A 72089-nucleotide genomic window follows, 5' to 3' on the forward strand; every position below is an offset into this window, starting at 1 on the left:
TCCAGCCGCGCTCCAAGCTCACCCAGCAAGCGACCAGTTCAAGGTAACCCCGAGCTGAGAGTTCAGTCCTCGGCCCTGTCTCTGTAGCCGGCTTCTTTGTTCTAACACCTGTGAGCTCTGTGACACTCCGACACCTCCAATCCTTCTGTGACCCTGCGGGACCTGAGGCCATGCTGACCCCGATGGTCTTCATCCCGGTTTAGTCTCTGGAGCAATGTTCCTCAGTGGAACAGACTTTTAAGAGTCCAGATTTTGTGCTCTGTTGCTCTGCCACTTGCGTGAGCCAGCCCATGGTCTATCTTCCCATCGTTTTAGATTCACTTCTCCGCCAGTCCTACCTTTCAGAAAGTGGTTGATTTTCGGTTTCTAGGATTGCTGTTCTTCTTCTCTTCGATCTCCCTTTGGATTTGTAGGTGTTTGCAATGTTTAGATAAGCTATCGAGCTGATCTCCTGCTACCTGATGTAGTCTCAGCCTGCTACTTCTCCGCTATCTTGACTCCTCCCCTCTTTTACTTACTTTCCGAGTTAAACACATCTCATAGTTCTTTAGGAATATTATAAATTTGTTCTATCAAAAACCTAGGTGGTAAAAATATTCATCACGTGCATTGAAATAAATGTTGCTCTTAGTCTATGTAACAGATTGTTCCCAAGTTTTTTCCCCCCCTACATGAATGTTTAATTCCATATGTTTCCATCTTCTTATGTCAAGGCTTCAGCACTTTTGTGTCCATTCAGAGTTCTAGTTAAACATTTTAACATTGGTTATTATGAAATTAGCAATTAATTGTCATATTTAATGGAAATCAATAAGACAATACTGCTTGTAATTTTGAGAACACATTGAGAACACATTGGTACAATGTCTGGTATATCTCTAGAATAATTAATGGTTTTAAATTAATTCAAAGTACATTGACCGTAATAAATTTATATTTTTTATAAAAAATCAGGAGACTCATTTTGCATTTGTATTGTGTTATTTGCAAGTTTATGTATGTTAGTTAAATGTCATCCAAAATAGAATAAAAATGGGCTAATTGCAACTTTACATTGTCACCTTCAGTCCTCTTATTTTTATACTTCACCCAATGTCTTCTGTAGTTTTCTACTTTCTTCATGCTTCCATAGTCATGGCTAATGCGTGTCACATAGCTGTTGGGAATGGAGAGTCCTGAAAACTGCCCACATCATTGAATTAAGAATATCCTTGCAAAGACATTTAAACGTCAGAGAATTTTTCTCAGGCAGGGTAAAGTTAAGGTCGACCACAGTGTTTTTGCAGCTTTAACTGCACTTGGCATTCCAATGTCACCTAACTTTATTTTTTTTAACTTTTTTTTCACTTAAAAATTATTTTCTTTTCAGTGTACCAGAATTCACTATTTATGGACCACACCCAGTGTTCCATGCAACATGTGCCCTCCATAATACCCACCACCAGGCTCACCCAACCTCCCACCCCCTGCTTCTTCAAAACACTCAGATTGTTTTTCAGAGACCATAGTCTCTCATGGTTCGTCTCCCTCTCCAATTTCCCGCAACTCCCTTCTCCTTTCCATCTCCCCATGACCTCTATATTATTTCTTGTGCTCCACAAATAAGTGAAACCATATAATAATTGACTTTCTCTGCTTGACTTATTTCATTCAACATAATCTCTTCCAGTCCCGTCCATTTTAATACAAAATTTGGGTATTTATCCTTTCTGATGGAGGCATAATACCCTATAGTGTATATGGATCACATCCTCCTTATCTATTCGTCCATTGAAGGCATCTTGGTTCTTTCAACAGTTTGGTGACTGTGGTCATTGCTGCTATGAACATTGGGGTACAGATGGCTCTTCTTTTCACTACATCTGTATCTTTGGAGTAAATACCGAGTAGTGCAATTGCAGGGTCCTAGGGACGCATTATTTTTAATTTCTTAAGGTATCTCCACACTGTTCCCAAAGCAACTAAAACAACTTGCATTCCTACCAAGAGTGTAAAAGGATTCCCCTGTCTCCACATCATCTCCAACACTTGTTGTTTCCTGTTGTGTTAATTTTGGCCATTTTAACTTCTGTAAGGTGGTATCTCAATGTGGTTTTGATTTGAATTTACCTGATGGCTAGTGATGATGAGTATTTTTTCATGTGTCTATTAGCCACTTCTATATCTTCATTGGAGAAGTGTCTGTTCATGTCTTCTGCCCATTTTTGACAAGATTATCTCTTTTGTGTATGTTGAGATCCTGGATATCAGCCTTTTGTCTGTATTGATATTTGCTAATATCTTCTCCCAGTCCTTGGGTTCATCTTTGTTTTGTTGACTGTTTCCTTTGCTGTGCAGAAGCTTTTGATGAAGTCCCAAAAGTTCATCTGCACTTCTGTTTCCTTTGCCCTTGGAGACACATGTTGAAAGATGTTTATGTAGCTGATGTCGAAAAGGTTACGGCCTATTTTCTCTTCTAAGATTCTGAATGATTCCTGCCTCACATTGAAGTCTTTTATCCATTTGAGTTTATCTTTGTGTATGGTGCAGGAGAATGGTCGATTTTCATTCCACTACATATAGCTTTCCAATTTTCCAATTTTTCCAGCACCATTTATTGAAGAGACTGTCTTTTTTCCACGTATATATTTTTTCCTGTTTTGTTGAAGATTATTTGGCCATAGAGTTGAGGGTCCCTATCTGGGCTTTCTCCTCTGTTCCACTGGTCTTTGTGTCTGTTGTTATTCCAGTACCATGCTGTCTTGATGATTAAAGCATTGTAGTGAAGCTTGAAATCAGGCAACGTGATGCCCCCAGTTTTGTTCTTTTTCAACATTTCCTTAGCAATTCAGAGTCTCTTATAATTCTATATAAAATTTTGGATTGTTTGCTCCAGCTCCTTGAAAAATGCTGGTGGAATTTTGATCAGAATGGCTTTGAAAATATAGGCTGCTCTTGGCAGTATAGACATTTTATTTTATTTTATTTTGTGTAGACATTTTACAATGTTAATTTTTCCAATCCATGAGCATGGAATTGTCTTCCATCTTTTTGTATCTTCCTCAATCTCTTTCATGAGTGTTCCGTAGTCCTTGAGTACAGATTCTTTACCTCTTTGGTTATGGTTTTTCCCAGGTATCTTATGGTTCTTGATGCTATAGTAAATGGAATTGATTCTCTAATTTGCCTTTCTGTATTTTCATTGTTAGTGTATAAGAAAGCCACTGATTTCTGTACATTGACTTTGTATCCTGCCACATTATTGAATTGCTGTATGAGTTCTAGTAGTTTGGGGGTGGAGTCTTTTGGGTTTTCCATATGAAGTATCATATCATCTGCGAAGAGAGAGAGTTTGACTTCTTCATTGCCAATTTGGATATCTTTTATTTTTCTTTGTTGTCTGATTGCTGTTCTAAGACTTCTAAAACTATGTTGAATGAGAGTGTCACATAACTTTAAATACAGCAAGGCATACAAGCTATTTCCTATGTATATTTAATTCAGTGTTTTGCTCAAATCCTTCTTTATAAATACATTTATATTTTGGGGTGCTAGTTTTGGGGTGCTAGCTTTGTTTCTATTGGTAAATTATTTACATAATGGTTTCTTTATCTTTAAAATGAGTAGGTTGCATAAGATCACTATGATGCTCCAACCTCCTGCAGAGCTCTGGCTGCTAAAATGTGACTACCCTTATGCTTTCCCATTGCTCAAGAAGCTGTGCTGGCTTCCAAGTACCTGCGGCTATAAGATCAGATTCCTCTGTTAATATTTCTAGGCTCCCCACCTTCTAGGGTTTCTCTCCCTCATATTAACTCTCGCTTCCCTGATACACAAACACAATGAAACTCACAGAGGTTGTCTAGGATTTAAGCCCACTCCATGGAAACTGTGCCCATTTCATTAGCTACTACCCTGCAGATTTGAAGAAAACTCCAAGGCCGCCTAAGCCATCCCAATAGTGTAAGCTGCCCTGGACAAACAGGGGCATTGTGATACAAGCTGAGCTACTTCCTCTACTCCTGTGTCCCCAGAGAGAGAAGATTGAACCGGACAGGACTCTACTCCCTAATCTGAACCCTAGTTTTGGTTTCCAGGCGTCTCTCCTCAGAAACCTGTTTGCTAATACCAGTATATTGGTCTTTCCTGAGGCACCGAACAGAACCCCTCTCCTCTCCATATGGGAAGCTTGCTCTTTGGAGCTGTGTCAAACCCTCCGTGTAGGAGAATCCTGCAGTGCCCCTGAGCCACCTCCACATTCCAAGGTCTCCATGGACACAAACCCACATTATGACCCATCCTCAGGAGAGTTCATTTCAACAGAGACCCCTGGGTAGCTCGCCCCAGAGCCAGCAGATCAAACCTGACATGTCGCTAGGAGCCAATGGCAATGCGAGGTGGGGTTTCTAGGCATCCATCCTTAGAATCCTGCACTGCAGTCTTTCTTCATGGGGCATCCTTGATCCAATCAACAGGACTCAACTGTCCTGCAGAAGGAAATTTTGTGCTTTTGAGCAGCTCACAACCCCCAGGGTGGAAAAACTCCATATCCTCCTCATGAGGCCCCCCCCCTCATGTGGGTCCATCGTGGTCACAAACTCCAACCTGACACAACGTCTGATATTTGCTCTGACTTCAGATGCAGGAGATCTCGGTTTAGCCTCTGCAGATTGGGCCTGCCTTACCCTCGGCCCCAAACCTAAACTTAGCTTGTGTTTTCAGATTTCCGTCCTCACACTCCTTGTCCATAAGCCCTCCAGATTGGGAATTCTGGAGCCACAATGCAGCACTCTGCTTGCCCACTAGAAGAAAAACATTGCCCTATGGGGCTGTCCAGAAACCCCAAATGAAGATCAACTGCACGGCCCTCAACTGCACTCCAATTGCATAGGCTTCCCTGGGCACTAATGCTCTGTCTGACACAGCCTGAGCCCAGACCTCCCGACAGACACTCAGACAGTTGGCAGCATATCCAGCAAATTGTACCCTCAATGGCCCTAGTTTGACATCTCTTCCCACCTAGGTTTTTAGACACCTGTCCCTAGACCTTATGTCAAAACCCTGCACATGGGACAATTTGATGCATAAAATAGAACTGCTCCTCCCCCATGGCAAGAAACCTTGCTGTTGGGATGCGTGTCAAAGTTCAAACCCTCAGTGTAGGAAATACCTGCATGGCCCATGAGACCTCTCCCATGATTCAGCGCCTCCTGGGCACAAATAGGCATTGTGACCCTCAACCTGAGCCCCGTTTTCATATAAATCCTCTCGGTAGCTGGACCAAAAGCGCACATATTGTGCTTGCCATGCCACTATGCCCAATTCTAACCAAAGTTGGGGTTTTCAGGTCGCCTGTTCCTGAGGCTCTGCTCTGGAATCCCTCTTATGGAGAGACCACTGAGACAGAAAACAGGACTCCTGCCTTCCCACACAATGACCCCAAACTATTGGGAGCCAGCTATATCCCCAGAGAAGGAGAATCATCTTTGGCCTATGAGGCTACCTATGCATTCCATGGCCATCCTTTTCACAAAATCAAGAGGCAAAAGCCTGAGCTACCGCCTCACACTCACCCTGATTTCATATCCTGAGGAACTCCCCTCACGATTTGTAGATCGGGCATGCCATACCCTCGACCCGAAACCTACCCAGAGTTTTTGTTTTCAGACTTCTGTCCCTACAGCTCTGGACCACACACCCTGAAGAGTGGGGCCTCTGGTGCCACACCTCAAGGCTGTGCCTACCCTCTGGAAGGAAAATGGTCCCTTGTGGATTCTGCCCAGCCCGCAGTAGTTTGGTGTCATTCTTGGAGAAGGGAGGAGTCCTGTTTTCTGTTTCAGGGGTCCCCCAAATACAGAGATTCGAGAACAGAGCTCTGAGTACCATCCTGGGAAACCCCACGCTGGCATAGAATTTTGGCCTAGGGGCATTGCCAGCCTGATAAGCGTGCTCTGGGTCCAGCCACGGAGGGTCTTATTTGAGAATGGAGCTCAGGCTGAGGGTCACAATGCATGTTGGTGCCCATGGCCGCCCTCTAGAGTGGCCAAGCCTCATAAGCCGAGGAGATTTCACCAACTTGGAGGGTTTGACACACAGCCCAACCGCAAGGTTTTCTGCCACAGGGAGTTCTGTTTTGTGCTTCAGGTTCAGGTATTTGACATAAGGTCTGGAACAGATGCCTGAAAACCAAGGTTGGGTAGAAATGATGACCTGGGGTGTGGGCAGTTCTGATCTGCTGGAATTGTGGCACGCTGTCTGAGATGCTGACGGGATGTCTGGTCTCAGGCTGTGTCATACAGAGCATTAGTGCAGAGGGCGGCCTATGAAATTGCAGTGCTGTCGAGGGCCATGTGGGTGGATCCTCATGTGGGTTTTCTGGGCATCCCCATAGGGCAGTTTACCTTATTATGATGGGCAGACAGAGTGCTGCACTGTGGCTCCAGAATTCCGAATCTGGAGGTTTTGTGGGCCAGGAATGTGAGGACAGTAGTCTGAAAACACAAGCAAGAGTTAGGTTCAGGGCCTAGGGCATGGCAGGCTCAATCTGCAAAGACTGAATTAAGATCTCCTGCATCTGATGTAAGGGCGAGTGTGAGACGTTCACTCAGGCTGGAGTGTGTGTCCATGATGGCTGCCTAATGGACAGGTGGCCTCAAGAGGCCATGGAGGTTTTCCCACACTGGGTTTCGTGAGCTGCTCCGAACAGCACGGTTTTCTTCTGCAGGGCAGGCATGTCCTCTTTGATGATCAATTGTCCCCCATAGGGAAATATTTGAGAGTAGACTCTCCATATGGAAACCCCACCTGGAAACCCCACCTGGTCTTCCCACTGGCACCTAGGAAAAAGGCAGTTTCGATCTGCTGTCTCTGGGTAAGTCTAGCCAGGGAAATGTGTTCAAATGGAGTCTCATGCTGATGGGTCTCAATGCGGGATGTGTCCAGGATGATCTTGGAATGTGGCAGTGGCTCAGGGTCCATGCAGAATTCTCCTTCCCTGAGGGTTTGAAACAGCTCCAAAGAGCAAAGTTCCCTTCTGGCAACAGGAGGTGTTCTGTTCTGGGCCTCAGAAACCCCAATCAGTTGGTATCTGAGACCAGGCCTCTGCTGACCAAAGCCTGAAAACCCAAGCTACAGTTCAGTTTAGGGCAGAGGGGCATGTCAGCATCAGCCTTCTAACTCTGGGGCCATCTATCTGGGTATCTGACTAGAGGTCATTGCCTGGGATGTGTCACACTGTGCACTTTTGTCCAGGGTTTCCTAAGAAACTGGGGTAGTCTCTGGGGCCTTGCAGGTTTTTCCTAATCTCAAGGGTTTTGGCGACTGTAAAGGGCACAGTTTCCTTTGGGTGTGCAGGCACAGTCCTGAGTTGTGGCTCCGGAGCCCCGCCTGGATGGTGTGTGGGCCAGGGCTCTGGGACAGAAGTCTGAAAACAAAAAATCGGGTTAGGATTAGGGCTGATGGTGGGGTAGGGTCGATCTGCAGACCCTGAGGGGAGCTGCTTGGGATCTGAAATGAGGATGAGTGTGAGGTGGTTGCTGAGCCTTTTAACTCTGGATTTTGTATCTAGGTTGGCCACGGAATGTAGGGGTGGCCTCCTGGGCCCATGAAATGTTCTCCCTCTAGGGGTTTCTGCCTGGCCCCAAATAGTTTGGTGTCATTCTGCAGGAAGGGCGGAGTCATGTTTTCTGTCTCAGGGATCCTCCCAAAACAGGGATCCCAGAACAGGCTCTAAGTACAATCTCCTGGAAAACCCCAACTTAGCTTAGGATTTCATCATAGGGGCATGTCCATCTCTATATGCGGGCTCTGGGTCCAGCCCCCAAGGGGTCTTATTTGAGAATGGGGCTCAGGCTGAGGGTCACAATATGTGTTGGTACCGAAAGTGGCCCTCCAGAGTGGGCATGGCCTATGAGGCCATGCAGGTTTCACCAACTCTTAGGGTTGTACAAACATCCCAATAGCAAGGTTTCCTGCTGGTGGAAGGAGGACTTCATTTGTGGACTATGTTCCTGCAGGGATTTGAGACCAGGTCTCTCGGGACATGCCTAGAAACCCAGGTTGGGTAGAGATGATGGCCTAGGGTCATGGCAGGTCCCATCTGGTGGATAGGCGGCCAGCTACCTGTGTGGCTGAAAGGAATGTCGCTGCTCAGACTGTGGCGGCCTGAACATTAGTGCACAGTGATGCACTATGCGGTGCCCTCCAGGGCCGTGCAGTTTGACCCTCATTTGGGGTTTCTGTGCACATCCCTAGGCCACTTTTGCCTTCTGAAAGGCAGGGAGAATGCTGTGTTGCGGATCCAGAATTCCCAATATGGGGGGCTTGTGCACCAGAACTCTGGGGATGGAAGACTGAAAACACAAGCTCAGGTTAGGGTTAGGGCTTCAGGCACAGCAGGCCTGATCTGCAGAGGCTGAGGCGAGATCCCAGGCATCTGAACGAAGGGCAAGTGTCAGACGTCCACTCAGGCTGGAGTATGTGTCCATGAGGGCCGCCTGATGTAGGGGTGGCCTCCTGAGGACATGGAGGTTTTCCCAATCTGGGGGTTGGGCACAGCTCCAAACAGCAAGGTTTTCTTCTTTGGGACACAGGGAGAGCTATTTGATGGCTCAAGGGAACCCCGTATGGAAGGATTCGAGAGCAGAGTCTACGTATGGATGCCTGAAAACCCCACCTAGGTGAAATATTGGAGCTGGGGGACAAGGCACATCCTCTCTGCTATGTCTGGGGTGAGCTACCCAGGGGGCTGAGGTGAAGAGGAGTCTCATGTTGAGGGTCATAATGCTGGTTTTTGAACAGGGATACCTTAGGTTATGGCAGAGGTTTCATGGTCCATGTAGGATTCTACTACATTGAGGGTCTGGGCGCACATCCAAATAGCAAGGTTTCCTTCTGGTGACAGGAGGTGTTGTGTTCTGTGGCTCAGGGATCCCCCAAATTTTGGTATTCATTATACAGACTTTGGGGGACATATGCGTGAAAACCTAAACTGGGGTACAGATGAGGACTGAGACTTCTCACTCTGGGGCCATCTACATGGATGTCTGATGGTAGGTAGTTGATCAAGGTGTTTCAGACTGCGTATTATTATATAGGGCATCCTACGCCATTGGGGTGGCCTCAGGGGCCTTGCAGGTTTCTTTAATTCTTGAGGTTTCTTGAAGCTCTAAAGGGCCCAGCTTCCTTCTGGGGGGTAGGCACAGTCCTGTGGTGTAGCTATGGAATACCCAGTCTGGAGGGTTTGTGGGGGAGGACTCTGGAGACAGAAGTCTTAAAACACCAACTTGGGTTAGGATTAGGGCTGAGGGTATGGAAGGCCCAATGTGTGGATCCTGAGGAGAGCTCTTTGGGATTGGAAATGAGGGCGACTGTGAGGCAGAAGCTCAGGCTTTTGTCTGTGGTGTTTGTGTCTAAAATGACTGTGGAATTTATGGGTAGCCTCATGGGCAAAGGGAGATCCTCCCTCTTTGGGGTTTTGCACCGCTCCAAATTGCGTGTTGTCATTGATGGGAAAGGAGGAATCCTGTTTTATGATCCAGTGGACCCATGAGGAGGGATTGGAGAGCAGTGCTCCTTGTATTGGTGCCTGTGAACCCAACCTTCCAATACAATTTTGGCCTAAGTTAATGGCAGGCCTAAGATGGTGACTCTAGAATGACCGGGAAATGTAGGGGTGCCCTCATAGACCATGGGAGATTGTGCTTCTTTGGGGGTATAGCACTGCTCCAAATTGCATGTTGTCTTGTTGGGGAAAGGAGGAATTCTGTTTGATCAATCAAGTCTCCCCTAAGGAGGGATTTGAGAGCAGAGTTCTGTGGGTGGGTGCCTGGAAACCCACCCTTAGGATAGCATTAGGGCCTGGGTCATACCAGGACTCATATGCTGGATGTAGGTCAAGGTACTGAGGGCGCTTAGTTGAAAACATGGCTCAGGTCACAGTGCGGGTTTGTGCCCAGGGTGTCCCTCAACAGTGGGCGTGGCCACATGGGCCATGCTGGTTTCTCCTACTCTGAGGGTTTTACACACATCCCAATAGCAAGGATTCCTGCTGGGAGAAGGAGGACTCCATTTTGTAGACCACATTCCCCAAGTGCAGGGATTTGAGAACAGTCTTTGGGGGACATGCCCTGAAACACAGGTTGGATAGAGATGATGGCCTAGGGTAATGGCAGGTACAATCTGGTGGATAGGCGGCCAGTTACTTGGTGGCTAACAGGAGGTCAGGGCTCAGGCTGTGTCAGAGAGAGCAATAGTGTACAGGGCAGCCTATGATATTGGGCCATGCAGTTTGATCCTCATGTGGGGTTTCTGGGAAGACTCATAGGCACTTCTTCTCTCTGGTGGTCAGGCAAATGCTGCCTAATGGCTCCAGAAATCCCCATCTGGAGGGCTTATGGGCCAGGAGTGTGAAGACGGAAGTCTGAAAACAATCTAGGGTTAGGTTCAGGGCTGAGGGATTGGCAGTTCCAATGAGCAGGGGCTGATTCAAGATCTCCAGCACCTAAGTAAGGGCAAGTGTCAGATGTTCGCTTATGCTGGAGTTTGTGTCCATTATGCAGAGCTAATGGAGGCACGTACTCGTTGTCAGGGTCCGTGATCAAAGGAATGAGACTGACACAAAGCAAAAATCAAGCTAAGCTTTATTTCGCGCCAAGCATCGAAAATCAAACTGACCATTCGGGGCCATCTCTTACAAAAAGGCGATGACGACGAGGACTCCGCTCCCTATGATAAAGAAGTGACGAAGACGAGGACAACAACACTGCTCCAGTGAGGCCACTCCCCTGTGAGGCTGCTCCCCAGAAGAGGCCACTCCCGACGATGAAGAGGCAATGAGGATGATGAGGACGACAACCCTGATGATACAGACTGCTCTCCATGACGCTGCTCCCGACGACTAGAGCCCTGATGACACCACTCTGGGCAAGGCCGCTCACAGCGGTGCCACTGCTCGGGGTGGCAAGGCGGCTTGAAGCGGTGCCGTGCCCACAACTATTACTCCGACGACTACTACCCCAATGGCTACACCAACGTCTATCCCCACGCTACTACTGCTCCTCCTCCTACTCCCCCCCAAGCCTCACAGATTAACCTTTATAGAGGTGGTGGAGCCCAGCCCACACAGAGGTGGCCAATGAGATTTCAACACACCACAGTAAATATATGGCCGCCCCACTGATTGGATGTCTCCATCCAGCCTGGTCTGCCTCTATACCCAGGGTTTGCAAGTATGTTCCTCTAGCTAACCAGGCCCTCATAGAGGCCCTCACATTCCCCCTTTTTCCTTGGAAATTAGTCAAATCCTTGAGTTTTCAGCCAGTTCTATCTTCTCCTGTTGTAATGGTTTATATTGAGCATATAAGACTAATATTTTTATCACTCTAATTTTCTTTGGTACAAATGACATTAGGGTATTTATAATACAGGGGCCAAAATCTCTGGGAGCTGTCCTTGTCCTTGCCTCATTTGATGTCATCCACGTGAATCCAGGCCCTAATGCTTTCTACTTTTACTGCCATGGTGTTGGTTAGGATAAGAGTAAATGGTCCCTTCCAGCAAGACTCCAAGTTTCCCACTTGATAGAGACATATCCAAACCAAGTCCCCGGGTTGGTAAGGATGTGGTTCCACCTCCATCTCCATCCCAGTGTGGTCAGTCCAGATCCCTGTGTGGGCTTTTTTAAGACAGATTGTAATGCCTGCAGTGACTGGAGTACAGATTGATCAGTCATTTCTGCTAGGGCAACATCTTGTAGCCAAGGACAGAGTTGGGGTGGGCATCTCCCAAACATTATTTCAAATGGGGTCACTTTGTTTAAATAGGGTGTACATCCTGCCCTGAGGTGAAAGGAAGGAGATCCACCCATCCACTGCCAGTCTCAAGAATTAGTTTTGCCAAGGTCTCTTTAAGAATCCGATTAATTCTCTCTACTTGCCCAGAACTCTGGGGCTGGTAGGCACAATGTAGTTTCCAACTAGTGCCCACGGCCTTGGCCAATGCCTGTGAGACTGAATCACAAATGCAGGGCCATTGTCTGACCCAATCACAAGAGGCAACCCAAACCTAGGAATTATTTCTTCTAGTAGCTTTTTGGCTACCACTCTTGGCATATCATGTTTGGTGGCAAAAGCCTCTACCCAGCCTGAAAAGTTATCTACAAAAACTAACATATACTTGTACCCATATTTTTTCATTTCTGTAAAATCTATTTCCCAATAAATTCCTGGTTCCCTACCTCTTTCTCTTTTCCCTTTTCCCATTTTAGTTCTTCCCACATTAACTGCCTGGCATTGAGCACATCTGTCAACTACATCCTGAATCATACGCCCTAATTTAGAAACCTGGAATTTGCATGCCTATAAGCACCTTGAGTTTGAGTGTCCCCAAATGAGTACCCTAATCTATCTGGTCTACTAACTTCTTACCTAGTCTTCGAGGAAGAATTACCTTCCCTGCTTTAGTCTTAGCCCAGTCCTCTTCCATAGTCCAATTTAGCCCATTTTGTAAATACTTTAAATCTTCCTCTGAATAGTTTTGTTTTTCTGGTAGGGCTGGAGCTGGAAGTGTAACCAGTTCTTGTATTGTTTCTTGGACTACTTGCTTTGTGGCTTGATCTGCTAATTGGTTTTCTTTGAAATCAGATCAGTCCCCTTTTGGTGTCCTGGGCATGCATAACGGCTACCTCTTTTGGGTCCCAAATAGCCTGGAGGAGAGCCAATATTTCTCCTCTGTTTTTAATCCCTTTTCCTTGTGCTGTTAATAGGCCCCCTTCTTTATAAATAGCCCCATGTATATGGAGAGTAGCAAAGGCATACCTGCTGTCTGTATAGATGTTGGCGGTTTTACCTTTGGCCATCTGCAGTGCCTTATTGAGTGCAATCAGCTCCGCTTTTTGCACCGAGGTTCTCTGTGGCAGGGTTTCTGTCCAGAGATCTTGCTCAGGGGAAACCACCGCAGACCCCACATACCTCTTTCCACCAACCATGTAGCTACTCCCGTCTGTGAACAGAGTCATCTCTCCATCTGAGAGGGGAATGTCTCTGAGTTCTAGCCTTACTCCTGTGAGTTGGGTTAGGACCTCCCCGCAACATGTGGAAGGTCAGCTAACTCCTCTGGCAGCAACGTAGCTAGATTTAGCACTGCTGGGGGCTGGAAGGTCACTCTTGGTTCATTGAGGATGAGGGTCTGATAACCCATCACTAAGGCGTCCATTATCCATCGGTCTGGTGAAGTAGGGGGAAGGCCCTCGATAGCGTCGGTGGTGGTCAAGATGAGATTATGACTCAAATTCAACTTACTTGTATCCTTGACCAAGAGGGCCATGGCAGCAATTATGCAGACACAAGAGGGGAGCGCAGCCAGTACTGGATCTAGTTTCTTTCTAAGATAGGATACTGGCCTTTGCCAAGGCCCCAGATTCTGTGTCAAACCTCTTTTGGCCACCCTGCTTTTTAATCCACATACAAGTGAAAGGGATTCTGGGATGGCCAAGATGGGGCTCTCAGTAAGGCTGATTGTAATTCCTGAAATGCTCCTTCTGCCTCAGCTGTCCATACTATCACAGTGAGCCCCCCTTTTTCCAGTTCGTAGAGAGGTTGGGCGATCTCCGCAAACCGCAGGATCCACTGCCTACAGTAGCCCATCATCCAAGAAACCCTCACTTGTCGGGACTGGGTGGGGCAGGGGTATCAGGTGATCACCTCTTTCCTGGCCTCAGACAGTGAACACAATCCCTCGTGGAGAACAAAGCCTAGATAAGTAGCATGGCCCTGACAAAGCTATGCTTTCTTTGCTGACATGCAATACCCTTTTTCCTGCAGTCTGTAAGAGAGCTCTTGTCCTCTGCAAGCATGACTCATAGTCCTCAGGGCTATTAGCAAGTCATCAACATACTGTAACAGAGTGATTCCTGGGTTGGAGGTTCTGTACTCATGAAAATCCTCATGTAGGGCCTCATCGAAGATAGTGGGTGAATTCTTGAACCCTTGGGGAAGTTTTGCCCAGGTGAGCTGGCCTTGGAACCCTTCTTGTGAGTCGGACCACTAAAAGGCAAAAAGGTGCTGAGATTCCCTTGCTAAAGATATGCAGAAAAATGCATCTTTGAGATCTAAGATGGTATACACAGTTCTTTTGGGGCCCAGGAGGGAGAATAGGGTATAGGGGTTAGGCACCGTAAAATGGATATGTTCAACTTGTTTATTAACTTCCTGCAAGTCCTGAATGGGTCAGTACTCCCCAGTCTCAGCCCTTTGATTGGCAGCAATGGTGTGTTCCATGGAGATTTGCAAGGAAGTAGGAACTTGTCTCCTCTGAGGCCATTAATTCCTTTGCTTCCCATGGAAGGGGGAACTGCCAAAAGTGACGTAGGGAGGAACAAAAATCAATATTTAACTACTCCCGAGGCCAATTCTAAAGTCCTCTCTGTTGTCCATTTATGTCTCTCTGTGCCATTTGCTCCTTATACCCAGACTTCCTCTCCAGATAGTTTTCCCATAGGTTTAAGTAATGATGAAAATTGGGCTCCCGTGTCCACCAAAAAATCAACTGATTTCCCCTCAACTTTAATTTTTACTCTGGTGGCCAGCACTGCTGTCTTCCTTTTGGAGAACTCCCTGGCCCAATGTCATTTTTCCTTACTGATCTTAATCTAAGGCTTCCCGCCTGCCTTCTCTGTACTTAGGCTTTTCCTTCCATTTATCATCGCCTACCTGCCTCATGTAATGCCAAAACCTTAACCAGCTTTTTGCTGTTTTTCATCCTCCTGTGCATCCCTGTTGTTAAACACCTTTTCTGCTATTTCCACTAACTCAGATTCTTCCCTTCAAATCCTTCAATTTTCTTCCTTATACCTGGGGCTGACTGGCAAAAACAAGATTCACTGCCTCCTGATTTCTGTGTGCCTCAAGGTCGATTGTGGTAAACATTTTATAGGCTTCAATAAGCCTTTCTAGGAAAGCTCTTGGAGACTCATTCTTACCTTGAGTCACTGTACTAATTCTGATTTAGTCCGAGGGCAGCTTTTACTTCTGGAAATTCTTACCCATTTCAGTTCCAGGATTTCAACATATCAAATACCTGTATTTGTTCTGAACGTCTCCAATATGAATTTATTTTAAGGCGGAATTCATTGTACAAGAGAATTAAAACAATTACAAATGACAAAAACTCAGAATAGATATGGTTAAATATCCAATGATGACCCTTAGCAAAATATTAAAACTTTAGGAAATGTATAGAACTTCTGGAGTTGTTACAGCATTTACCCAAATGTAACCCAAGGTTTATCATTGATTTAGCAGTACTTCCTGAGTAACTTAACATATTAAGGAAAAGCCTTATGAGTCAGAGATCTCATTTACAGTTCTGGGCGGGCAAAGAGAAAACAATTTACATTTTCTTAGAAACATCTCAATCTCTAGTGAAGACTAAATATTAACCAATTTTGAACTGTTGCAATAGCAATTAAGCACAAAACATGTTTACCAACAGATTACAAAAGGACAAACCTAGTTCCAGCAACCAGCGCCTTAGCACTTCATCCCATTTATCATCCAAGCAAGACTTCAAAGCTTCAGGTTACAAAGAATCCGAAAGCTACTTTTAAAATTACCCATTAAAACCCTGAGACAGAAAATTAACCATCAATTCAGTCATCTCTTTGCTAACAGATTTCATGTTCCACCTGGGCCTGTTCCACTTCAGACGCCATGCTTTTCCTCCAGCAATGGGGAGGGGCTAGGCGGTCCACGTAGGTCCAGAGAAGACAAAGAATTCCCTGAAACAAAAGGAGTTTCATCAGCTGCTTGGGAATATTCCTTAAAGTCTCTGTCCTGAGTTAGACTAACCCCAGTTGGCTCCAGTTACAGCCCTTAACACACAAAATGAGTGAGGGAGAAACCCCACATCTATTATGAGTAATGGAGCATTGAAAGTAAGAGTCCCCTTACTCTCTGCTTACCTCATTCCTTCAAGCACAACAAACAACACAACAGACAACAAAAAGAGAACACAAAGACAACCGTGGACCCAGCAGTCTTTACCCAGAACCTGCTGCTGGTGGGAATTTTCTTGGTCCCTGGTGACCACCCAGGGGGTACTCGAACCCCCGGAGACTGCCTAGGGGGACTTGAATCCCTGGAGACCACCCAGGTGGACTAGAAGCAGGCCCCTGACTGCCCAGGGGGACTAGAACACCCTGGCAGGCCCTGACCTGCAGAACACCCTGACCACCCAGGGGGATTTAAAACCCTTGGTGATCCCCTGACTGCCAAGAGGGACTCGAACCCTCGGTGATCCCCTTAAGCCCAGGGGGACTCAAACCCCCTGACCATCTAGGGGGACTCGAACCCCCCCAACCACCGAGGGGGACTCGAACCCTCCGTTGATCTACCAACAGAAGGATGATACATCCCCACATCCTCTCCAGCCCTGGGGAGCATGGCTGCATCCAGCTTCTCCCCAGTGGGCCATACCCTGGAGCTCCAACCAGACAGACAGACAAGATCCCAACACCTCCAGAGGCTTTTCCCACAAATTCCAATGATGGCTTAGTTCTAATCGTTTGATCCCAGACGAGCCCCAGTGATAGGGTCCGTGATCAAAGGAATGAGACTGACTAAAGCAAAAATCAAGCAAAGCTTTATTTTGTGCAAAGCACCAAAAATCAAGCCGACCAGTCAGGGCCATCTCTTACGAAGAGATGATGACGACGAGGACACTCCCGATGACAAAGAGGTGACAATGATGAGTACGACAACACCGCTCCAGTGAGGCCAATCTCTGGAAGAGGCCGCTCCATGGACAAGGCCATTCCCCGGACGAAGCCACTCTGGATGAGGCCTCTCTGGACGAGACCTCTCCCCCTAATGAGAGAAGAGGCGACGACAACAAGGACGCTGCTCCTGAAGACAAAGAGGCAACAACGGCGAGGACAACAACTCCAGCAAGGCCACTCCCTGGCGAGGCCACTCCCCGGATGAGGCTGCTACCCGGACGAGGTTGCACCCCAGACGAGGCTGCTCCCGGAATGACACCGTTCCAGGGAGTCCACTCCCCAGACGAGGCTGCATCCCAGATGAGGCTGCTCCCGGAACGATGCTGTTCCAGGGAGGTCACTCCCCAGACAAGGCTGCTCCCGAGATGAGTCTGTTCCCCAGATGCTGCTGCTCTGGCAAGGCCGCTCCCCAGACGAGGTCACTCCTGAGAATGAAGAGGTGATGACGACAAGGATGACAACCCCAATGGCACAGACTCTGCTCTTCATGACGCTGCTCCCAATGACTACGTCCCTGACCACACCATTCCCAGTGAGGTTGCTTGTGGCCATGCCACTGCTTTGGGCGGCATGGCCGCTCACAGTGGCGCTGCTCCAGCCTACTATTACTCCTATGGCTACTACCCCCGTTGGCTACCCCAATGGCTACTACTACTCCTGCTACTCCTGTCCCCCAGCCTCACAGACTAACCTTTATAGAGGTGGTTGAGCCCGGCCCACACAAAGGAGGCCAATGAGATTTTAATTCACTACAGTAAATATATGTGCATCCCACTGATTGGATGTCTCCATCTGGCCTGGCCCACCCATATATTTGGTTTGCAAGTAATTTCCTCTGGCTAACCTGGACCTCATACAGGCCCTCACATTATACCCAGTCATGCAGTGTGGCTCCAGAGGCCCCATCCTGGAAGGCATATGGACCAGGGATTTGGGGCAGAAGTATGCAAACACAAGTTCCACTTAGGTTTAGGGCCTAGGTGATGGCAGGCCCTATATGCAGACCCTGAGGGCTGCTCCTCAGGATTTGAAATTCAGGTGGCTGGAGGTGGTAGTGCAGGCTCTTATGTCTGGATGGTGTTTCTATAATGGCCACAGAATGTAGGGGTGGCCTCATGGGACCTCATGGGTGATTTTAATCTGGTGATTCTGCCTGGCTCCCAAGAGTTTGGTGTCCTTCTAGGGGAAGAGAAGAGTGCTGTGTTCCGTCTCAGGGGTACAGCCAAAACAGGGACTCCAGAGAGTCCCGGCGCCTGCATAACCCCACTGAGGGTTAGGATTTGGGTCGAGGGGCATGGCAGTCCCGCTCTGTGGGCTCCTGGCCCAGTTATTGAGGGGCTTGTTTGAAAGGGGGCTCAGGCTGAGGGTCACATGCCTGTTTGTGCCTAAGGCTGACCTCATAAGTGGGCGTGGTCTCATGGGCCATGCAGCTGGCTCCCACTCTGAGGGTTGGACACCCATAGGATTAGCAAGGTTTCCTGCCATGGGGAAAGAGGGGTACTCTTTTGTGCTTCAGATTCCCCCATAGTCGGGGATTGGAGCTAAGGTCTGGGGACAGTTGCCTGAATACCCAGGATGGGTAGAGATGATGATTTCAGGCCATGGAAGGTCCCACCTACAGGATATGGGGCCCGCTATCTCTGTGGCTGACAGGAGGTCGGGACTCAGGCTGTGTCAGACAGAGCATTCGTGCACAGGGTGGCCTAGGACAATGGGGTGCAATCGAGGACTGTGCAGGTTGATCCTCACGTGGGGATTCTGTAAAGACCCATAGGGATCTCCTTCTTTCAGGTGGGCAGGCAAAAGGCTGTGTTGTGGATCCACAATTCCCAATCTGTAGGGCTTGCGGGCCATGATTGTGAGGATGGAATTCTGAAAACATAAGCTACGGTTTCATTCAGTATGGTGCGCATTGAAGTTCCAAAGTGCAGCTGCTGATTCGAGATATCCAGCACCTGTGTAAGGGCGAGTGTCAGATGTCCGCTCACGTTGGATTTTGTGTCCATGATGGTCAACTAATGGAGAGGTAGCCTCATGAGGCCATGGAAGATTTCCCACGCTGGGGCTTGTGAGCTGCTCCAAACAGCAAGGTGTCCTTCCGTGGGCCATGTGGAGTACGGGTAGATGGCTCCAGGGTCCCCCATATGGAAAGATTCTATAACAGGGCTCTCCACATGAATGACTGGAAAGCCTACCTCACGTCCCCTTTTCAGCCTAGGAACATGGCAGGTTCAATCTGCTGGCTCTGTGGCGAAGTTCCCAGGGGCTTAATTCACAGGGGTCTCATGCTGATGTGTCAAAATCCTGGTTTCTGTCCACAGAGACCTTAAATTTTGGCAGTGTCTCGGGAGCCATGCAGGATTCTCCTCCCCTGAGGGTTGGACACAGCTCCCAAGAGCAAGCTTTTCTTCTGGGGTTAGGAAAGGTTCGGTTGCGTGACTCAGGGACCACATGTTGGACCATATGTTGGTATTACAGAAAAGGCCTCTGGGGACAGATGCCTGACCACCTAAGCTAGGGATCCGATGAGATCCTATGGGCATGTCAGGTTCAATCTTCTGACTTAGGTCCATTGACCTGCGTGTCTGCCTGGCGGTAGATGACTAGGGTGTGTCTGATTACACATTTTGGTTCAGAACGGCCTACTGAATTTAGGCAGGCACATTCCTGTGGTGTGGCTCCAGAGGCCCCAGCCTGGAGGGTGGGTGGGCCAGGGCTGTGGGGACAGAAGTCTGAAAACACAAGCTCGCCTTAGATTTGGGACCGAAGGTATGGAAGGCCCTATCTACAGACTGTGAGGGTAGCTCCTCGGGATATGAAATAAGGGCGAGTGTCAGGCGGTAGCTCAGGTTTATCTCTCTGGATTTTGTGTCAATAATGGACGAGGAATGCAGGGGTGGTTTCATGGACCATGGACGAGTCTTCCTCTCTAGGGATTTGGCCTGGCTCTCAAGAGTTTGGGGTCATTCTGTGGGAAAGTATGAGTCTGTTTTCTGCCTCTGGTGTCCCTCAATAAGAGGGAATTATGAGTAGAACCCTGGGTAGGGGCGACTGGAAATACAGATCTCTAGTAAGGATTGGGGACCTAGGGGCATGGCAAGCCCACATGTGGGCACTTTGTCCAGCCACTGTGAGGCCTTATTTTAAAACGGGGTTCACACTGAGGGTAACAATGCATGTTTGTGCCCAAGGAGGCTCTCAAGCATGGGCGTGGCCTCATGGGCCATGCAGGTTTCTCCTACCCTGAAGGTTTGATACCAACCCAAAAGCAAGGTTTCTTGCATGGGCAAGGAGGTGCTCTGATTGTGCAGCAGATTCCTCTGGGTGCATGTATTTGAGAGAATATCTAGGTTCCACTGCCTGAAAACCCAGGTTGGGAAGAGATGACAGTATAAGGCCATGCTGGGTCCGATGAGCTGGATATGTGGCCAGCTGTCTTGGTGTCTGATGGGAGGTCTGGTCTCATGCTGTGTCAGACAGAGCATTAGTGTACAAGGCAGCCTATGAAATTGGTGTGTGTTCGAGGGCCATGCAGCTTGATCCTAATTTGCGATTTCTGGGCAGCCCCATAGGGCATTTTTTTCCTTCAGGTGGTCAGGCAGAGTGCTGCGTTGTGACTCCAGAATTCCTAGTCTGGAGGGCTTGTTGGACAGGAGTGTGAGGACGGAAGTCTGAAAACACAAGTTAGGATTAGGTTTGGGGCCTAGGGCAAGGCAGGCCCACTCTGAAGTTCCTGAATTGAGATCTCTTGCATCTGAAGTCAAGGCGAGTATCATACTTTCGCTCAGGCTGGAGTTTGTGTGCATGATGGCCCGTTCATGAATCATGGGCCTCATGAGGCCATGGTAGTTTTCCTCTCTATGGTTGTGAGCTGCTGCAAACTGCAAGGTTTTCTTCTGCAGGACAGGCAAGTACTCTTGGATGGCTCAAGGTTGCCCCATACTAAAAGTTTGGATAGCGTTTTTCTAAGGATGAATGCCTGGAAACCCCATCCCCCATTCCCATTGGCTCCTGGGGATAAGGCAAGTTCTATATGCTGGCTTGGGGGGGGGTGCTACCCAGTGGGCTGGGCTGAAATGGACTCTCATGAAGATGGGCCATAATGTGGGTTTGTGTCCATGAAGACCTTGGAATGTGATGGTGGCTGTGGGGCCCTGCAGGATTCTGCTACCCAGAGGGTTTGAGCAGCTTCAAAGAGCAAGCTTCCCTTGTGGAGATGAGAGGTGTTCTGGTTTTTGCCTCAGGAAACCCCCATATTCTGGTATTCAAAACTTGGCCTCTTTGGAGTGATGCCTAGAATCCAAAGCTACGGTTCAGATTAGGGCCTAGGGGCCTCTCCAGTTCAATCTCTGTCTCTGGGTACATCTGTCTGCATGACTGAATGGAGATAGTTGCTCAGGTTATCTCAGAATGCACCATTTTTTTCCAGGGTGACCTACAATATTGAGAAGGCCTTGGAGGCCTTGTAGGTTCATCCTCCTCTGTAGGGATGTGGCTAATGTAATGGACATAGATTCCTTCGAGAGTGCAGGCACAGTCCTGTGGTGTGGCTCCTGAGACTCCAGTCTGGAGGGTGTGTGGGCCAGGACTGTGGGGACTGAAGTCTGAAAACACAAATTTGGCTTAGATTTGGGTCCGAGGGTATGGCAGGCCCTATCTACAGACCATAAGGGGAGCTCTTCGGGATATTAAATAAGAGCAAGTGAGAGGTGGTAGCTCATGGTATTGTTTCTGGATTGTTTGTCAAGGATGGCCGTGGAATGTAGACGTGGCCTAATGGTCCTGGGTGGTGCTCCCTCTCTGGGGATATGGCCCGGCTCCCAAGAGTTTGGGGTCATTCTGTGGGCAGGGAGGAGTCCTGTTTTTTTCTCTCAGGTGTCTTAGGATTGGGCCCAAGGGTCAAGGCAAACCCGATATGCGGACTCTTGGTCCAGCCACCGAGAGTCCTTATTTGAAAATGGGGCCCACGCTGAGGGTCACAATGTGTGTTTGTGCCCAAGGCAGCCCTCAAGCATGGGCGTGGCCCATGGGACATGCAGGTTTATCCTATTCTCAATGTTTGACACCATCCCCAAAACAAGGTTTCTTTTATGAGGAAGGAGGAGTTCTGATTTGTGCGTCGGGTTCCCCCTGGTGCATGGATTTGAGATAAGGTCTAGGTTCAGATGCCTGAAAAACCAGGCTGGGTTTTCATGTCCTAAGGTCATGATGGGTCCAATATGCTGGATATGCATCCAGCTGTGTTGGTGTCTGACGGGAGATCTGGCCTCAGGCTGTGTTAGAATGAGCGTTAGTGCACAGGGAAGCCTCTGAAATTGGGGTGCGATCAAGGGTTGTGCAGGTCGATCCTCATTTGTGGTGTCTGGGCAGCTCCATAGGGCAATGTTTTTCTTCTGGTGGACAGGCAGAGTGCTGCATTGTGGCTCTGGAAATCTCAATCTGGAGGGCTTGTGGGAGAGGAGTGTGAGGACGGTAGTCTGAGAACACATGCTAGGGTTAGGTTTCATGCTGAGGGCATGGCAGGCCCATTCTGCAGTGGCTGAATCAAGATCTCATGCATCTGAAGTAAGGGCGCGTATCAGAGATTGACTCAGGCTGGAGTTTGTGTCTATGATAGCCCCTTAAGGGAGTCCATGGAGATTTTCCCACGCTGTGGGTTGTGAATTGCTCCAAACTGCAAGGTTTCCTTCTGTGGGAGAGTTGAGTCCTGTTGGATGGCTCAAGAATGCCCCTTATGGAAAGTTTGGATAACAGTTCTCTAAGGATGGATGCCTGGAAAACCCAGCTCTCATTCCATTGGCTCCTAGCAACAAGGCAGGTTTGATCTGCTGGCTCTGGGGCGAGCTACCTGGGGGTGCTGAGTTGAAATGGACTCTCATGAGGATGGTTCATAATGTGGCTTTGTGTCCATGGAGACTGTGGAATGTGGTGGTGGCTTAGGGTCCCTGCAGGATTCTTCTACTTGGTGGGTTTGGCACAGCTTCAAATAAAAAGCTTCTCATGTGGAGATGAGAGAGGTTCTATTGGGTGCCTCAGGAAACCCCACATGCTGGTTTCAAAGCTAATCCTCTGATAAGAGATGCCTGGAAACCAAAGCTAGGTTTCAGATTAGGGCCTAGGTTCATCTCTGTCTCTGGGGACATCTGTCTGCATGTCTGAGTGGAGGTAGTTGCTCAGCTTGTTTCAGAATGGGCTTTTTGTCCAGGGCAGACTACACTATTAGGATTCCCTTGGGGGGCCTTGGAGGTTTCTCCTCAACTGTACGGTTGTGAACAATTGTATGGGCATAGATTCCTTCGAGAGTGCAGGCACAGTCCTGCAGTGTGGCTCCAGGGTCCCCAGCCTGGAGGGTGTGTGGGCCAGGGCTGTGGGGACAGATGTCTGAAAACACAAACATGGCTTACGTCTGGAGCAAGGGTATGGCAGGCCCGATCTACACACCGTGAGGGGAGCTCCTCGCGATATGAAATAAGGAAGAGTGTGAGGCAGGAACTCAAGCATTTGTCTCTGGATTTTTTTGTCAAGGATGGCCATGGAATGTAGGATTGGCCTCATGGGCCATGGCAATTCTCCATCTATGGGGATTTGGCCTGGATCCCAAGAGTATGGAGTCATTCTGTAGGAGGAAATGAACCCATTTTATGCCTCTGGTGTCCCTCCAAAAGAGGGATTCCAGAGCAGAGCCCTGTGTACAACAATTGGAAAAGCCAAACTTTGGTTTGGCTTGGGGCCCAGGGACGTGGCAAGCCCAATATGTGGGTTCTTGATCCTGTCACTGAGAGGCCTTATTTGAAAACGAGGGGTGCCTGCATAGTTCGTTGGGTTGAAACCTCTGCCTTTAGATCGGTTCATGATCCCAGGGTCCTGGGTCGAGTCCCACATGGGGCTTTCTGTTCAGGAAGGAGCCTCCCCCCCCCCCCGCCTCTTTCTCTGCCTGCCTCTTTGTCTACTTGTGATCTCTATCTGTCAAATAAATAAATAAAATCTACAAAAAAGTTAAATAAAAGAAAAGTAAACGGGGCCCACAGTGAGGGTCACAATGAGTGTTTGTGTCCTAGTTGGCCCCCAAGCATGGTTGTGACCTCATGGCGCATGCAGGTTTATCACACTCTGAAGGTTTGACATCATCCCAACAGCAAGGTTTCTTGCCATGGGGATGGAGAAGTTCTGATTTGTACATCAAGATCCCTCCAGTGCAGTGATTTGAGATAAGGTCTAGGGACAGATGCCTGAAAGCCCAGGTTGGGAACAGATGGCAGCCTAGGGCCATGGCGGGTCCGATCTGCTAGATAGGTGTCCACCTGTCTGGTTGTCTGGCAGGAGGTCTGTGCTCAGGCTGTTTCAGAAAGAGCATTAATTCACAGAGCGGCCCATGAAATAGCGTTACAGTCAAGGGCTGTGCAGGTTGATCCTCATTTGCAGTTTCTGGGCAGCCCCGTAGGGCATTTTTTTTCTTCTTTTGGGTAGGCAGAGTGCTGTGTGGTGGCTCTAGAATTCCCAATCTGGAGGGCTTGTGGGCCAAGAGTGTGAGGACGGAAGTCTGAAAACAAAATCTAGGGTTCAGTTTCAGGCCGAGGGTATGGTAGGCCAAGTCTGCTGAGTCTTAATCGAGATCTCCTTCATCTGAAGTCAGGGCGAGTATCAGACGTTTGCTCAGGCTGGAGTTTTGTCCATGTTGGCTCCTTAATTAATGGGGGTCCTCATGATGCCATGGAGGATTTCCCATGCTGGGCATTGTGAGCTGCTCCAAACTGCAAGGTTTCCTTCTGCTGGACCAGCAAGTCCTGTTGGATGGCTGAAGGATGCCCCATGTAGAAAGATTTGAGAGCAGGGCTCTCAGGATGGATGCCTGGAAACCCCACCTCGCATGCCCCTTGCCTCCTAGGACAAGGCAGGATCTATCTTTTGGCTCTGGGGAAACCTGGGTGCTGAGTTGAAATGGACTCTCATTATGATGGGTCCTAATGTGGGTTTGTGTCCGTGGAGACCTTGGAATGAGGCGATGGCTTAGGATCCCTTCATGATTCTCCTACATGGAAGGTTTTACACAGCTCAAATAGCAGGTTTCCTATCTGGAAACTTGAGTTGCTCCGTTTTATGCCTCAGGAAACCCCCATATGCTGGTATTCGAAATCAAACCTCTGAGGAGAGATGCCTGGAAACCTAAGCGAGGGGTCAGATTAGGGCCTAGGAGCATGTCCGGTTCAATCTTTTGTCTCTGGGGATATCTGTTTGCATGCATGACTGTAGGTAGTTGCTTCGGTAGTGGCAGAATTCGTCTTTTAGTCCAGGGCGGACTACACTTTTGGGATGGCCTCAGGGTCTTGCAGGATTCTCCTAAGCTGTAGGGTTTTGACAAATGGAATTGGCACAGTTTCCTTCAAGAGGGCAGGCCTAGTGCTGTGGTGTGGCTCAGTGTTCCCTATCTGGAGGGCTTGTGGGGCAGGACTTTGAGCATGGAAGTCTGAGAACCCAAGCTAGGGCTAGGGTTAGGGCCTAGGGCATGCAGCCCCAAGCTGCATACACTGAGACAAGCTCCCCGGGATCTGAGCTTAAAGCAAGTGTCAGGATGTGGCATAGATTAGAGTTTGTGTCCATGAGTTCCGCTGAGCTCACAGGTGACCTCATAGTGGCATGGAATTTCCTCCCACTCTGGGGATTTCACAGTTCCAAATAATTTGGTTTATTCCTGGCTGTGGTGGTGTCTTGTTTTATGGCTCAGGGGTCCCCCATATCGAGGGATTCGAGAACAGCGATCCAGGTATTGATGCCTGAAAACCCAACTGAGGATTACAATTACACCCTAGTGGCACCACAGGCCTTATACCCTGGCTCTGGGCCGTGGTACCTTTGGGGCTATGTTCAAAATGGGACACAGGTAAGGGTCACAATGGGTGATTGTTTCAATGAGGGCATGTAAAAATGGACATGGCCTCAGGGACAAATCACATTTCTTCCCTCTGAGGATTTTGCATAGCTCTGAATAGCAAGGTTTCCCTCGGGGTTCAGGAGATTTCTTTTATGGATCAGGGGTCTTCCATGTGGAGGTATTCCTGAGAAAGGCTCTGTGTATGGATGCCTGAAAACCCAAACTAGGGTTAGGATTTCAGCCTAGGGGCATGGAAAGTCCGATCAGCTGCCTTGATGGCTGATCGGAGGTCGGGACTCAGGTTGTGCCCTCCTGTGTATTAGGATCCAGGGTCGTATTCAAAAGAGCGATGGTATCAAGGCCCCTGCATATTTGCCCTAATCTAGGGGTTTTGTGCAGCTCCATAGGACAAGGTTTCAATCTGGAGGGCAGGGATCATCATGTGCTCTGGCTCCAGAGTCCCCAGTCTAGAGGGTTTTTTTTCCAGCAATCTGGGGACTGATATCTGAAAACCCAAGCTAGGTTTATGTGTATGGTCTAGGCTATGGATCTCTGATCTGCAGATTCTGAGGCAAGGTCACCGGATTCTGAATTGAAGGAGAGTGTCAGGCATTCACTCACATTAAATTGGTGTCCTAGGGCTGCCAAAGGTGTGGGTGTGCTGCTGGGGAATGGGGGCTTTTCCTGCTCAGGGGGCTTTGCACAGTTCCACATACTATGGTTTCCATCTGGAGCACAGATGGAGTCCTATTGCATGGCTCTACAGTCCTCAAAATGGAGGGATTACAGAGCAGAGTTCTGGTTATGGATGCCTGAAAATTGAACTTAGGGTTAGGCTTAGGGCATGGGGCATGGGAAGTCCAATCTGCTAACTCTGGCGCCAGCTACTTGGGTGGCTAACTGGAGGTCGGTGCTCATCTTGAGGGACAGAATGTGTACTAGTGTCAAGGGTCAGCTTCCGCAACTATGGGTGGCTTAGAGGTATCGTGCAGCTTTCTCCTAATACGGGATTTGTGTGCAGTTCCATAGGACACATTTTCCATCTGGAGGGCAGGCAGAGTCTTGTGGTGTGGCTCCGGGGTTCCCTAGCCAGAGGGAGTATAGACCGCGACTGTGAGGATGGAAGTCTGAAAGGCCAATCCAGGAGTATGGTTAGGGACCAGGGCATAACAGGGCGAATCTGCAGTCACTGATGCAAGCTCCATAGGATCTGAGTTTAAGGCAAGTGTGAAGAGGTTGCTCAGGTTGGAGTTTGTATCCAAGAGATCCATCAAACCTATGAGTGGCATCATGGGGACATGGAGTTTTCTCCTGCTCTGGGAATTTTGCATAGTTAAAAAATATCTTGGTCAGTTCTGGGGAATAGTTACTGTCCTGCTTTATGGCTCAGGGGTGCATCATATGAAGGGATTCGAGAGTAGAGCTCCAGCTATGGATGCCTAAAAACCCAAACTAGGTTTAGGATTAGGTCCTAGTGGCATCACAGGCTTTAGGTTCTGGCTCTGGGACAAACTACCCATAGGGTTGTGTTGAATGTGGGGCTCAGGCTAGGGCTTACAATGGGTGTTTGTGTCCCGGGGGGCCAGCATTAATGGATGTGTCCTCAAGGGCAATGCAGATTTTGCCCAATTCTGGGGGATATAAATATCTCCAGAAAGTTTCGGGTGGGACAAGAGGAGTTATGTTTTGTGACTCAGGGGTACCCCATGTGGAGGGACTTGAGAGAAGGGACTGGGGCTTGATGCTTGAAAACGCAACATATTGTTATGATTCATGCCTAGGGAAATGGCCAGTCTGATTTGCCGACTCTGGCACCAGCTATTTGGGTGACTGACTGGTGGTCAGGGCTCAGGTGAAGGACAGAATGTGTTTTAGTGTCCAGGGCCAGGTTTCGTAAATGAGGGTGGCTTAGTGGGTTCGTGCAGCTTTTTCTGAATCGGTGGGTTGCGTGCAGCTCCATAGGGCACGTTTTCCTTCTGGAGAGCAGGAAGAGTTCTGTGCTGCGGCTCCGGTAGGCCCTATCTGGAGGGTTCGTGGAATAGGGCTCTCTAGATGGAGGCCTGAGAACCAAGCTAGGGCTAGGTGAGGGCATAGGGCATCGAAGGCCCAATGTATGTACACTGAGGCAAACTCCAGGGAATCTGATGTTAAGGCAAGGGTCAGGATGTCACTCAGTCTGGACTTTGTGTAGATGAGATGTGCCAAATATAGGTTTAGCCTTATGGTGGCAAGGAAATTTGTCCTGCTCGGGGGTTTTTGTGCACATCCAAATAGCTTGGTCTATTCTGGGGTTAGGTTCTGTTTTGCCTTATGAATCTGGGTTCCCCCATATAGAGGGATTCAAGAGCAGTGTTCCAGGTATGGATGCCTGAAAACCCAGCCTAGGTTTTTGCATTTGGTCCTAGAGGCATGGCAGTACTTAGATCCTGGATCTGGTGAAGCTATCCATGTGGCTTTGTTGAAAATCAGCTCAGGGTAAGGGTCACAATGGGTGTTTGTGTCCAGGATGGCCTGCAAAAGTGGGCGTGGCCTCAGAGGCAGCACAGGTTTCTGCCATCTCTGAGACTTTTACATAGCTCCAAAAACCAAGGTTTCCTTCCAGGGGGCAGGAGGAGTTCTGTTTTGTGGCTGTGGAGTCCTCCATGTGGAGGGATTCGAGAAAAGGGCTCTGGGTATGGATGCCTGCTAACCCAACCTAGGTTTAGCATAGGGGCCTAGGGGCATGGCAGGTCCGATCTCCTGGCTCTGGAGCCAACTGTCTTGGTGGCTGCTTGGGGGACATGACTCGGGTGTATCAGACTGTGCATTAGTATCCAGGGAAGCACATGCACATGGTTTGCATCATGGGCCCTGGTGCTGTGTTGTTTTATAGACCAGGGTTCCCCATATGGAGAGATTTGAGAGCAGGGTTCCATGTATGGATGTCTTGAAATCCCACCTTGCCTTACCATTGCAACCTAGGAACATGGCAGTTTTGATATCCTGGCTCTGGAGTCAGCTATCCAGAGGGTTGACTTAAATTGGTGTCTCATGCTGATGGGTCACAATGCAGGTTTATGTCCTGAGAGATCTTGGAATGTGGCGGTGGCTCATTCTCCTACACTGAGGGTTTGACACAGCTCCAAAGAGCAACGTTTCCTTCTGGGGACAGGATGTGTTGTGTCCTTTGGCTCAGAGATCCCGCAAATATTAGTATTTGAGACCAAGTCTCTGGGGCCTGCTGCCTGGGAACACAAGCTATGGTACAGATGAGAGTCTAGAGGCATTTCAGGTTCAATTATCTCTCTCTGGGGTTATCTACCTGTGTATCTGATATGAGGTAGTTGCTCAGGGTGAGTCAGACTGTGCATCCTTGGTCATCCTATCAATTTGGGGTGGCACAGTGAGCTTGTAGTTTTCTCCTATTCTTGAGGTTTCTGGAAGCTCTAATGAGCCGAGCTTCCTTCTGGAGGGCAGGTACAGTCCTGTAGTGTGGGTATGGAATACCCATCTGTAGTGTGTCTAGGACAGAACTCTGGGGACAGAATTCTGAAATCACCAACTAGGGTTAGGATTAAGGTCGAGGGTATGGCAGGCCCGATCATCAGACCTTAGGCAAGCTCCTTGGATCTGAAAATAGGGCAAGTATGAAGTGGGACTCAGCCTTTTGCCTCTGGTTTTTGTCTCTTGGATGCACACGGAATGTGGGAGGGGGCCACATGTGGTGACTGAAGATTCTCCTTCTTTGGGGGTTTTGCCTAGTTCCAAATAGCATGGTGTCATGGCGGGGGAAAGTAGGAATCCTGTTTTTTGATTCAGAGGTCCCCATAAGGAGGGCTTCGAAAGCAGTGCTCTGGGTATTAGGGACTGGAAACCCAAACTTTGGGTTAGGATTTTGGACTAGGGACACCGCAGGTCTCAGATGCTCCTGCCAGACACCCAGGTACATGGCGCCAGAGAGAGAAGATTGAGGTTAACATACCTCTAGGATCTAATCTGAACCCTAGCTTAGGTTTTCAGACATCATTCCCCAGAGGCCTGGTTTCCAGTGACAACATATGGTGCATCCCTGAGGCACACAACAGAACACCCACTGTCCCCAGAAGGAAACCTTGCTATTTGTAGCTATGTAAAACCCTCAGGGGAGTAGAATCCTTCATGGCCCCTGAGCTACCACTACATTCTGAGGTCTCCCTGGACACAAACTGGCATTTTGATGCATTACCATGAGACCCCATTTCAACATATTCCTTTGGGTAGATCACCCCAGAGCCTGTATATCGAACCTGCTTTGTTCCTAGGAGCCAAAGGGAACATGAGGTAGGGTTTCCAAGCATCCTTTAGTAGAGCCCTCCTCTTGAATCTTTCCCTATGGGGGAGTCTTGAGCCATTGAACAGGCCTAGTCCTTTCCCAAAGATGGAAACATTGCTATTTCGAGCAGCTCACAATGCCCAGAGTGGGAAAACCTCCATGGTTTCATAAGGCCACACCTCAATTTGACAGGGAACATGGACACAAACTCCAGCCTAGGCGAACATCTGACCCTTGCCCATACTTCAGATGCTGGAGATCTTGATTCAGCATTGGTATATTGCCCTCCCATACCCTAGGACCTAATCCTAGCCCTAGCTGTGTTTTTAGACTTCTGTTCTCACACTTCTGGACCACAAACCCTCCGGATTGGGAATTCTGGAGCCACAATCCAGAACTCTGCCTCCCCATCAGAATGGAAAAGTGCTCTATGGGGCTCCCCAAAAACTCCAAATGAAGGTCAACCTTCATGGCCGTCATAGGTTGCTCTAAGGCTCTGTCTGACACATCCTGAGCCCAGACCTCCCGTCAGACACCCAGACAGCTGGCTGCCAATCCAATGATCGGACCTGCCATGGACATAGGCCATCATCTCTACCCAAAATTGGAAAACCTCCATGACATCATAAGGCCCACTTCAATTAGGTGGCCATCATGGACACAAAGTCCAGCCTGAGAAAACTTCTGACACTTGACCTTGCTTCAGATTCTTGGGATCTCAATTCAGTTTCTGCAGATTGGACTTGTTGTGCCCTAGGCCCTAATCCAAACCAGAAACCAGAACTTGTGTTTTCAGACTTCCATCCTTACAATCCTGGCACACAAGCCATCCAGATTGGGAATTCTGGAGTCGTAACACAGTTTTCTGTCTGTCCACCAGAAGGAGAAAGAGCCCTATGGGGTTGCCCAAAAACTCCAAATGAGGATAAATCTGCACAGCGCTTGACAGCACCCCAATTTCATAGGCCATCCTATAGACTAATGCTGTCTGACACAGCCTGAGTATAGACCTCCTGTCAGCCACCCAGGGAGCTACCCACATATCCAGTCATGGCCCTGGGCCTGAATCTCTACCCACCTTAGTTTTCTGACATCTGTCCCCAGACCTTATCTCAAATTCCTACATATGCGGGAACCCGATGCACAAAACAGAACTCTTCCTTCTGCATGGCAGGAAACCTTGTTGTTTGGAAAGGTGTCAAACACTCAGAGTTGGCAAAACCTGCAGGGCCTATGAAGCCACGCCAACTCTTGAGGGGCGCCCTGGGCACAAACATGCATTTTGACCCTCAGCCTTAGCCCTTTTCAAATAAGATAACTCGGTAGCTGGACCAGAATCATGCATATCAGGCTTGCCATGCCGCTAGGCACAAATCCTAACCCAAGGTGGGATTTTGCAGGTGCTCATACCCAGAGCCCTGCTCTGGAATTCCTCTTTTTGGGGGACTCCTTAGACAGAAAACATGACTCCTCCCTTCCCCCAGTATCATAGCAAACTATTGGGTCCTGGGCAAAATCCCCAGAGAGGGAGAACCTTCCATGGCCCCATGAGACCCCATACATTCTGCTGTCAACTTAAACTCACAATCCATAGACAAAAGCCTGAGCTACCGCCTCACAGGCACCCTAATTTCAGATCTCAAGGAGCTCCTCTCGGGGTCTGCAGATCACGCATGCCAAACTCTTGGCCCTAAGTCTAACCCGAGTTTGTGTTTTTAGATTTCTGTCCTCAGAGCCCTGTCCCACACACCCTCCAGACTCCAGCCTCCAGTACCACACTGCAAGACTATGCTTGCCCTTTATAGTTTCCAAAACATTTCAGATTAGGAGAAACCTGCAAGGCCCCCAAGGCCACCCCAATTTAATAGGCCACCCTGGACAAAAATGCATAGTCTGACACACACTGAGCTTTGACCTCCAGTCAGACACCCAGGTAGATGGCCCCAAAAAGATTGAACCTGACAGGCCCCTATGCCATAATATGAACCCTAGCTGAGGTTTTTCAGGCATCTGTCCCCAGTCCTTATCTCAAATCCCTGCATATGTGGTAAACTGATGCACAAAACAGAACTCCTCCTTCCCCATGACAGGAAACCTTGCTGTTGGGATGGGTGTCAAACCCTCCAAGTTAGTGAAACCTACAGGGACCAGGAGGCCACGCCCACAGGTGAGGGTTGCCTTGGGCACAAACACGCATTGTGACCCTCAGCCTGAGCCCCATTTTCAAATAAGACCCCTTGGTAGCTTGACAAAGAGCCCGTGTATTGGGCTTGCCATGATCATAGGCCCAAATATGAACCCAAGGAAGGGTTTTCCAGGCACCTGTTCACAGAGACATGATCTGGAATCCCGCTTTTTGGGGACCCCTGGGAGAGAAACAGGATTCCTCTCTTCCCCCACAGTGACACCAAACTATTGGGAGCCACGCAAAATCTCCAAAAAGGGAGAAACTTCCATGTCTGATAAGGCCACCCCTACATTCCATGGCAACCCTAGACACAAAATCCAGAGACAAAAGCCTGAGCTACCACCTCCCAATTGCCCTAATTTCAGAACCCGAGGATCTCCTTCGGGGTCTGCAGATCAGGAATGCCATACCCTCAGTCCTAACCCTAACCTGATTTTTTCTTTTCAGAATTCTTTCCCCAGAGCCCTAACCCACACACCCTCCGGGCTGGAGCATCTGGAGTCACACCATAGGACTGTGCCTTCATTCCCTAAGGAAACTGTGCCCTTTAAAGTTGCCATCCATGCAGATTAGAAGAAATCTGTAAGGCCCCCAAGCCATCCAGATTTTTAGGCTGCCCTGAATAAAAATAAGCGGTCTGACACACCCTGTGCATGGACCTACAGTCAGACACCCAGGTATATGGCCCCCAAGACAGAAGATTGAACCTGACATGCCCCTAGGCCCTAATCTGAATACTAGATGTGGTTTTCAGGTATCTGTCCCCAGAGCCATGGTCTAGAATACCAACATATGGGGGGAGGTCCCTCAGGCCCAAAACAGTAAAACTCCTGTCCCAGAAGGAAACTTTGCTATTTGGAGCTGTGTCTAAGCCTCAAGGCAATAGAAACCTGCATGGCCCCTAAGCCACTGCCAAATTCCAAGGTCTCCCCTGCACAAAACCGGATTGTGACCCATCAGTATGAGACTCTATTTCCATTCAGCCCCCTGTATAGCTCACATCAGAGCCAGCAGATCAAACCTCCCATGTCCATAGAATCCAATGGTAACCTTAGGTTGGGTTTCCAGGCATTACTATGTAGAGCCCTGCTCTTGATTCTTCTATATTGGAGACCTATGAGCCATCAAGCAGATGCCTCCTGTCCTGCAGAAGGAAAGCTTGATTTTTGGAGTTGCACACAACCGCCAGACTGGGAAAACCTCCATGGTATCATGACACCACCACTGCATTAGATGGCCATAAAGGACAAAAACTTGAGCCTGAGCGAACATCTGACCCTTGCCCTTACTTCAGATGATGGGATTCTCACCTCAGCCTCTGCATTTTGGGCCTGCCATGCCCTAGGCCCTAAAAATTACATGAGCTTTCGTTTTCAGACCTCTGTCCTTAAACTAACTACAAAAATAATACTTAAAATGATACTTAAAATGAATACACTGTATGTCATCATTATTCCTACATGAAATCTAACCATGACTGGTGACACGAAAAAATCCCTGTTGTATTTCAACTATAAGAACACTAATGACTAACATTCATAAGACCCAACCACTAACCAAAATTATCAACAAATCATTTATTGACCTACCTGTACCATCAAACATCTCAGCATGATGAAATTTTGGCTCCCATCTCAGAATTTGACCGATCCTTCAAATCGTTACAGGTGTATTCTTAGCTATACACTACACATCAGGCACAACCACAGGTTTCTCATCAGTTACACACATCTTTTGAGGCGCCAATTATGGCTGAATCATCCGATATGTACATTCCAATGGAGACTCCATATTCTTCATCTGCCTATTCCTATATGTAGGACGAGACCTATGACACAGATCTTATATATTCCCCCAAAACATGGAACATCAGCATTATCCTACTATTTGCAGTTATAGCAACAGCATTCATAGGTTACATTTTACCATGAGGACAACTGTCCTTTTGAGGCACAACCGTAATTACCAACTGACTATCCGCCATCCCATACATTGGAACCACCCTCGTAGAGTGAATCCGAGGAGGTTTTTCAGTAGACAAAGCCACCTTAACATGATCCTTTGCCTTCAACTTTATCCTACCATTCATCACTAGCAGCAATTCATCTACTATTTTTTCATGAAAAAGGATCCAATAATCCTTCTGGAATCCCATCTGATTCAGACAAAATTCCATTTCACCCATACTACACATTTTTAGACATCCTAGGTGCTCTATTCCTAATCCTAACACTCATGATACTAGTACTATTCTTACCTGACCTACTAGGGAACCCTGACAACTACATCCCTGCCAACCCACTTAACACACCACCCCATATCAAAACCAAATGATATTTCATATTCACATGTGCAATCCTACTATCCATTCTTAATAAACTAGGAGGACTACTAGACCTAGTCTTCTACACTCTAGTCCTAGCCATTATTCCAGTGCCACATACTTCAAAACAACAAGGTATGATATTTCGTCCACTAAGCCAATGCCTATTTTGATTACTAGTAGCTGATCTCCGTACCTTAACATGAATTGGTGGTCAACCAGTAGAAAACCCCTTCATCACCATTGGTCAATTAGCCTCTATCCTTTACTCCACAATCCTCCTAATTCTAATAACAACTACCAGCATTATTGAGAAGAATTTATTAAAATGAAGAGTCTTTTTAATTCTAATTTAATTCTTAAATTAAAATTTAAATTAATTTTTAATTTAAGTCTTTTTAATTACCTTGGTCTTGTAAACCAAAAATGGAGAACTCCATCTCCCTCAGATTCAAGGAAGAACTCATAGCGCCACCAACAGCAGCCAAAGCTGACATTCTAAGTAAACTACTCCCTGATTTCCTCATCCCATTATTTCAATTCATATATATAAAGACCTACTGTTCTTCCCCAGTATGTATTTTTCCCCACCCGTGTGTATATCATGCATTAATGGTTTGCCCCATGTGTATAAGCATGTACATACTATGATTGATTTTACATTCGTGCACCTCACCAAGACCATGAGGTTGATCACCAGGCCTCAAGAAACCATCAATCCTTGTGCGATGTATACCTCTTCTAGCTCCAGGCCCATCAAATGTGGAGTTTCTACAATGAAACTATACTGGCGTCTGGTTCTTATTTCAGGGCCATGATAGTCCTCAATCCAATCCTACTAACACTTCAAATGGGACATCTCGATGGACTAATGACTAATTAACCCATGATCACACATAACTGTGGTGTCATGCATTTGGTATTTTTTCAAATTTTTTTTGGGGGGGACTGGTATCACTCAGCTATGGCTGGCTGTAAAGGCCTCGTCGTATTCAAATAACTTGCAGCTGGGCTTAATCATCATCATTTATCCGCATTGCAGAATGATAAGGTGCAATTCAGTCAATGGTTACAGGACATACACACGTACACACTTACACACTTACATGTATTCAACAGATAGAAACTAGCTAAGTCAAACCCCCTTGACCCACTGTAACATCAAAAGTATACAAACACTTAAAATTGTCTTGCCAAACCCCAAAACAGAACTAAGCACATGCGACGTATATAAGAAGCCACTTATACTGATACTCCATATATTAATATCCATCCTAATTTACCCAGAATACTCTATTCAAGAAAGCTGTCTATAGATGTAATACCCCACCTCTAATACCCCCTATCAACTTACATTTAATACTAATAATTAAATTACCATGCCTAAATACATTAACTAAATAAAGCAAGGCACCAAAAATGCCTAGAAGAGTCATAAGTCTCCATAAACATAAAGGTTTGGTCCTAGCCTTCCTATTGATTATTAACAGAATTACACATGCAAATTTCCACATCCCAGTGAAAAGGCCCTCTAAATCCCTAAACTGATTAAAAGGAGCAGGTATGAAACACACTAAATAAGTAGTTCCTAACACCTTGCTCAAACATACCCCCATGGAATACAGCAGTGACAAAAATTAAGATATGAACAAAGGTTTGACTAAGTCATGCCAACATTAAGAGTTGGTAAATATCATGCCAGCAACCACGATCATATGATTAACCCAAATTAATAGGCCTACAACATAAAACATGCTAAGTACTACATCACACTAATGTTAAAATTTAACCAGGTCGTAAAAAGCTACTGTTAACATAAAATATACCATGAAAGTGACTATTATTTCTGACCACACGATAGCTGATACCCAAACTGGGATTAGATACCTGACTGCGCTCAGCCCTAAATATAAATAATTTGTACAACAAAATTATCTGCCAGTGAACTACTATCAACAGCTTAAAACTCAAAGGACTTGGCAGTGCTTGACATCCCTCTAGAGGAACCTGTTCTGTAATCGATAAACCCCAATAAACCTCACCACTTCTAGCTAAATCAATATATATATTGCTATCTTCAGCAAACCCTCAAAAGGAAGAAAAGTAAGCATAATAATTATACATTAAAAAGTTAGGTCAAAGTGTAACCCATGAAGTGGGAAGAAATGGGCTGAATTTTCTAATCAAGAGTATGCTCACGAAATTTTTTTTATGAAAACTAAAAACTAAAGGGGGTTTTAGTAGTAAATTAAGAATAGAGAGCTTAATTGAATAGGGCCATGAAGCATGCACACACTGCCCATCATGCTCCTCAAGCAATACACCCAAACACTACATAACACAGACTAAACCCATGCAAGAGGAGATAAGTCATAACAAGGTAAGCATACTGGAAAAGTGTGCTTGGATAAATCAAGTGTAGCTTAATTAAAGCATCTGGCTTACACCCAGAAGATGTAATACACCAATGACCACACTGAACCAAAACTAGCCCAACCAACCACTAACTCAACTACTACAATAAGCCTCCAATCAAAGCATTCTATTACATCATTATAGTATAGTAGATAGAAATTTTACTTGGAGCTATAGAGATAGTACCCTAAGGGAATGATGAAAGAGAGTTTAAAGTAATAAACAGCATAGATCACACACTATACCTTTTTCATAATGAGCTAGCTAGAATAATTTAGCAAAGTGATCTTAAGCTAACTCACCCCAAACCAGACGAGCTACCTATGAACAAACCACAGGGTTGGAAAATGGTGAGAAGATATAAAGGTAGAGGTGAAAAGCCTAACAGGCCTGGTGATAGCTGGTTGCCCAGAATAGAATCTCACTTCAACTTTAAATTTACCCAACAAACCACAAAATTATAATGTAAATTTAAAATATAATCCAAAAAGGTACAGCTTTTTAGAATAAAAATTTAAAAAATAAAAAAATTTGCTCTCTTACTTAGAGCGTAAAGTTAAATAAAGCCATAGTAGACCTAAGAGCAGCCACCAATTAAGAAAGCGTTCAAGGTCAACAACCCAACCCTCTTAATTTCAAAAATCTTAAACCAACCCCTAACGTACTACTGGGCTAATCTATTTAATAACAGAAACAATAATGCTAGTATGAGTAACAAGAAACGTTTCTCCTTGCATAAGCTTATAACAGTCAATGAATATCCACTGATAGTTAACAACATGATAAAAATAAACTACTAATAAAGTACTTATCAAATCAATTGTTAGCCCAACACAGGTATGCGACAAGGAAAAATTAAAAGAAGTAAAAGGAACTTGTAAAACACAAACCCTGCTTGTTTACCAAAAACATCACCTCCAGCATGCCTGGGCACTGCCTGCCCAGTGACACTAGTTAAACAGCCGTGGTATCCTGACCATGCAAAGGTAGCATAATCATTTGTTTTCGAAATAAGGACTTGTATGAATGGCCACACGTGGGTTTAACTGTCTCTCTTCCAATCAGTGAAATTGACCTTCCCATGAAGAGGCAGCAATAAACTAATAAGAAGAGAAGATCCTATGGAGCTTCAATTAACTAGTCTATAATAAGTCTATTTAATCACCAATTAGGCATAACACAATATTATTAATGAATTAATAATTTAGTTTGGGGTGACCTCAGAGAATAAAATAACTTCCAAGTGATACAAATATAGACAAACCAGTCAAAATATAGTATCATATATTGAACCAACACATTTGATCAGTGAAACAAGTTACTCTAGGGATAATAGCACAGTCATATTTGAGAGTCCATATCAACAATAGGGTTTACGGCCTCGATGTTGGATCAGGACATCCCAATGGTGCAGCAGCTATTAAAGGTTTGTTCGTTCAACAATTAAAGTCCTACTGATCTGAGTTCCAGCCAGAGAAATTCAGGTCAGTTTCTATCTATTACAACAACTTCTCCCAGTATGAAAGGACAAGAGAAGTAAGGTCTATTCTATCGAAATACCTTAGGAGTAATAGAGGATATAATCTTGATCTAAATAGTCCACCTTTATTTCATAGCCCTAGAGATAGGGCCTGTTAGGGTGGCAGAGCCCAGTAATTGCGTAAAACTCAAACTTTTATTCTCAGAGGTTCAAATCTCCTTCCTAACATTGTTTATAATTAATATCATTTCACTAATTGTACCTATCCTACTTGCTGTAGCCTTTCTAACATTAGTGGAACGAAAAATCCTAGGGTATATACAACTCTATAAAGGCCCAAACATCATAGGATCCTATGGCCTCTTGCAACCAATTGCAGATGCCATAAAACTATTCATTAAAGAACCTTTACAACCACTAATATCATTTATCACTATATTTGTAATAACCCCAATCCTAACCCTAACACTAGCCCTAACCATATGAATCCCATTATCAATACATTACCTCTCATCAGTGTAAACCTAGGAATCCTATTCATACAAGCAATTTTGAGCCTAGCTGTTTACTCTATTTTATGGTCCAGATGAGCCTCAAACTCAAAATATGCCCTAATTGGGGCCCTTCGAGCTGTAGCCCAAACAATTTCTTATGAAGTCACACTAGCTATTATCCTCCTACAGTACTATTAATAAATGACTCTTTTATCCTATCCACAATTATTACTACACGAGAACACCTATGACTAATCCTCCCCCATGACACCTATCTATAATACGATTTATCTCAACCCTAGCAGAAACCAACCGCGCCCCATTTGACCTAACAGAAGAAGAATCACAATCAGTCTCCAGATTCAATGTCAAATACGCAGCCGGAACATTCGCCCTATTTTTCCTAGCTGAATATGCCAACATTATTATAATGAATATCCTTACAACTATCCTGTATTTTTTGGTGCATTCCACACACCATACTTATCAGAACTATACTCCATCAATTTTACTATAAAAAGACTTCTACTAACAACTTCCTTCCTATGAATTCGAGCATCCTATTCACGATTCTGTTTAATCAACTCATATGTTAATTATGAAAAAACTTTCTCCCCCTGACACTAGTCCTATGCATATGACATGTAGCCTTACCCATTATAACAGCAAGTATTCCTCCCCACACATAAGAAATATGTCTGACAAAAAAGTTACTGTGATAGAGTAAATTATAGTGTTTCGAGTCCTCTTATTTCTAGAATTATAGGAATTGAATCTAATCTTAAGAACTCAAAAATATTTGTTCTACACAACTCACACCAAATTCTACAGTAAGGTCAGCCAAATAAGCTATTGGGCTCATACCCCGAAAATTTTGGTTTATCCCCTTCCCATACTAATTAAACCCCCCATCCTTCCTATCATTATATCAACTGTCATGTCAGGAAACATTATTGTATTAATAAGCCCTCACTGACTGACAGACTGAATTGGATTCAAAATATACTAGCTATTATCCCCATTTTCATAAAAAAATTCAATCCTGGAGCCAAAGAAGCATCAACAAAATATTTCTTTACCCAAGCCACTGCATCTATACTCTTAATATTAGGTATTATTATTAACCTACTATTGATAGGATAATGAACAATACTAAATACCCCAACCCAACCACATCAAACATAGTAACAATAGCTCTGACAATAAAATTAGGACTATCACCCTTCCACTTCTGAGTACCTGAAGTAACCCAAGGAATCCCACTGTCATCAGGAATAATTCTACTAACCTGAAAAAAAATCACCCCCTTATCCGTTATACCAAATCTCTCCATCTATAAATCCAAACTTATTAGTAGCCATTGCTATTATATCTGTTCTAGCAGGAGGCTGGGGAGGTCTTAACCAAACACAGCTATGAAAATCCTAGCATACTCATCAATTGCCCACATAGGATGAATGATTGCTGTAACAGCATATAACCCTACACTAATAATATTAAACCTCAAAATCTACATTACAATAACTCTTGAAACATTCATACTGTTCACACTCAGTTCATCTACAACCACACTATCGCTATCTCATATATGAAACAAACTCCCACTAATTACCTCAAACCACAGGTTGGGGCTTCAGGCATCCATAGCCAGAGCCCTCCTCTGGAATTCCCTACACAGGGGATCCCACAGCCACAAAACAGAACTCCTTCTGCTCTGCAGAAGGAAAACTTGCTTTTGGAGCCATGTAAAGCCCCCAGAGCCAGAAGAAAATCTCATGGCTCCTTAGGGCACAGCCAATTTTGCAGATACCCTGAAAACAAACACCATTGTGATGCTTAGCCTGAGCCTCATTTTCAACACAGCACCAAGTGAAGATCACTGCAGAGCTAGGGTATAAGGCCTGCCATGCCTCTAGGACCTAACATTTAACATACCTTGTGTTTTCAGGTATCCATACTGGAATGCTGCACTCAAGTCCCTCTGTATGGGGGACTCCTGAGCCATAATGCAGGACACCATATATCCCCCATAACAGCCAAATTATTTGTAACTGCGCAAAAATCCCAGAGCGGGAGAAAATGACATGGACCCTTGAGGCCAACCCCACATTTGTTAGATTGCATGGACACAAACTCCAGCTTGAGTGACCTCCTGGCACTCGCCTAAACCTCAGATCCCAGCGAGTTCACCTAACTACTGTAGACTGGGCCAGCCATGCCCTAGGCCACATAATGCTCACTTGGGTTTTCAGACTTCTGTCCCAAGAGTCCTTGCCCACAAGCACTCCAGATAGAGACCTCCAGAGCAACACCATGGGACTCTGCCTAAACCCAAGAAGGAAAACCATGCTCAGTGGAGCTGCACAACACCCCCCCCCCCGCCCCGATTAGTAGAAACCTGCATGACCAATGAGGCCACTTCCATTTTCTGAACCTGATTCGAGATACTAATACACATTATGTGTATAATACACATTATGTGTATTAGTGAGCTTGGACCTCCAGTCATCCACCCACGTAGATGGCCACAGTGTCAGCAATAGTAACTGCCATGCCCCTAGTCCTTAATGCTAACCCTAGTATGGGTGTACACGCATCCACACCCAGAGCTCTTCTACAAAATCCCTCCATATGGGAATCCTGAGCCATACAATAGGACTCCACCTCTCTGCTAGAATGAAATCATACTATTTGGAGGTGCACAAACCCCGAGAACATGAGAAATCTCCATGGCCCCAGGAGGCCACACAAACATTCAGCAACCCTAGTGGACACAAATTTTACTCTGGTCTGAGCGAATGCCTTACATTCCCCTAACATCATATTCTGGGGAGCTTGCCTCAGCATCTGCAGAGTGGAGATCCATACTCTAGATCCAAACCATAAACCTACCTGGGGTTTTCAGAATTCCATGCCTTGAGTGAGGGAATACAAGCCTTCCAATTTGGGGACTCCTGTGCCACACCAGGAGTCTCCCTGCTCTCCAGAAGGAAACAATGTCCAGTGGAGATGCACAAAAGCCCTAGATTAGGGGAAACATGCACAGTTCCCGATGCCACACCACTTTTGTATGCCACCCTGGACACTAATACGGAATCTGACACAACCTGAGTCGCCATGACACTAAGACCTATCCTAAAATGTAGGTTTGGGTTTCAGGCCATTACACCAGGATCCCTGCTCTGAAATCCCTCCATACTGGGGACAGATGAGCCATAAAACAGGGCACTACCTATCCCCAGTATAGGTCAACCTATTTAGAACTCTGCAAAAACCACAGAACTGGAGAAAACTCCATGGCCCCATGAGGCCACCCCCATCAGCCGATCCCCTGGTTACAAACACCAGGCTGAGTGACCTCCTGACACTCACCTTAACCTCAGATCATCCAGAGCTCACTGCAGCATCTGTATATTGGGCCTGCGATGCCCTAGGCCCTAACCCTAATCCTCACTTTGTTTTCAGAATTCCATCCCAAGGGTCCTGGAACACAAGCTACCCAGACAGAGAACTCTGGAGTCACACCGTGGGAATCTGCCTAACCTACAGAAACCATGCTCAAAGGAGCTGCACAGAATGCCTGGATTAGGATAAACCTGTAGGCTAATGAGCCCACGCCCATCTATGGAGCCCGACCCTGGACCCTAATACACACTCTTTCCCTCAGCCTGAGCGACGATCTCCAGGCAGCCACACACATAGCTGACCCAGAGTCAGCAGATGGGACCTGGCATGCCCCTAGTCCACAATGCTAACCATAGATTGGGTTTACAGTCATCCATACCCAGATCTCTTCTCTTGAATCCCTCTATATGCGGACTCCTGAGCCATACAACAGGACTCCACCTCTCCCCCAGAATGAAACCATACTATTTGTAATCCCCCAGAATAGATGAAACCTCCATGGACCCAGGAGACCACACACACATTCAGCTGCCATAGTGGAAAGAAATCCTAGTCTGGTCTGAGCAAATGTCTGACACTCCCCCTAACTTCAAATTCAGGGACGTCACCTCAGTATCTGCAGATAGGAGATCCATGACCTATACCCTAACCATACACTCAGCTTGGCTTTTCAGAATTCCATCCCTTAAGTCCTGCAAGCACTACAGGGACTCCAGAACCACATCACTGGACTCTCCCTGACTCTCGATGGAAACTGTGCCTATGGAGTGGCACAAAACACCTAGATTAGGGGAACCATACATGGCCCCTGAAGCCCCTCGCCCACTTTCACATACTACCCTGAAACTAATACACCATCTGACACAACCTGAGACCCGTCCTCCAATCAGCCACCGGAACAGCTGACCCCAGAGGCAGCAGATTGAACGAGCCATTAAACTCGGCCCTAATCCTAACCCTAGGTTGGGGATTCAGGCATCCATATCCAGAGGTCTCCTCTCGAATCCCTAAACAGGGTGGAACCTTGAGCCACAAAACTGAACTCTTCCTGCTCCCCAGAAAGAAATTTTGCTTTCTGGAGCTGTATAAAGCCCTAAGAGTTGGAGGACACCAGTGTTGCCCTGAGACCACGCCCACTTTTGCAGGGTGACCTAGACAAAACACCGTTATTATCTTTATCCTGAGTGCCATTTTCAACACAGTGCCAAGGGCAGATCACCACAGAGCCAGGCTTATCATACCACTAGGACCTACTCCTAAAGATATATTGGGTTTTTAGGCATCAATATCCAGCGCCCTGCTCTCAAATCCCTCCATCTGGGGGACCCCTGAACCAAAAAAGAGGACACTACTTATCCTCCAGAATAGACCAACTATTTGGAACTGCACAAAAGCCCCAGAGTGGAAGAAAACTCCATTGACCCTTGAGACCACCCACACATTTGGTGGATCGCATGAACACAAACTCCAGCTTGATCAACCTGACACTCACCTTAACCTGATATCCCAAGGAACTTGCCTCGGTATCTGTAGATTGGGCCGGTCATGCCCTAGGCCCAAACTCTACCCCTAGCTTAGGATGTCAGACTTACCTCACAAGAATGCTGGCCTACAAGCCGTCCAGATAGAGAACTCCAGAATTGCACCATGGTACTGTGCCTATCCTACAGACGGAATCCGTGTTCAAAGGAGCTGCAAAATCCTCCAGATTAAGAGAAACCTGCAGGCCAATTAGGCCACCCCTAATTGGGTTGGAACCCGAACTTGGGCCCTAATACAAATTCTGTCCCTCAGCCTGAGATCCAGCCTCCAGTGAGCCGCACATGGAGCTGGCCCCAGAGTCAGCAGATCGGACCTAAAATGCCCCTATTCCCTAATGTTAACCCAAGGATAGCTCTTCAGGCGTCCATACCCAGAGGCCTTCTCTTGAAATCCTCTGTATGTGGACCCCTGATCCTTACAAGAGAATACCACCTACCACCGGTTTTAGACCAAACTATTTGGAAATGCAAAAAAACCACAGAGTGGGAGCAAACTCCGTGGCCCCATGAGGCCACCCCCACATTCTGTGGATCTCATGGACACAAACTGCAGTCTGAGTGACCTCCTGACCTTCACCTTAATCTTGGATCCCTAGGAGCTCGCCTCAGCATCTGTAGATTGGGCTTGTGACTCACTAGACCCTAACCCTAACCCTACCTTGGGTTTTCAGATTTCTGTCCTGGGACCCTGGCCCACAAGCCCCCCAGATAGAGAACTCTGGAAAAAATCAGGGGTCTCTACCAACACTACAAATGGGAACTGTGCTCAATGGAAGTGCACAAAACCCCCAGACTAGGAGAAACCTGCATGGCCAACATGGCCACCCCCATTTACGGTACATGATCCTACACATTCTGTCCCTTAACCTTAGTCCTGACCTCCAGTCATCCAACCGCATACCTGGCCCCAGATTCAGAAGATCAGACCTGTCGTGCCCTAGTCCCTAATGCTAACCCTCAGTTCAGTTTTCAGTGATCCATACTCAGAGGCCGTCTCTCTAATCCCTCCATACGGGGACATCTATGCCATAAAATGGGACTCCACATCTCCCCATGAATGAAATCGTATTATTTTTCAATATACAAATCTCTCAGAGCAGAAGAAACATCCATGGGCCCAGGAGGGCACACACACATTTGGCAGCCTTAGGACCCAAATTCTAGTCTGGTCTGAGCGAATGCCTGACACTCACCCTAACTTCATATTCTTGGGAGCTTGCCTCAGCATCTTCAGTTTGGGGATCCATGCCTTACATCCTAACCATACACTGAGCTTAGGTTTTCAGAATTCCATCCCTTGAGTCCTGTAATGCAAGCCCTCCAGATTGGGGACCCTGGAGCCATTCCACAGGACTCTCCACGACCTGCAGGAGGAAACCATGTGATATGGAGCTGCACAAACTAGGGTTTCCCCTAGATCAGGGGAAAAGTGCACAGCTCCTATGCCACCCTACTTTCATACTCAACCCTGGACATTAATGTGCAGTCTGATAAACCTGAGTCTTGTTCTTCATCAGCCACAGGGACATCTGGCCCCCGAGCCAATAGAATGGACCTGCCATGACCCTAGGCCCTAATCCTAACTCTAGGTTAGTTTCAGGCATCCATATCCAGAGGCCTCACGTCAAATCCCTCCACACTGGGGAACCCTGAGCCACAAAACGAACTCCTACTGCCACCCAGAAGGAAATCTTTTCTTGCCTTTTGGAGCTATGTAAAATTCTCAGAATTGGAAGAAAACTGTGTCAACCTTGAGGCCATGCCCACTTGTGCAGGTTGCTCTGGACACAATTGCCCATTGTGATCCTTAGCCTGAACCCCATTTTCAGCACAGCCCCATGGGTAGCTCGCCCCAGAGTCAGGATATAAGGCCTGCCATGCCACTAGGACCTATCCCTTATTGTAGGTTGGGTTTTCAGGCATCCATACCCAGAATCCTGTTCTCAAATCCCTCCATATGGGGGACCCCTAAGCCATAAAATAGGACACCACCTATCCTCCGGAATAGACCAAACTCTTTGGAAATGAGCAAAAACACCAGAGCGGGACAAAACTCCATGTCCCCATGAGGCCACCCACAAACTCGATGGATGGCATGGACACAAATTCCAGCCTGAGCGACTTCCTAACACTTGCCTTAATGTCAGATCCCTGGGAGATCACCTCAGCCTCTATACATTGGGTCTGCCATGCGATAGGACCTAAACCTAACCCTCTCTTGGGTTTTCAGACATCCATCCCACGAGTTCTGGCCTAAAAGCCCTCCAGATAGACAACTCCGGAGCCACAACAAGGGACTCTGCCTAATCCTCATAAGGAAACTGTGCTCAATAAAGTGGCACAAAACCCCAAGATTAAGAGATACCTGCATGGCCTATGAGGCATCCCCATTTACGGAACCCAGCCCTGAAATCTAATACACATTCTGTCCCTCAGCCTGAGCCTCTGCAATCAGCCACGAATGTAGCTGTCCCCAGAGCCAGCAGATTGGACCTGACATTTCCCTAGGCCATAATCCTAACCCTAGGTTGGGTTTTCAGTCATCCATACCCAGAGCCCTCCTCTCAGGGCTGCAGGCCGCCCTGGATACAAACGCCCATTATGATCCTTAGCCTGAGCCCCATTTTCAATACAACACCATGGATAGCCATGGATAGACACTCCATAGCCAGGAAATAAGGACTGTGAAGCCAGTGAGACCTAACTATTATCTTAGATTGGGTTGTCAGGCACCCATCTCCCGGGAAGCCCTGAGCCACAAAACAGGACAACACCTATCCCCCAGAAGAGACCAAAGTATTTGAAACTGCCCCAAAACCCCAGAGTGGGAGAAAATTCCATGGCCTCTTCAAACAACCCCAACATATGGCAGCTCGTATGGACACAAAATCCAGCCTGAGCGACCTCCTGACACTCACCTTAAATTCAGATCCCTGGGAGCTCCACCAGAATCTGTAGATTGGGCCTGCCATGCCCTAAGCCCTAATCCTAACCCTAGAATGGGTTTTCAGGCATCTATACCTGCAGCCCTGCTCTCAAATAACTACGTATGGGGGACACCTGAGCCACAAAACAGGACCAACCTACTTGAACCTGAGCAAAAACCCCAGAAAGAGAGAAAACTCCATGGCCCAATGAGGCCATCCCCACATTCAATGGATCCCATGGACACAAACTCCAGCTTTAGCGACTTCCTGATACTTCCCTTAACCTCAGATCCCTGGGTGCTCTCCTGAGCATCTGTAGATTGGGTCTGACATGCCTAGGCTCTAACCCTAATGCTAGCATGGATTTTCAGACTTCCATCCCAAGGGTCCTGACCAACAAGTTCTTCAGATAGAGATCTCTGGAGCCACAACATGGGACACCTACCTGCCCTCGGAAGGAAACCATGCTCAATATAGCTAGACAAAACCCCAGATTTGGAGAAACATGTATGGCCCACGAGGCCAACCCTATCAATGGAACCCAACCCTAGACACCGATATACATTCTGTATCAGCCTTAGCCCCATCCTCCAGTCAGCCACCCGCATAGCTGGACCCAGAGTCAAAAGATTATCCTGCCATGTGCCTAGTCCCTAATGCTACCGTAGATTGGGTGTTCAAGCATCCATGCCCAGAGCCCTGCTCTCAAATCACTCCACCTGAGGGACCCCTGAGCCACCAAACAGAACTCCTCTTGCTCCCCAGAAGGAAACATTGCTTTCTGGAGCTATGTAATAACCTCAGAGTGGGAAGAAACCAGTGTTGCTCCTGAGACCACACCTAATTTTGCAGGCCACCCTGGACACAAACACCCAATGGGATCCCTAGCAGGATTCCCATTGCCAACACAGCCCCATGGGTAGCTAACTGCAGAGCCAGGTTATAAGCCAGGCATGCCACTAGGGCCTAACCCTAAAAGTAGGTATCCATACCCGGAACCCTACTCACAAATCCCTCCATATTGGGGAAAGCTGAGCCATTAAACTGGACACCACCTATCCACAAGAATAGGCCAAGTTATATGGAACTGCACTAAAACCCCAGAGCTGGAGCCACATCCATGGCTCTTTGAGGACACCCCAATATTCGGGGGATTGCATGTACACAAACTCCAGTGAGCGACATCCTGACACCAGCCAAACCACACACCCTCAGGAGCTTGCTTCAGCATCTGCAGGTTGGGGATCCATGCCCTAAAGCCTAACCATGCACTAGGGTTGGATTTTCAGAAATCCATCCCTTGAGTCATGGAATGCAAGCACACCTGACTCGGGACTCTGGAGCAACCCCACAGGACTCTACATGCCCTATAGAAATAATCAGTGCCCTATGGAGCTGCATAAAACCCTAGATCAGAGGAAACGTGCATGGACCCAATTACACTCGACTTTCTTCACCACCACCACCACCAGCCTGAAACAACCTGAGTCCCATTCTCCAATCAGTCACCTTGATCTGGCTCCAGAGCCATCAGATCAGAAAATTCAGGACATTAGGTCCTAATCCTAAACTTATGTTGGGGTTTCAGACCTGCATGGCCAGACCCCACCTCTCTAATCTCTCCAAACGGGGGAACACTTAGGCAGAAGAAATAGCTCCTCCTGCCTCCCAGAAGGAAAACTTGCTGTACTTGAATACGTGGCTCATGCTGTGTGTCACAATGCATGTTTCTGCCCAAGGCAGCCCTCAAGAATGTGCGTGGCCTCATGGGCCATACAGGTTTCTCCTACCCTGAAGGTTTGACACCATGCCAAGGACAAGGATTCCTGCCATGAAGAAGGAGGAGTTCTGATTTGTGCATCAGGTTCTCCCCCCCTGTGTAGGGACTGGAGATAAGGTCTAGGTTCTGATGCCTGAAAACCCAGGTTGGGAAGATATGACAGTCTAAGGGCATGGCGGGTCCAATGGGCTGGGTGTGCACTAAGCTGCCTGGTTGTCATTCAGGAGGTCTGGGTTCAGCCTGTGTCAGACAGAGCATTAGTGCCCAGAGCAGCCTATGCAGTTGGGATGCAGTCAAGGGCCATAGAGGTTGATACTCAATTGGGTTTTCCAGCAGCCCCCTAGGGCAAGGTTTTTCTTCTTGTGGGAAAGCAGAGTGCTGTGTTGTGGCTCCAGAGTTCCCAATCTGGAGGACTTGTGAGCCAGGAGTGTGAGGACGGAAGTTTGAAAACACAAGCTAGGGTTAATTTGGGGGCTGAGAGTCTGGCAGGCCCACCCTGTAGAGGTTGAATCGAAATCTCCTGCATCTGAAGTCAGGGAGAGTATCAGACATTGGCTCAGGCTGGAGTTTGTGTCCATGATGTCCCCTTCATGAAGGGGGTGACTCATGAGGTCCTGGAGGTTTTTCCACGCTGGGGGTTGTGAGATGCTCCAAACTGCAAAGTTTCCTTCTGTGGGACAGTCGAGTCCAGTTGGAAGGCTGCAGGACTCCCCATAAGGAAAGCCTCGAGAGTCAGGTTCTAAAGATTGATGCCTGGACACCCCATCTCACATTTCAATTGGCTCCTAGTGACAGGGCAGATTCCATCTGCGGGCCCTGGGGAGAGTTACCAAGGTGGTTGAGTTGAAATGGATGCTCATGAGGATGGGTAATAATGTAGGTTTGTGTTCAAGGAGACCTTGGAATGTGGCGGTGGCTCAGAGGCTTTGCAGGATTCTCCTACCCGGAGGGTTTGGCAGAGCTCCAAAGAGCAAGCTTCTCATGTGGATATGAGAGGTGTTCTGTTTGGTGCCTTAGGAAACCCCATATGCCAGTATTAGCAATGAGGCCTCTGAGGAGAGACACCTGGAAACCAAAGCTAGGGTTCAGATTAGGACATAGGGGACTGTCAGGATCAATCTTCTGTTTCAGGGGACATCTGTCTGCATGTCTGAGGGGAGGTAGTTGATCAGCTTGTGTCAGAATGCCCCTGTTTGTCCAGGGCGACCTACACTATTGGGATGGCCTCGGGGGCCCTGGAAGTTTCTCCTAATCTGTAGGGTTGTGGCCAATGGAATGGGCACAGTATCCTTGGAGAAGGCGGGCACAGTCGTGTGGTGTGGCTCCAGAGACCCCAGCCTGGAGGGTGTGTGGGTCAGGGCTTTGGGGAGAGATGTCTGAAAACACAAACTCGGCTTAAGCTTGGGGCTGAGGGTACGGCAGGCCCGACCTAGAGACCCTGAGGGGAGCTCCTCGGGATATGAAATAGGGGTGAGTATGAGGGGGTCACAAAGTCTTTTGACTCTGGATTTTGTGTCAAGGATAGCCGTGGAAAATAGGGGTGGCCTCAAGGGCCATGGACAAGTCTCCCTCTCTCGGGATTTGGCCTGGCTCCCATGAGTTTGGGGTCATTCTGTGGGAAGGGAGGAGTCCTGTTTTCTGCCTCAGGTGTCCTCCCAAAAGTGGTATACCACAACAGAGCCCTGGGTACAGGAGACTGGAAAACCCAACATCTGTTAAGGATTGGGGGCCTAGGGGCATGGCAAGCCCCAAATGCCAGCTCTTGGTCCAGCCACTGAGAGGCGTTACTTGAAGAAGTGTTCACGCTGAGGCTCACAATATGTGTTTGTGCCCAAGGCGGCCCTCAAACGTGGGGGGGGTACCTCATGGGCCATGCAAGTTTCTCCTACCCTGAAGGTTTGACACCTTGACAACAGCAAGGTTTCCGGCCATGGGGAAGGACGAGTCCTAATTTGTGCATCAGGTTCCCCCCCTCCTGTGCATGGATTGGAGATAAGGTCTAGGTTCAGATGCCTGTAAACCCAGGTTGGGAAAAAATGAGGGACTAAGGCCATGGTGGGTGAGATGGGCTGGGTGTGTGGCCAGCTGTCTGGGTGTCCATCGGGAGGTCTGGACTCAGGCTGTATCAGACAGAGCATTAGTGCTTAGGGCAGCCTACGGAATTGGGGTGCGGTTGAGGGCCAGGCAGGTGGATCCTCAATTGTGGTTTCTTGGCTGCCACAAAGGGCAACATTTTCCTTCTGGTGGGCAGGCAGAGTGCTGCATTGTGGCTCTGGAATTCCCAGTCTGGAGGGCTGTGGGCCAGGAGTGTGAGGATGGAAGTCTGAAAACACAAGCTAGGGTTAGGTTTGGGGCTGAGAGCCTGGCAGGCCCACTCTGCAGAGGCTGAATGGCGATCCTCTGCTTTTGAAGTCAGGGCTAGTATCAGACTTGGCTTAGGCTGGAGTGTGTGTCCATGCTGGCCTCTTCATGCAGGGGGGCCTCATGAGGCCATGGAGGTTTCCCATGCTGGGGATCTGAGCTGCTCCAAACCACAACGTTTCCTTCTGCATGAGAGTCGAGTCCTCTTGGATGACTCCAGTACGCCCCATACAGAAAGATTCAAGAGCAAGGTTCTAAGGATGGATGCCTGGACACCCTATCTCACATTTCCAATGGCTCCTAGAGACAAAGCAGGATGAATCTTCTTTGAAACCCAGGGGGCTGAGTTGAAATAGACCCTCATGACTATGGGTCATATTGTGGCTTTGTGTCCATGGATACCTTAGAATGGGGCAGTGCATTAGGGGCCTGCAGGAATCTCCCATCCATAGGGTTTGACACTACTCCAAAGAGTAAGGTTCCCATGTGGAGACGAGAGGTGTTCTCTTTGGTGCCTCAGGAAAGCCCCATATGCTGGTATTCGAAACCAGGCGTTGAGGAGAGACTCCTGGAAACCAAAGCTAGGGTTAAGATTAGGGCCTAGGGGCCTGTCCAATTCAATCTTCATTCTTTGGGGACATCTGTCGGTGTCTGAGTGGGGGTAGTTTCTCAGCTTGCGTAAGAATGCCCCTGCTTGTCCAGGGTGGCCTACACTATTGGAATGGACTCAGGGCCTTGGAGTTTTCTCCTAATCTGTAGGCTTGTGCGTAATGGAATGGGCACATTTTCCTTGGAGAGGGCAGGCACAGTCATGTGGTGTGGCTCCAGAATCTGCATCCTGGAGGGTGTGTGGGCCAGGTATTTGGGGACAGAAGTCTGAAAACACAAAGTCGGCTTAGGTTTGGGTCAAGGGTATAGCAGGCCGTGAGGGAATCTCCTCAGGATTTCAGGATATGAAATAAGGGCGATTGTGAGGCTTTTGACTAAAGATTTTGTGTCAAGAATGGCCATGGAATTAAGAGATGTCCTCATGGGCCATGGACGAGTCTCCCTCTCTGGTAATTTTTCCCAGCCCCCATGAGTTTGGCGTCATTGTGAGGGAAGGGAAGAGTACCGTTCTCTACCTCAGGTCTCCCTCCAAGAGATGGTTTGCAGAGCAAAGACCTGGATAAGGGTGACTGAAAAACCCGAACTCTGGTTAGGATTGGGGGCCTAGCGGCATGGCAAGCCCCATATGTGGGCTCTTGGTCCAGCCACTGATAGGCTTTACTTGAACACGGGGTTCATGCTGAGGATCACAATGCGTGTTTGTGCCTAAGGCGGCCCTCAAGCATGGGTGTGGCCTTCATTCTCCTACCATGAAGTTTTGACACCATGCCAACAGCAAGGTTTCTTGCCATGCTGTAGGAGTGGTTCTGATTTGTGCATCAGGTTCCTCATTGTGCAGGGATAGGAGATAAGGTCTAGGTTGAATGCCTGAAAACCCAGGTAGGGAAGAGATGATGGCCTAAGGCCATGTCGGGTAGATGTGCTGAGTGTACGTCCATCTCTCTGGGTGTCTGTCGGGAGTTCTGGGCTCAGGCTCTGTCAGACAGAGCATTATAACCCAGGGCAGCCTATGGAATTGGGGTGTCATCAAGGGCCATGCAGGTTCATCCTCATTTGGGGTTTCTGGGCCGCCCCACAAGGCAATGTTTTTCTTCTGGTGGGCAGGCAGAGAGCTGTGTTGTGGCTCCAGAATTCCTAATCTGGAGGGCTTGTGGGCCAGGAGTGTGAAGACGGAAGTCTGAAAACACAAGCTGGGGTTAATTTTGGGGCTGAGGGCACAGCAGGCCCACTCTGTAGAAGCTGAATTGCGATCTCCTGCATCTGAAGTCAGGGCGATTATCAGACGTTGGCTCAGGCTGGAGTTTGTGTCCATGATGGTCCCTTCATGTAGGGGGGGTTGGCATGAGGCAAGGGAGGTTTTCCCACACTGGGGGTTGTGAGCTGCTCCAAACCACCAGGTTTCCTTCTGCGGGACAGTCGAGTTCTGTTGGATGGCTCCACCCTATACAGAAAGATTCGAGAGCAGGGTTCTAAGGATGGATGCCTGGACACCCCACCTCACATTTCCATTGGCTCCGAGTGACAAGACAATTTCGATCTGCTGGCCCTGGGGCGAGCAAACAGGGGGCTGAGTTGAAATGGATTCTCATGAGGATGGATAATAATGTGGGTTTGTGTCCATGGAGACCTTGGAATGTGGCGGTGGCTCAGGGACCCAGCAGTATTCTCCTATGTGGAGGTTTGGACACAGTTTCCAAGAGCCAGGTTTCCTTCTGGGGACAGTTGTTCTGTTTTCTGGCTCAGGAGCACATGTTGGACTGTATGTTGGTATTCCATAACAGGCCCCTTGGGACAGATGCCTGCAAATGTAAGATGGGGAACCGATGAGGTTCCCGGGGCATATCAGGTTCAATCTTCTGACTCAGGGCCATTGACCTAGGTGTCTGCAAGGAGGTAGGTGTCTGGAATGTGTCAGACTGTGCATTTTTGTCCAGAGCGGCCTCCAAAATAGGGGTGGGCTCAGGGGCCTTTCAGGTGTCTCCTATTCTGGACGGTTTGGGCAACTGTGATGGGTAGAATTTTCTTTGGGAAGGCAGGCACAGTCCTACGGTGTGGCTCCAGGGGCCCCATCCTGGAGGGCCTGTCGGCCAGGGCTTTGGGCACAAAAGTCTGAAAACACAAACTCAGGTTAGGGTTAGGGGCGAGGTGATAGCAGGCCCGATCTGCAGACCCTGAGGGCAGCTCCTCAGGATTTGAAATTAGCGTGACTGGAAGGTGGTAGTGCAGGCTTTTCTGTCTGGACTGTGTGTCTTGGATGGACGCGGAATGTAGGAGTGGCCTCATGGAGCCATGGAAGCTTCTTCCTCTGTAGGGATTCTGCCCGGCTGCCAAGGATTTGGTTTCTTTCTGAGGGAAGGAAAGAGTGCTGTTTTCCGTCTCAGAGGTCCTGCCAAAACGGGGATTTCAGAGACGGGTTCTGGGTATGGGCACCTGGCAAACCAGACTGAGGATTAGGATTTGGACATAGGGCCTCTGCCCTGATATGCTGGCTTCTGGTCCAGCTACCGAGGGTCTTGTTTGAAAGAAAGGCTCCAGCTGAGGATCACAATGCCTGTTTGTGCCCAGGGCATCCCTCATGGGTGGGTGTGATTTCATGGGCCATGTAGCTGGCTTCCACTCTGAGGGTTTGACTCCCATCCTCACAGCAAGATTTCTGGCCATGGGAAGGAGGAGTACTCTTTTGTGCTACGGGTTCCCCCATAGGCTGGGATTTGAGCTAAGGTCTGGGAACAGATGCCTGAATACCCAGGTTGGGTAGAGATGATGGCCTTGGGCCACAGCAGGTGCCACCTGCAGCATATGGGGCCTGATATCTGGGTGGCCAATGGGAGGTCGGGGTCAGGCTGTGTCGGACAGAACATTAGTGCAGAGGGCGGCCTATGATACTGGGGTGCCATCGAGGGCTGTGAAGGTCGATCTTCAGGTGGAGTTTATAGGCAGACCCACAGGGCACTTCTTTCTGGTGGGCAGGCATAAGGTTGTTCCGTGGCTCCAGAATTCCCAATCTTGAGGGCTTGCAGACCAGAAGTATGAGGACAGAGTTCTGAAAACAGAAGCTACGGTTCAATTCAGTGCCCAGTGCATGGCAGTTCCAATGTGCATCGTCTGATTCAAGATCTCCAGCTCCTGATTAAGGGTGAGTGTCAGATTTTCACACATGCTTGAGATTGTGTCCATGATGACCGACTTATGCAGGGGTGGCCTCATGAGACCATGGAGGTTTTCCCATGCTGGGGCTTGTGAGCTGCTCCAAACAGCAATGTGTCCTACTATGGGACAGGGAGATTCATTTTGATGGCTCCAGGGTCCCCATATAGAAAGATTTGATAGCAGAGAGCTCCACAGGGATGCCTGGAAAGCCCACCTCAGTTTACCATTGCAGCACAGGAGCATGGAAGTTTCGATGTGGTGGCTCTAGGGCGAAATGCCCAAGGGGCTGAGGTAACAAGGAGTCTCATGTTGATGGGTCATAATGCTGGTTTGTGTCCAGGGAGACCTTAGAATGTGGCAGGGGATCAGGGGCCATGCAGGATTCTTCTCCCGTGAGGGTTGGACACAGCTTCAATGAGCCAGTTGCCTTCTGGGGACAAGAGGTGTTCAGTTTCATGGCTCATGTGCCACATGTTGGACCTAATGTTGGTATTCCAGAAGAGGACCCTGGAGACAGATGACTGCAAACCTAAGCTAGGATTCTGATGAGCTCCAAGGGGCATGTCAGGTTCAATCTTCTGACTCAGGGCCATTGACCTGGGTGTCCGCCTGGCGGTAGGTGCTCAAGGTGTCAGACTGCACATTTTGATCCTGATCAGCCTCCAGATTTGGGGTGGACTCAGGGACTTTGCAAGTGTTTCCTAATCTGGAGGGTTTGGGCAATTGATGGGCAGAGGGCACTTCGGGAGAGCAGGCCCAGTCCAGTGTTGTGGCTCTGGAGACCCCATCCTGGAGGCCATATGGGCTAGTGTTTTTGGCACAAAATTCTGCAAAAACAAAGTCGGGTTAGATTTAGAGGCAATGTGATGGCAAGCCCGATCTGCAGACCCTAGTGGCAGCTCCTCAGGATTGAAATTAGGGCGATTGGGAGGCAGTAGCACAGGCTTTTCTGTCTGTATTGTGTGTCTCCTGTGGCCACTGAATGCAGGGGTGGCTTCATGGGGCCATGGGAAATTCATCCTCTGTGGGGATTCTGCCTGGCTCACAAGAGTTTGGTGTCATTCTGGGGGAAGAGAAGAATGCTGTTTCTTGTCTCCATGGTCCCGCCAAAACAGGGACTCCAGAGACGAGTTCTGGGTCCGGGTGCCTAGAGAACCCAACCGAGGGTTAAGATTCGGGCCTAGGGGCATGGCAGGATCGATATGCGGTCTCCTGGTCTAGCTCCCAAGGGGCTTGTTTGAAAGCGGGCTCAGGTTGAGGATCATAATGCCTCTTTGTGCCCAGGGTTCCCCCTTCTGAGTGGACGTGGTCTCATGGGCCATGATGCTGGCTAACTGAGGGTTTGACCCCATTCCCACAGCAAAGTTTCCTGCCATGGGGAAGGAGGAATACTCTTTTGTGCTTCAGGTGTCCCAATAGGCCGGTATTTGTGCTAAACTCTGGGGACAGATGTCTGAATACACAGGTTAGGTAGAGATGACTGCTTCAGGCCATGGCAGGTGCACCTGCAGGATATGGGGCCTGCTATCTGTGTGACTGACAGGAGTTCGGGGCTCAGGCTGTGTCAGATAGAACATTAGTGCACAGGATGGCCTATGTTACTGGGGTGAAGTCCAGGGACATTCAGGTTTATCCTCACGTGGGGTTTCTGGGCAGAACGATAGGGCACTTCTTCTTCTTGGTGCACAGGCAGAAGGCTATGTTGTAGCTCCAGATTTCCCAATCTGGAGGTCTTTGTGGCTAGGAGTGTTTGCACAGAAGTCTGAAAACACAAGGTCCGGTTCAGTTCAGTGGTGAGCGTGTGGCAGTTCCAATGTGAAGTGGCTGATTCAGGTTCTCCAGCACCTGAGTAAGGGTGAGTGTCAGATGGTCACTCACGCTGGAGTTTGTTTCCCTGATGGCTGACGGATGGAGGGGTGGCCTGATGAGTGCATGACAGATTTCCCACTCTGGGTCTTGTGAGCTGCTGCAAACAGTAAGGTTTCCTTTTGTGGGACATGGGGACTTTTTTTGATGACTCCAGGGTTGCCCATATGGAAAGGTTTGATAGCCAAGCTCTCCGCATGGATACCTGGAAAGCCCACCTTAGGACACCCTTGTAGCCCAGGAATATGGCAATTTCAATCTGGTGGCTCTGGGGCGAAGTGCGTAAGGAGCTGAGGTGACAGAAAGTCTCATGCTGATGGGTCACAATGCTGTTTGGTGTCCAGGGATACCATAGAAAGTGGCGGGGGCTCAGGGGCCATGCAAGATTCTCCTACACTGAGGATTGGACACAGCTCCTAAGATCCAAGTTTCCTTCGGGGGACAGGAGGTGTTCTGTTTTGTGGCGCAGGGACCACATGTTAGTCCCTATGTTGGTTCAGTTCAGTGCGGAGCACATAGGAGTTCCAAAGTGCAGCATCTGATTCCAGATCTCCAGCCCCTGAGTTAAGGGTGAGTGTCAGATGTTCACTCATGTTAGAGTTTGTGTCCATGATGGCCAACGAATGGAGGGGTGGCCTCAAGAGGCCATGGAGGATTTCCCACTCTGGGGCTTGTGAGCTGCCCCAAAAGCAAGGTTTCCTACTGCAGGAAAGTGGGATTCCAGTGTGATGGTACCAGCGTCCCACATACGGAAAGATTAGATAGCAGAGCTCTCCACATGGATACCCGGAAAGCCCAACTCAGATTACCATTGCAGCCCAGCAACATGTCAGTTTTGTTGTGGTGTCTCTGGGGTGAAGTGCCTAGGCAGCTGAACTGACCAGGAGTTTCATGCTGATGGGTCACAATGCTGGTTTGTGTACAGGGAGACCTTAGAATGTGGCTGGGGCTCAGGGGTCATGCAGGATTCTCCTCACCTGAGGGTTGGATGCCAGCTCCCAAGATCCAGGTTTCCTTCTGGGGACAGGAGGTGCTCTGATCTGTGGCTCAGGTACCACATGTTGGTCCCTATGTTGATATTCCAGAACAGGCCTGTGGGGAAAGATGCCTGAAAACACAAGCTAGAGTTCCAGTGAGGTCCTTGGGGTATATCAGGTTTAATTCTTCTGACTCAGGGACAATAACTTGGGTTTCTGCCTGGAGGTAGGAGACTAGGATTTGTCAGACTGCGCATTTTTGTCCAGAGTGGCCTCCAAATTTGGGGTGGGCTTAGGGGCCTTGCAGGTGTCTCCTAATCTGGAGGGTTTGGGCAAATGTGACGGGAAGCGTTTTGTTCAGAAGGGCAGGCACAGTCCTGTGGTGTGGATCCAAAGGCCCCATCCTGGAGGACATATGAGCCAGAGCGTTGGGGACAAAAGTCTGCAAACACAAACTCGTGTTATGGTTAGGATCGAGGTCATGGCAGGCCTGATCTGCAAACCCTGGGGGCAGCTCCTCGAGATTTGGAATTAGGGCAACAGGGAGGTGATAGCACAGGCTTTTCTGTATGGATTATATGTCTCGGATGGCAACGGAATGTAGGGGTGGCATCATGAGGCCATGGGATATTCTTCCTCTGTAGTAATTCTGCCTGGCTCTCAAGAGTTTGGTGTCTTTCTTGGGGAACACAAGAGCGCTGTGTTCCATCTCAGGGGTCCAGCCAAAACAGAAATTCCAGAGACCGGTTCTGGATCCGGGTTCTGGAGATCCAGACCCAGGGATAGGATTTGGGCCTAGGGGTATGTCAGGCCTGATATGCAGGATCCTGCTCTAGCTACCGAGGGGGCTTGTTTGAAAGCAGTCTCAGGCTGATGGTCACAATGCCTCTTTGTGCCCAGTGCAGTCCTCATGGGTGAGCACGGTGTCATGGGCCATGCAGCTGTCTCCCAGAATTCTGAGGGTTTTACACCCATCCCCGCAGCAAGACTTCCAGCCATGTGGTAAGAGGAGTACACTTTTTTGCTTGAGGTTCTAACTTAGGCAGAGATTTCAGCTATGTTCTGGGGTCAAATGCCTGAATCCACAGTTGAGTAGAAATGACTGTCTTGGGCCATGGCAGGTCCCACCTGCAGGATATGGGGCGTGCTATCAGGGTGGCTGACAGGGGGTCGGGGCTCAAGCTGTGTCAGACAGAGCATGAGTGAACAGGGTGGCCTAAGATATTGGGGTGCCCTCTAGGTCCGTGCAGGTTGATCCTCATGTGGAGTCTCTGGGCAGATCCATAGGGCACTTCTTTCTGTTGGGCAGGCAGAAGGCTGTGGTGCGTCTGTAGAATTTCGAATCTAGGAGGTCTTGTGGGCCAGAAGAGTGAGATCGGAAGTCTGAAATCACGAGGTACGGTTCAGTTTCGTACACAGAGCATTGCACTTCCAATGTGTAGAGTCTGATTCAAGAACTCCAGCCCCTGAGTAAGGACGAGTGTCAGATCTTCGCTCATGCTGGAGTTTGTGTCCATGATGGGAAAGAAATCAGGCCCAGTCCTTGCTCAGCATTCAAGTACTTTTATCATCCAAAGGACATTTCCCACACTGATGTTTCACTGTTTCTCCTTCCCTCACTCCCAAACTCTTTTGATTACAGGCAGTTTCAGAGTTAATCCTCCCATAGGCTTCAAAGTCTGGAGTTCTGGAGCAGTGCTCCTCGCCTTGGCAGACAGGCCCTGGGCAGTGACATCGCACACCCATGTGTGGAAGGAGTTGAGGAAAATTCACTCCAAACTTCCCCTATTGGGATCTAACATTTCACCTCACATAATGTTGCCAAAAGTGGAAATGTAGTTCCATTGTGAATAATCTGTTCTCTTCACCTGGGCCAGCCATGGTTTCTGTGTGATTACCAGAAGACAGTATTAAAAAAAAAAAAAAAAAAGATAGAAAAAAAAGAAACAAAAGATGTTCCTCAGGGATTGAGCATTAAGATGGGCACCTGTCTTTCTTCCAGAGAGGTAGAAAGAATAGTCTATGTGTTGCAAGTTGGAGGCAGAAAAGCTCAGCGATGGGAGAGGAAAAGCCCCACTTAGGGTTTTGTTCTAAGTGACCACTTAAAAAAGCCTCTTGCTGTGTTATGTGTACCTTTTGAAGGAAACAAACATGAGTCATCATTTTGACAAATATAAATATAAAATCAGACAAATTATGGGTTGAACTTTCCTTATTGATCATGTATATGTATTTAGTCTGTTGCATTTGAATGGATTTTGCTTGCCTTGTCAGTGTCAATATTTCCCTCCACAAAACAAAATCTGAGACAATTTAACTGATATATGTCACTTATTCACTCCAGAAACTCCTAGACATCCATAAACTTCAGATTATTATTCCCATGCCATCAACAGGGAGGTTCTAAAGAGCCTTGTGGATTATCTGGCGGATTCCATGGGTGAATGCAGCACTCAGAGCCAAGGGCTGGACCTTATGAAGAAAAGATTTCTGAGGGAAAAAGGAAGACACCAGGCACATCAGACCATGGGATAGATGAAGAGTCTAAGGTTTCAAGATCAGAAGACTCGGTAGAGTAACTTCCCTTCCAGAGACTGCTGAGCTGGAAAGGAAACATCTGCACGAGTAGCAGAGACTTAAAGCCAGCAAGGTTCTGGTGATCATGTGCATGTGACTTAACCTGTTTTCTCTCAACTCTATGAGGGACAAGAGTGGAAGGAATTTGCACAGAACACCTGATGGCTCGTTGGATACAGTGGGACAGCAATGGCTAGGAGATGCTGCCTGATCAGCAAGTATACAGGTTGGATAGCTGTGCTTCTTCGAGCCTTCTGCTAAGTAGTTAGTAGGTTCCTGTGACACAGGCATGTTTGTCGGGGACAGCTCAGGACATAGCTTTGGGCCCAGCACTGACGCAGCAAGCCCTTTGTCAGCCAATCCACAAACTATGTCAAGTCCCCAGGGGTGGTGGACTGGGCCTTGACAGATTGGGGAAGACAGAGCTGTGGGTACAAGAGGAATAGAGTGAGAGTTAACTTCTCAGGATTTGAGGAGAGCTCTTGGAGGGCAGTTGACCTGAGACTTTAAACCTTAGATTGGTGGCCAGGACCCTTCACAGTCTACTTCAAAGATGCAGAGACTTTCAGTGGTGGAATAAAACAGTGGGGCACATCAAACTATATGCCTTCATTTTATTTTATTTATTTATTTAGATTATATTTATGTATTTAACAGAGAGAGAGAGCTCAAGCAGGGGGAGTGGGAGAGGGATAAGCAGACTCTCCACTTAGCAGGGAGCCCAATGTAGGGCTCAATCCCGGGACCCTGGGATCATGACCTGACCCAATGGAAGATGTTTAGTGACTGAGCCACCCAGGCACCCCTATACACCTTCATTGTAGAAGAGAGAAGACTTGGATTCATTCAGTACATAAGAGGATAATTGTTGGATGATATGGTTGTTCTATATCCATTTTTAAGTATTCTTTACCCCCAACGTGGGGCTCAACCTCATGACCCCAAGATCAAGAGTCACTGACTCTTCTTTTTTTTTTTTTTAAAGATTTTATTTATTTATTTGACAGAGATCACAAGTAGGGAGAGAGGCAGGCAGAGAGACAGAGAGGAGGAAGCAGGCTCCCTGCAGAGCAGAGAGCCCGATGTGGGGCTCGATCCCAGGACCCTGGGATCATGACCTGAGCGAAAGGCAGAGGCTTTAACCCACTGAGCCACCCAGGCGCCCCGTCACTGACTCTTCTGATTGTGTCAGCCAGGTGCCCCTATGTTGAATTTTTTGAGAAAACTTGACATTTTTTTCCATAGTGGCTGCACCCATTTAAAGTCCTACCAACAGAGCCCACTTAAATTCCCACCAATAGAGCACAGTTCTCTTTCTTCCACATTTTGGCCAAAATTCTTGTTTGCTCTTCTGGATACTAGTCATTCTGACAGGTGAAAGGTGACAGGTGACATCATTTGGTCTTTGATTTGCATTTCCCTGGTGATAAGTGGTGGTGAACATCTCTTCGAGTATTTGTTAGCCCTCTGTGTGTTTTCTTTGGAAAAATATCTAGTCTGAACTCTGCTGATCTTGTAACTGCTATCTGTTTTTGTGTTATTGAGTTGTATGAGTTCTTCAGTATTTTGGGTATGAGCCATTTATTGGTTAGGTAGTTGGCAAATATTTCCCCCTTTTCAGTATGTTGTCTTTTCAATACGTTGATGACTGGAGATTTCCTTTGCTGCACAGAAGACTTTTAGTTTGATGCAGTCCCAGTTGTTTATTTTTCATTGTAGCCTTTGTTTCTGATGTCAAATCCAAAACTCAGTGTCAGGAATGATCTCAAGAAACATTTTTCCCAAAAAATGTGCTAAGAGGTTGAATGAATAGATCTATTCTGACATCTCTGTACCCCGTAGTTTTAATAGGTTCTTGACTGGCTCAGTCAGCACAGCATCTGACACTAGATCTCAGAATCTGGAGTTCATTTTGGTCATGGAGCTTATTATAAAAAGGCAGGGGTGTTAATAACATCCTGCCCCATTCCCAGCTAGGTATTTTATGGGTGTAGCTGTTTTGTTGAAGTCCTTGCCACACTGTGACTTCGTTGTTGTGGATCAGGTAGGATATACATTCGGTTGCACTGCTTTACTTGAGGTTGCCCAGTGTTTCCAAAGCCATTTGTGGTGGGGACTGTTGCTTCCCTATTTTACATTCTTTGAGGTTTTGTTGTAAGTCAATTGAATACATATGTGTAGGGGGGTTTTCCTGGGTTTTCTACTCTGTTCCATTGATCTGTGTGTCTGTCTGTAGGTCAATACCATACAATTTCCAATTCTACAACTTTTTAATATACTTTGAATTCAGAACGTGTGATCCCTCCAGGTTTGTTTTTCTCCAGATGGCTTTGGCTATTCAGGGACTTTTGTGGTCATATTCACTGTTTAGGATTATTGGTTTTATTTCTAAAAATACCATTAGATCTTGATGGGTTTGCACTGAATATTTAGATTGTTTATGCAGTGTGGACCTTTGCATTATACATATTCTAGTGCTCCATTAGTATGGGATGTCTCCAGACTTAATTCTGTCTTCTTCAAATTCTTTCATTAATGATTTAAGTTTTCAGTATGCAGGTCTTTCACCTCCAGGTGAAAATAATTCCTATGTATTTTATTCTTTTTGAGTGATTATCAATTACAAATAATTTTCTTAATTCCAGTCCTTGATAGCATGTTATTCATGAGATGAAACTCATTTTTGTACATAGATCTGTGTCCTTAAGTTTAGGACTTATTCCATCTGTTAGTTCTACATGGATTTCTGTAGAGTCATTAAGAGTTCAATATATGAGGCCATCTTCTCCTAATAAGTAAAAAAATAAGCTGGGAATATAAGTTGATGTCATCTGGCTGGGAAAAGAGGATACGATATGCTGAGTAATAGTTTTCAAATTGTCTAAATTGTTTTAAGGTTAGTGTAAGCAATGGAATCCATAAATATGGCTTGTTTTCTTTTACTGCATTCGTTCAGTCAAATATTCAGAGCTGTGGTATGGACCAGTTATTTCCCACACTATCCCACCTTACACCATGTGCCTCTTGGGAATAACCCACCATTCACCCTATTTTATATCATGGAACCCAGGCCTGACGCAGCTACTCAGAAAATATTTCTCGAGATAGTGCATTTGGGGAAACGCCCATTTTCCAGATTTCCTAGAAGACACACTCCAAAACGTTGAATTTTATTGAACTGTTTTGATCTCTCTGTGAATCCTTGAAGATGCCCAACATTGACTGTGGCTTGTTTTGCAGACACATCAGGGAATGCCTGCAATGTCTCCAGTGGCCACCAGAGGGGGGAGTGTGCTATTAACAAGGACACTGCTCCATGTCCACACAAGTTACAAGTTAACCTCCTTTTGGACTTCCTTCACAATCTCGGCGAATTTCTTCAAGAATAGAATAAATATTCTATAGATTCTTGCGGATCTATTGACAAGTCCCTACAAGTGACAACCTAAGGTGCTACAGTGACTAAACCACATCCCTTCTTACACATGCAAATACATAAAATTATAAATGACTGAATGAAGGTCTGTGGACCCTCCTCTCAGAGGAGACACAAAATGAACCCCATATGGGTCACAATCTAAATTTAAGAGCTAAAACTATAATCCTCAGAGAAGAATGCCTAAGAAGAAATCTTCCTGACCTTTGCTTTGGCATCTGTTTCTTATGGTGACACCAGAATCAACAAGTGGAAAAACAGGTACATGGGTAAATTGGTCACTGACACTATGCTTTCCCTCTGGACTCCACACGTTCTCCCAGGCACCAGGTAGGAACTGTACGAGTCATTTCTTTCTACATCCCACTTAGCAGTACCTATTACATTCTCCAATTTAGGGATGGGGTCTGTAGCTTCAGAGCCCTGGTTGGGGTCACCCAGCTACAAAGAGCTTGAGCAGGGGCTAGAACTGCTGTCGCCCTTCCACTGGACTCTGTGTTCCATCCACACAGTTCACTCATGGAATTCAGAGGTGAAGAATTCTCCACAGGCCTGGAGACCTCACTGAAATCAGTGGGGCAGTGGTGCCACCTCTGACTTGGGGTTGTCCTGGGTCTGTTGTCTGATGATGCTGTGCCTTGGCACTGAGGACTCTCCCAGTTACAGCCAGCCTTTTTCTGGGTAAGATGAAGTTTCTCCCTGTGTAAAAAGGCTTATGTAACCTCAGAGTTGAGAAGTCATTTCTGAAGCATCTGGATGCAACCTTCTTGTGAGGTTGGGCCCACAACGCTGGCAAGCCCTGGGTTCAAATGCTGCCTGTGACTCAATGTGGAGCATGGAAAGGGGCAGTTTCTTAAAACCTTGGTTTCCTTTTTCATCAAAGAGAGAAGCATTTCTACATTCCTCAAGGAATTGTTAGGGGGATTGACTGACATGATTCATTCTCTCAAAAGTTACTCAGTAATCCTTAGCTTTACCTGTTAAAATTAGCCCACAGGGAGCACATTGCTGTCATGGGCTCCGAGTTTCTGCTTTCCTGTGTCCCTTCAGCCTGCCAATCCAGGGTCCCTGATTCAGTTGTCCTTCCAGAAAGCCTTCATCCCCTCCAGTATGGGATCCCACAAAACTGGTGTTCATCCATCACACCCAGGCTAGCCCTGGGACCAGATGTCACCCAGAGCTTGTGTTCAGGACATAGACATTCCTCATTGTGCAGACTGGCAGGCAGGGAACCCCCTGAGCTGTAATCTGTTTTTGGAACGAATATGGAGGTGCCTGGTGATGGGGCTCTTTCTCCCCATATCAGGGAAATGAGTAGCCCTCAGTTACATCACGCCTTTCCCACTTTCCCCCCACAATGTTATCACTGGTACAAAGAATCTTAGGCCTTCTTGGCTGCCTGTGTCCCACTGCCTTTCCGTGGTTGGGGTTTAAAGTATTTTCTGGATGTCATTTTGGTTTTTGATGGGTCTATTGGTAGGAAAATCCTGGCCACTCCCTATAAGGCAACACAAAACCTGTGCCACTGACAAATACCAGCCCCTGGCAGCCCTTCCCCTAGTGCTCAGAGTTCTTCATTCTCACTGAGTCCCACTCACTGGTGTTTCTCTCTCTTCCTGCAGGGGGATGCCCAAATGTCCTCTCTCTGAGGATATCTTCTGTGCCTGGTTATCTCTATGTTGTGGCAGAGAAGACAGGAATTAATGATGATGGTCTCTAATAGAGCATCAGATCAAGTGGACTCCCCCTTACATGACTTTGTGGGAGGAGAAGGGTCTCATCAGGAAGCACAGCCCCCTCTCTCAGACAAGCTTAACTTGGGGGATACCAAAGTTGGTGTTGGCAGGGTCAGCGGGTCACAACTAGAAGATGCTGAATAGTCTGTATGAATTATGTCCAGTGTCAAAGCCCCTGGTTGAGGCTCTGTCCATCCTGCAGCTTCCATGAGCAGCCAGTGTGTTTTGTAAAGGCCTGTCTTGCTCACACAAGTTCAAGGTGTTCTTGCTGTTGCAACTAAAACGACATCTGGATGAACAGTTTTCTGTAACCCACTGACATGCACTGTCTTTAGACGTTCCTCCCTGAGAGGATGGGGTTCAGCCAGGAATGGCAGGGAGCAAGCTGAAAGGAGGGCATGGCCTGCACCCCTCTGCTGGCATGGAGCAGGGGCTGGTGGCTCTAACTAGCATCTGAGTTAAGGAGCATGAGGGGTTGAAGTGGCTTGAGGATGTAACCAGACAGGGCATGGGTGAGGTGTGTTCAAGGACACAAGGCAGGGAAGCTTGTGGGAGAGGAAATAAGAAGGGGGCTTTTGGGCAGGCTCTTCCATGCTCTGTGTTCACTCCCAATATCCTGATGGCATCACTGTTTGCTTGTCCTCCTCATGATTTCAGGTCTCATCTATAGAATCCGGGATCCCTCCTTTCCAAAGCAATGTTTCTCCTTACTAAAGAGGAGTCAGCAGCAAGTCCCCCAAAAATGTAGTTAAAGTGTTTGCCATTATTGGTGTTTATAGGAGGTGTTTGTAGAGAAACAGAGATTCATGGCACAGACATGCTTATCAGTTATATTAGGAGAGTCAAATAATCGGAAATGGCTTAGTTGTTCAACAGATGGGGATGCTGAGTGCTGTCACTGTGAATGCAGAAGGGGACAGCAGTGACAGTGTCTGTCCACTATGGTGGCATCAGGTAGAACAAGACTGCATCCCTGGAACATTCCCTGCCCCACACTGTCACACACATGTGCATGAGCATGCACACAAACACACACACTACACTTAGAGGGAAAGGCAAGGAAGGCAGACACCGTATGTTATGAGTGATTATTTCTTGGTAGACAGAACACGCCTTCTCTTTTCATATTTAAACCATTATTTACTACATAAACATAGTCTGGATAAAACCTAAAGAACAATTTACTTCATTACCTAAATTGTTAGCAATAAATAATATTTAAGATATGATTTTAGTATTTTATAATATGCCCATTAGAATACTTTAAACATAGTCTATCCAGGAAAATGAAAGAATTTGAAGTGGCTCATGGACCCAGACATTTCTCTTGTGCTTTCTGCTTTTCAAGGCATCCTTATGAAAGGGAACCCTAACAGAGATAATGAAAATAGTTCATTTTGGGGCTTCCTGTGATCTTTGTTCTTTCAGGAACATTCCCATGTAATAAAATGTTATTTGTGTATTTTTTTTAAATGTGAATAACTCTTATGTTCTGCAGACAGAGAAGTCCATATTGTAGGATTCCAGGCACATGAAAATCCATGCCAAGGTAAATTACGCACCAGAGATAGAGAGAAGAACAGTGGTTGCAGGGAATGGGGTTAGAGGATGAGCAATGAGTGATTAGTAGAACAGATGTCTCTGAGATGGAAATGATGTAGAAGTAAATGGTTATGCAGAACTCTGAATGTACCTAATGAGACGTCAATATAACATTGAAAAGTATCTGAGTAAAATTTTATGTAAACTCAAATTCTACTTTATTTATTTATTTATTTTTAAATTTTATGTATTTATTTTGACAGAAAGAGATCACAAGTAGCAGAGAGGCAGGCAGAGAGAGAAGGGAAAACAGGCTCCCCACTGAGCAGAGAGCCCAATGTAGGGTCCGATCCCAGGACCTGAAGACCATGACCTGAGCTGAAGGCAGAGGCTTTAACGCACTGAGCCACCAAGGCACCCAAAATTCTACTTTATTTAATGAACAAAATCTATTAAGTCATTATCCAGGTGTATATAAAACACAAATATTACAAAGAAGGCAATGTCAGGGGAGGGGAAGGCATTGTTTGGGGCTGCAGCCTGTACCAGATGCTGCTCAGGGGATGAGGCTCGTTGCTCCACTGAAGCAGCTGGTGGTTCAGGCCTTTCAGGAACTCTAGAAGCAGGGACAGGATGCTGCTGCACCTCCAGTTCAGGCAAAGGGGCTGCTGGATCTTCCATTTCAGGAGCGTGAATTAGAGCTCTGACTACAACCTGCACTGGCCCCTACAGTGCAGGTGAGGTCACTTCTCTTCCTGACTGGTCAGCAACAGCAGCAGTGACAGGGGCCTAGGGGCAAGGCATATCTGATCTGCTGAATCTGGGGCAAGTAGTCATGGTGACTGATTGGAGGACGGGAGTCAGGTGTGTCAAACTGTGCATTAAAATCCAGGGTTAAGTATGAAATTGGGGTAGCATAGGGAGCACTGCATGTTTCTCCTAATCTTGGGGTTTTGTGCAGCTCATAGGGGAAGGCTTCCCTCTGGAGGGCAGGGAGAGTCCTGTGGTTATAGCTCCTGAGTCCCCAGTCTGGAAGGCTTGTGGGCCAGGATTCTGGGAAAGAAGTCTGAAAACCCAAGATAGGGTTTGGGAAAGGTCCTCGGGCTTGGCTGTCCATATCTGCAGATGCTTTGTTGAGTTCCTCAGGATCTGAGCTTAGAGCAAATGTCAGGTATTCGCTCAGACTACAATTTATGACCACTAGGGCTGCTGGAATTTGAGGTGGTCTCCTGTGGACATGGAGGTTTCTCCTGCATTGGGAGTTCTGTGCAATACTAAATAGCAAGGTTTCATTCTGGAGGACAGGTGGAGTCTTCTTGTATGGCTCTAGGTTACCCCACTTGGAGGGATTCATGAGCAGGGCTCTAGGGATGCACGCCTAGAAACACAACACAGTGTTAGATATAGGGCCTAGGGTCATGTCAGCTCAAACCTGCAAACTCTGGCTTGTGGACAAGGACTCTGAGGACAGAAGTCTGAAAACCTAAGCTAGGTCTAGGGTTTTGGCCTAGGGGACGGCAGGCCCAATGTACAGACCCTGAGGCATGCTCCCCACAAATCAAAGTTAAGGTGAAGGTCAGGAGGTCACTCAGCCTGGAGTTTGTGTCCATGCGATCCACCACATGTGGGGTGGCCTCATGCGGCCTTGGAGGTTTCTCCCGCTCTGGGGTTTGTGCACAGTTCCAAACAATTTGGTCCATTTGGGGGATAGCTGGTGTACAGTTTTAGCACTCAGGGGTCCTCCATATGGAGGAATTTGAGAGCAGGGTTCCACGTAGGGATGCCTGAAAACCCAAGCTACTATAAGGGTTAGGTCCTAGTGGCATGTCAGTCCTTATATCCTGGCTCTGGGGTGAACTACCCATTGGGCATTGTTGAAAATGAGGCTCAGGCTAAGGGTCACAATGGGAGTTTGTGCCCAGGGCAGCCGGCAAAAGCGGGCATGTCCTCAGGGCCTATGCAGGTTTCTTCGAACTCTGAGGGTTTTACATACCTCTGAAAAGCACTGTTTCCTTCTGGAAGACAGGTGGAGTTCTTTTTGTCACTCCCTGGTCCCCTGTATGGAGGGATTGAGAGGAGGGTGCTGGTTGTGGATGCCTGAAAACCCAACCTAGGGATAGGAATAGGGCCTAGCGGTATGACAGGTCCGATCTTCTGGCTCTGGGGCCAGCTGTCCTGGTGACTGTTCAGAGGATGGGACACAGATTGTGTCAGACTGCATATTAGTGTCCATGGTAGTGTACGAAACTGGGGAGGCATCGTGGGCCGTTCATGTTTGCCCTGATCTAGGGCTTTTGTGCAGCTACATAGAGCACAGTTTCCTTCTGGAGAGCATGGAGAGTCCTGTGTTGTGGACCCAGAGTCCCCAATGGGGAGGACTTGCACTCTAGGACTCAAGGAATGGAATTCTAAAAACCCAAGCGCAGTGTATGGTTAGGGTCTAGGCATGAATCCACGATCTGCAGGTGCTGAGGCAAGCTCCCCAGACTCTGAAGTTAGAGAGAGTGTCAGGCATTCACACAGACCAGACTAGAATTGGGGTCCACTAGGGCTGCCAAATGTGTGGGTGTCCTCCTGGGCCCATGGAGATTTCTCCTGTTCTGGGTGTTTTGCACAGCTCCAAAGAGCATGGTTTCATTCTAGGGGTTGGTGGAGTCATATTGTATGGCTCAGGGATCCCCATATGGAAGGAATTGAGAGCAGGGCTCTGGGTATGGATGTCAGAAAACCCAACCTAGGGTTAGCATTAGGGACAAAGGGCATGACAGAACTATCTGCTGATCCTGGGGCAAACTACATATGTGGCTGACTGGAGGATGGGGCTCAGGCTGTGGGACAGAATGTGCATTAGGGTCCAGGGCCAGGTTCCATATGTCAGGGTGACCTCATTGATCTTCATGTTTCTCCTAATCTTGGGATTTTGTGCAGCTCCATTGAGCACAGTTTCCTCTGTAGATTAGTCAGATCCCATGGTGTGGCTCCACACTTCTCTCTCTGGAGGGCTTGTGGGCCATGACCCTTGGGACTGAACTCTGAAAACCTAAGCCAGGGCTAGAGTTAGGGCCTAGGGCATGGCAGGCCCAATCTATTGAGGCTGAGGCCAACTCCTAGAGATCTGATGTTAATGTGAGTGTCAGGAGGGAGCTCCAGTTGGATTTTTTTGTCCATGCCATCCGATGAGTGCGTGGGTGCCCTCATGGGGCTATGGAGTTTGCTCCTGCTCTGGGTATTTTGCACAGTTCCAAATAGGTTGGTGTATTCTGGGCTATAGGTGCTATCCTGGTTTATGGCTCAGTGTTTCCCCGTATAGAGGGACTTGAGAATAGGGCTCTGGGAATAGATTCCTGAAAACCCAACCTACATTGAGGGTTAGGAACAAGAGGCATGGCAGACTTATATCCTGGACCTGGGATGAGCTAACCATATGGCTGTTGAAAATGTGTCTCAGGCTAAGGGTCATATTGGGTGTTCGTGTCCAGAGCGACCTGCAAAAGTGGGCGTGTTCTCAGGGAAAACACAGGATTCTTCCAATCTTGAGGGTTTACATAGATGCAAAACCAAGGTTTCCTTCCGGCAGCCAGGAAGATTTCTGTTTTGTGAAGGAGGGATCCCCCGTGTGGAGGTATTTGAGGAGAGCGCTGGGTATGGGTGCCTTAAACCCCAACCAGGGTTAGGATTTGGGCCTAGGGGCATGGCAGGTCCATTCTGTTGCCTTTGGGACCAGCTGTGCCAGTCGCTGATTGGAGGACGGGACTCAGGTTGTATCAGACTGCATATTAGTGTCCAGGCTAGAGAGCGAAGTGGGTAGCATCGTGGGGCATGCACTTTTGCCCTGATCTATGGGGTTTTGGGGGGCTCCATAGGGCATGATTTCCTTCTGCAGTGCAGGGCGAGCCCTGTGGGGTGGCTCTGGAGCTTCCATTCTGTAGCAATTGCATTACAGGACTCAAGGGATGGAATTCTGAACATCTAAGTTCAGTGTACAGTTAGGGTGTAGGGCTAGGTGTATGGATCCATGATCTGCAGATTCTGAGGCGAGCTCCCCAGAATATAAAGTTATATACATCTGGGGGAGATGTGGAGTCCAGTTATATGGCACAGATGTCCCCAAATGGAGGGATTTGAGATCAGGGCTCTGGGTACAGATGTTGGAAAACTAGGTTTAGCATTAGAGACTCAGGCATGGAAGGTCCAATCTGCTGAATCTGGGGACAGCTGCGGGGGTAGCTGTCTGGAGGTCTCTGCTCAGACTGAGAGACAGAATGTGCATTAGTGTCCAGAGTCGGGTTCCATCAAAAAGGTGTGGCCTCCTTGGTCATGCATGTTTTTCCAATCTTGGGGTTTTATCCAGCTCCATTGAGCACAGTTTCCTTGTGTAGGTTAGGCAGAGTTCCCTGGTGTGTTTCTTCGGTTCTCTATCGGGCGAGCTTTTGGGCCAGAACCTTTGGAACAGAAGACAGAAAGCTCAAGCCAGGGTTAGAGTTAGGTTCTAGGTCATGGCGGGCCCAATATACAGATGCTGAGGTGAACTCCCAGGGATCTAGGGTTAAGGTCACAGTAAGGAGTTCACTCAGGCTGGAGTTTGAGTCCATTCAATCTGCCGAATATGTGAGTGGTCTCATGGGGCCATGGAGTTTTCTAGGGCCTTGGCCCTGACCTCCTGTCAGCCACTCAGATAGCTGGCGACATATCCAGCAGATCGGACATGCCATGGTCCGAGGCCATCATCTCTACCCAAATGGGGTTGCAGGCATCTGTCCCCAGACCTTATATCAAATCCCTGAATATGGGGGAATCTGATGCACAAAAGAGAGCTCTTCCTTCCCTGTGGCAGGAAACCTTGCTGTTGGGATGGATGTGAAACCCTCAGAGTAGGAGAAACCTGCATGTCCCATAAGGCCATGCCCACTCTTGAGGGACCTCTTGGGTACAATAATACATTGTGACCCTCAACCTGAGCCACATTTTCACATAACCCCCCTTGAGAGTTTTACCAAAAGCCTGTATATCGGGCTTGCAATGCCCCTTGGCCCAAATCCTGAAACAGGGTTTTGTTTTGTTTTGTTTTTTTTTTTTCCCCAGGCACTCAAACCAGAGCCCTGCTGTGGAATCCCTCTTTTTGGAGGACCACAGAGACAAAAACAGAACTCTTCCCTTCCCCCAGAATGACAACTAACTATTGGGACCCAGGCAGAATCCCAGAGAGGGATAATCTTCAATGGCCCCATGAGGTCACCCCTACATTCCGCGAGCATCCTACACAAAAAATCCAGAGACAAAAGCCTGAGCTACTGCCTCCAAATCCCCCTAATTTCAGATCATGAGGAGTTCCCCTCAGGGGCTGCAGTTCTGGACTGCCATAACCTTGA

General features: G+C 47.7%; 1 long non-coding RNA gene across 1 annotated transcript; it reads left to right on the forward strand.

Annotated features, from left to right (window-relative positions):
- Window positions 1–35479: 35479 nt before the first annotated feature.
- On the forward strand, window positions 35480–42742 carry LOC123935949. The gene is made up of 3 exons (XR_006817038.1): window positions 35480–35510; window positions 39504–39509; window positions 42730–42742. It is a non-coding gene; the product is annotated as an uncharacterized LOC123935949 (long non-coding RNA).
- The last annotated feature ends 29347 nt before the right edge of the window (window positions 42743–72089 follow it).

This window comes from Meles meles, chromosome Y (genome assembly GCF_922984935.1).
Source record: "Meles meles chromosome Y, mMelMel3.1 paternal haplotype, whole genome shotgun sequence".
NCBI classification, from domain to species: domain Eukaryota; kingdom Metazoa; phylum Chordata; class Mammalia; order Carnivora; family Mustelidae; genus Meles; species Meles meles.